This window comes from Vicia villosa, linkage group LG3, assembly GCF_029867415.1.
Source record: "Vicia villosa cultivar HV-30 ecotype Madison, WI linkage group LG3, Vvil1.0, whole genome shotgun sequence".
Taxonomy (NCBI): domain Eukaryota; kingdom Viridiplantae; phylum Streptophyta; class Magnoliopsida; order Fabales; family Fabaceae; genus Vicia; species Vicia villosa.
In genome coordinates this window covers 11,749,637-11,821,725 of record NC_081182.1, presented here as the reverse complement: position 1 = coordinate 11,821,725, position 72,089 = coordinate 11,749,637, and the positions used below count along the sequence as shown (strand labels likewise).

General features: G+C 35.0%; 1 protein-coding gene across 1 annotated transcript; it reads left to right on the top strand.

Annotated features, from left to right (window-relative positions):
- The first annotated feature begins 48,725 nt into the window (after positions 1–48,725).
- On the top strand, positions 48,726–50,846 carry LOC131654914 (high mobility group B protein 9-like). Its single transcript, XM_058924838.1, has 5 exons — positions 48,726–49,029; positions 49,136–49,380; positions 49,485–49,583; positions 50,018–50,403; positions 50,558–50,846. Exons 1-5 carry the CDS (start codon positions 48,902–48,904, stop codon positions 50,666–50,668), a joined length of 969 nt encoding a protein of 322 aa, XP_058780821.1. The 5' UTR covers positions 48,726–48,901; the 3' UTR covers positions 50,669–50,846.
- Positions 50,847–72,089: the final 21,243 nt, after the last annotated feature.

The following is a 72,089-nucleotide window of genomic DNA, read 5'->3' as shown; positions in this document are numbered from 1 at the left end:
CAAGAATGTTTGTTCGTTTTATGATGTAATACGAATAATTTTAGGCGTATAATTAAACTTGGTTGAAGATGGAAAGTAATTTTCTTTGATGTTTTGTTAAGTAGTTGGTATGTAGTTTATTTTGATGTTGTCTGTTTTGGCGTTGGAATGAATCAAATGTCGAGTTTCATAATGTACTTTTGTAGTGCAATGAATTATTGTATTGCTTGTGTATAATATTAAATTAAATCTTAGCATTTTGCATCATTCAGTTAGCAATTTACTCACTACAAATATTTCAGATGAGAAGTTTCTTTTTTCTATAAATGAATAATTTGTTTTCTGATAAATCAGGTCATTAGTAACAAAAGCATAAACAACAACAACAAGAAAACCATAAATTAGATCATTAGTAACAGAAAGGTGAACAACAGCAACCACAAATTAGGTCATTAGTAACAGAAACCTTAATCCGGAAAATACTTTGCATATTGTATCATGACTGTGTGTTGTTGCAAAACAACTATGTTAACATACCAATAATTCATGCTTTTTCATTTTTGCACCCCCTGAATTTTGAGCATTGCATGGGTTTTTGCATGGATCCTTACTCCGTACAAATACTTTTTTATATAAAAAGTATATAAATCATGCAGATAAACAACAGAATGTGCTATGATTAATACAACCACAAAAAGGGCCCAATCTTAATAAACTGGGGTCAACCATAAAATTTCCCAGCAATAACAATCACTTACATTAAAACTTAACAAACACATACAAAATACCCAATATACTTCACTTCACAACTAACATTGTATCTGGAACATTATAAATAAAACTTAATAAACTTCCATCACTGTTTACAATATAAAATTATAATATTACAAATAGAATCTTTCAAAAAAACCATTGCAACTTTGATCATCCTCGGTGCCCCTATAGGGTTGCAGCCCTACGCTCAACATATACCAATATTTCCTCCACCGGTGGGTATCAGATGACAAAATGGAGTTTGTCACCGACCTTCAAATCAGCTTTCCTTACGTAATCAAACCACGCCCCACACAGATATGTCTCCTTCTTCTCTTCCCTCTTCTTTATCTCACAGTAGTATGGTTCACCCTTATCACAGTCAAGTAAAACAATGTTTGAAAATTGGCGGAGAAGGCAGCTATCAATCACATTTGCTGGAAATTGCTGCAAAGGTTTTCACCGAATGTCAGGTTCTTTAAAATTAACAACTGACTTCTGCTGTTATAGGAAATCAAATAAAAACAGAACATACCATCACATTCTTGCGCATCTTCTTTGCATCAAACACTTCTCTAACCCAATACTCTTCATCCTGATTCACAATGATCGGAGTGTACACCCTGTACCAAAGCCAAAACATCATATAAACTTTGTTTAGAAACTTCCAACTCAACATCGAAGCAACTTATTTCAATATAATATACGTTCAAAATATATTTACCTATTGTTGTCGGATGATATACTTGTGAATTCATAGTCGACGCTTTGAGTGTCGGGGGCTTCGGAAGAACCTACAGCCTTACCCTTTAGTTTGCCGTTACCTCCGGCATCAACTTCGCGATGACCTCCTCTCTTGCGTTTGCCTTCCATGCCCTCATCGATCACCACACCTTGGGTCGGACGAATTAACCTATCTTCGCTCTGCCAAAGTTTATTCTTTTCTTTCTCCACGGAGAGCTTGTCGTTGATCGTAGAACTGGTAACCTCTTGCACACAACGTTGTCCGGAAACCCCCTCGCCAGCTACACCCTTTCCCTTCGCTTTTCCCGACACCTTACTATGTTTATTACTCCTACACATGGTCCAATCAAGTAAAGAAACGTTAGTATCATACTTGCTCCCTAATCATACAGGTTTTTATGGTAAAATACATGTTCATATTCATAAAACACACTTCAGAGTTACCTCCTGGATGCAGCATTTTGGAGAGAGGCTCTGTAAACAGATGCATGGTAGCTTTTTCTTGAATCGACACCAGTATTGACTGGAGCACTTTGAATGAGCTCCTTGGCAGGTTCCTTTAGTGGATCAAGTCTGTATTTTGCTCGAAGATTACACACTTCCACCTCCACGGAGAGCCTGTCGTTGATCGTAGAACTGGTAACCTCTTGCACACAGCATTGTCGGGAAACCCCCTCGCCAGCTACACCCTTTCCCTTCGCTATTCCCGACACCTTACTATGTTTATTACTTCTACAAATGGTCCAATGAAGTAAAGAAACGTTATTATCTTACTTGCTCTCTAATCATACAGGTTTTTATGGTAAAATACATGTTCATATTCATAAAACACACTTCAGAGTTACCTCCTGGATGCAGCATTTTGGAGAGAGGCTCTGTAAACAGATGCATGGTAACTTTTTCTTGCATCAACACCAGTATTGACTGGAGCACTTTGAATGAGCTCCTTGGCAGGTTCCTTTGGTGGATCAAGTCCGTATTTTGCTCGAAGATTACACACTTCTACCAACTGTTTACAAAATTCTTCGTAGCTATACATTTTCCTGATGTTTTTTTTCTGGAGCAATCGTTTTTTCAGATACAACTTATGACATAGGTACATCTGTTGAAGTTTCTTTTCGTCAAAATGTTGAAGATTGAGTTTCTCAGCTCTGCAACATTATAACATGCAACAAAATTGTTTATAAAATCCTGAAGATTGTATCAAAAACCCTAAAGTATGTAAAATCTATGATATTTAAATCAACAAATTTGCGCGGTATTCAATGGCATAAACAAACACAAATTACATAAACCGTAAATGTGTACCAAAAACCCTAAAATTTGTAAAATCTATAACATTTAAATCAACAAAATTGCGCTACATTGTATGGCATAAACAAAACACATGTTACATGAATCCTAAAACCCTTTCGATTTGGATATCAGAAAAGCAGAGATGAGTTAAAAACGAAGAGAACAGATACTAACCTATTTGAAGAAGACATGATGTCGTCTGAAATCCAGTGTTGTTGTTGGAGTGGATGTTGCGCAAAGAACAACAGTTAAACGGTGAGAGAGAATGCAAAAGAAAGAAAGTGGAAGAACCGAACAGTTTGCATGCAATGTTACCTTTACCAACTAATGATATACCAAATTTTTGGTCAGATGAAAAGTTGCAATGTTACGATTTACCAAGTAATGATATATCGAATCCTTTGTCATAGGCGTGATATGTTTTTTCAATATATTAAATACTTAAAATTAATCAAGATTATCATTTTCTTATTAAAAACAAACACAGGTATTCATTTTTCATTATCAGTTTTCTTTTCTTAAAAAATAATAAATAAGTTAGAACATTGGTAACTTAAACATAAACCTAGAAATTAAAAACCATAGATTAGGTTATTGTTCCAGAAATTACATTAGATAAATTAATCAGACATTTTAAAATATGCAATGACAATAATAATCCAAGAAAATAAAAACAAAGTCTTAAAAATCTTGGACATTTTCCCTTCATTTTGCAGTTTCATCTCCATCTGCTCTCCTGTCTTGTCTCGAAGTTCTTTAACAATGCAATGCAAATCCTTCAAAAGCTCTGAGCAGCTGCAACATATTGACCCACTGTGTGTTGTTGCGTCGTGCGAATCCAGAATTACATTTCTTGCATCCATGGTTATTTTCCGATTATATGGAGGTCGACCATCAAGTTCATCATCCCAAATGAACAAACTACAACATCGCCATGCCTAAAAAACATCATAATTAACCATATTCACTATTAAATTAACCAAGTCCATTTTATAATACAGATTATAAAAGACGAAATCGTGTAGCATATTTTCCAATCAAACTCACCTCCACATTTGCACATTTCTAATATCTCCTTTTAGGGTTATTTCTTGAGTTGGATATAAACAACTTCATTGGTTTATTGCAACCACATTCAGGGATTTGGGACGCTTCGGAGTTTGCAACAGATGAAGATGACATGGTTTAATGGAAAAGGGATTTGGGATGAGATGGTTTCAAAACGTAACATTCTCGAACTCCATTTAAAGTGGCCAACATTAAAGTGGTATAATAGGGTCCAACGATGGGTGTTGAGGGAGTATATAATCAGCCGTCCGAATTAAATCACCGGTTGATATCTATTAGTGACAAAATGATCACAACCGTGCATGAGATCTATATTTTACCCAAATTGATCACAGCCATCCACTTTATATTGATAGAATTGGACCACATAAATAAATCCAATCTATTGAGAAGTTTTTAAGTACAGTGGATTTGATGCTTTAGTCTGTTTTTAAGTATTATACTTTGTTACAATGCATAACATTACTAAGTATTGTTTTTTAATACTTAGTATATCTTGATAATTTATAGAATTTTTTTAACAAAAAAAATTCACATAAAAAATTAATTACTGAATAACCATAACCATAATAATAATATTTTGACCTATAATAATAATCATAATAATCATAATAATAATAGTAATAATAATAATAATAATAAACTATATTAATATTACTAATAATAATATTAGTAATAATAATAATAATAAACTATGTTAACCATGTCAGGGAATCAACAGATGAACTGGTGATGGTCAACTGGGTGTTAACCATGTTACAGATGAACTGGTGATGGTCAACTGTGTGTTAACCATGTTACAGATGAACGGATGATGGTCAACTGTGTGTTAACCATGTCAGGGATTCAACTGATGATGGTCAACTGCATGGTTAACATGTTACAGATGAACTGGTGATGGTCAACTGTGTGTTAACCATGTTACAGATGAACGGATGATGGTTAATTGTGTGTTAACCATGTTACAGATGAACTGGTGATGGTCAACTGTGTGTTAACCATGTTACAGATGAACTGGTGATGGTCAACTGCATGGTTAACATGTTATAGATGAACTGGTGATGGTCAACTGGGTGTTAACCATGTCAGGGAGTCAACTGATGATGGTCAACTGCATGGTTAACATGTTACAGATGAACTGGTAATGGTCAGCTGTGTGTTAACCATGTTACAGATGAACTGGTGATGGTCAACTGGGTGTTAACCATGTCAGGGATTCAACTGATGATGGTCAACTGCATGGTTAACATGTTACAGATGAACTGGTGATGGTCAACTGTGTGTTAACCATGTTGCAGATGAACAGGTGATGGTCAACTGGGTGTTAACCATGTCAGGGATTCAAATAATGATGGTCAGCTGTGTGTTAACCATGTTACCGATGAACTGGTGATGGTCAACTGGGTGTTAACCATGTCAGGGATTCAACTAATGATGGTTAATTGTGTGTTAACCATGTTACAGATGAACTGGTGATGGTCAACTGGGTGTTAACCATGTCAGGGATTCAACTGATGATGGTCAACTGCATGGTTAACATGTTACACATGAACTGGTGATGGTCAACTGGGTGTTAACCATGTCAGGGATTCAACTGATGATGGTCAACTATGTGTTAACCATGTTACAGATGAACTGGTGATGGTCAATTGGGTGTTAACCATGTCAGGGATTCAACTAATGATGGTCAACTGGGTGTTAACCATGTTAGGGATTCAACTGATGATGGTCAACTGGGTGTTAACCATGTCAGGGATTCAACTGATGATGGTCAACTGGGTGTTAACCATGTCAGGGATTCAACTGATGATGGTCAACTGTGTGTTAACCATGTTACAGATGAACTGGTGATGGTCAATTGGGTGTTAACCATGTCAGGGATTCAACTAATGATGGTCAACTGGGTGTTAACCATGTTAGGGATTCAACTGGTGATGGTCAACTGGGTGTTAACCATGTCAGGGATTCAATTGATGATGGTCAACTGGGTGTTAACCATGTTACATATGAACTAGTAATGGTCAACTGTGTGTTAACCATGTTACAGATGAACTGGTGATGGTCAACTGCATGGTTAACATGTTATAGATGAACTGGTAATGGTCAACTGGGTGTTAACCATGTCAGGGATTCAACTGATGATGGTCAACTGCATGGTTAACATGTCACAGATGAACTGGTAATGGTCAACTGTGTGTTAACCATGTTACAGATGAACTGGTGATGGTCAACTGGGTGTTAACCATGTCAGGGATTCAACGAATGATGGTCAATTGGGTGTTAACCATGTTAGGGATTCAACTGATGATGGTCAACTGGGTGTTAACCATGTTAGGGATTCAACTGATGATGGTTAATTGTGTGTGTTATACCCCAAAATTTGCCCACATCTTTTTTCAAGAAAACTCCAATCTGAAAATTAAGAGTTTCATATAATCATGGATTTTTATTTCAAATATCCTAGCATATGAAGTACTTAAATTTCAGAAACTTTTCTTATACAGTAGCTTGGCTTACAGAGGAATTTATTCTTACGCAAACGCCAAATACTGTTCATTACATCACAAATACTATTTATTTATTTACAGATAAATAGTACTAACACAATCATGCAGAGTTAACTCTTTTTGCAGGCGCAGAAGCAGGAAACTCACACTATACTGGTAACAATTGTTTTTGGTTTCCCACTAACTTTTGTACTATATTCCATTATTTTCAAAATCTTTTCAAATCTCTTTTTCAAAAATCAAATCTTAACTTGTGTGTTTTCTGCCAGTCAAATATTTCTATTTCTGTGCAGTAAACAATTTTCAGGTTATTATCGGTAATTTTGCCCGCATACCGTAAATATCAGTTATTTATTATGTTTCTGTTTCTAACAAGTCATGTAAATAAATTTTCATGCTTCACACAAAACAAAGACAAAAATAACAACAAAAAAGAAAAGAAAATTAACTTTGACAGTTGACTTTTTCACTTTAACTGCTGCTTCAGTACACGAACAGTCAGTTGACAGACAAACTGCAGACAGTACAACTCTCAGTGTTTTGTACAATCAATCAAATCAATCATTCACAATTCAAATTTTCAAAGATTTTTGTGTTAGAAGTCTTCTGAATATCACACGATTAGCAGAAACTCAGCACTGCACAAAAATCAGGTACGCTTAACTGCCTCCTATACAGACAGTCCCTAATCAGGGTTTTTTGTTTTAACAGGAGCAACAAGTTTTGAGAGCTCAAGTGGATTCCATATACATCCATACATCTCAAAGTACCATCATACAAATTTTCAAACTTCAATTCACTCAGACGCACCGTCAGCAGCTCAAACAGTCAACAGACGACCCGTTTGACCAAAAAAGTCAACTGACAGTCAAAAATGAAATTTTTTGTCAAAATCCATATTTTGTCAAAGGATTCAACATTTGATCATTGGATGATCACAATTCATCAAGGAAAGATCAAAAATCAACAAAACCCTAAGATTCAAAATTAGGGTTTTTGCCTGAAAAGTCAACTCAACTTTGACTGATCATAACTCTCTCATCCTTCATCCAAAAAATGCCAACCAAAGCTCATTTTGAAGGAAATTCAATTATCTTTCAAATGCAATTGATCCCATGGTCATTGCATTCACCATTTGAAAAATATGGCCAAAGACATTACAGGTCATTTTCAAAGTCAACAAAAAGACACTTTTTTCAAAAGGACACACAAGGAGAACCAAATATCATTTTGACATGAGACCAAAGACATTGGTTAGAGGACTCTTTGAGGTTTCCAAAAAGTGCAAGATCTCCTTCATATGACAAAAATTGAAGGATTTACACCTTGTTGAAGTTGGCTAAATTTTGGGAAAATGCATGAAATCAACATTGCTCAAAAATGTTTTTTTTCCAAAAGATGCCAAGTTTTTGTGGTCCAAACACCTTTGCCATGTTACTATGGGCCTCCCACGACCAAGACAAAGCCCACATCTATATTATCCATTTTTGACATAATTTTATCTTATTTTAAGATTAAAATTAAAGGAAATTGCATGGATAATTGATGGCTTGATCTCCAAGTATGACACACCTCCAAAGTCTTCATTTTTCTGCAGAAAATTGATGCCCAAGGCAAGAGCATTGAATGGAGTCAAGGATTGGTCAAAAATTCAAGGTTTTTAATATTTTAAAAACCAAACTTTCAACAAAGGCAACAAGGCTTCTTGCTTCACTTCCAAGCAGCCTATGGGCTATAAAAGGAGCAGCATACCTCCACAACAAAGGGAGACACGAAATATAGCAAGAGTATAGCCAAGAAATATCAAAAAATTCTCTCAAATTTCCATAACTTTGTAAAATTTCAAATTCAATTCTCCAATCAATATTAATACATACCAAGCTTTCTAATCATCTTATCAAACATCATAGAGTAAGATTGAACTCTAAATATAGGCCCATGAGAGTCGTATAGTGCATACAAGTGTTCTTCATGTATATATGCATTAACTTTCGTTTTCATATTTGCAATTAATATCCATACAAACTAACCATCCTAACATGTTTATGGGGACATATATGGGTGATCTGGGCCTTGACATAATAGTTCCCACGTGAGAATCACTCAACACCATTAATGGATGTTCATGCATGCTTAAACTTTAATACCTTCGAATCTATAGCTACAAGCATCAAACAAAGAAACTAATACCACCAATGAACTCAGGGCCTCATGTTTAGTGGATCTGGGTTGCTTTCATGTGTTGCTAACGTGTATTTTTTGCAGGTTCAGAAGCTATAAAAAACTGCATGATTTATCGTAAAAATAGAGGGGGTTTAAAACCCCCGCTATCTGTTTGAAAAAATGAATGAGACGGAGGTTGAAGACGACCACGCGTCCAAGCGTGGTTCGTCAGTCAAGGCTGACTTTTCCCTCCGCTCACGTGGCTCTTCATCATTGGAAGGTCAACCAGTCTCCCATCCACGCGTGCACATGTGGGCCCCAGTCAGAAAGTTTGAATTCTCCTTGAATTCAGTACATGTTCCCTACCATCATATCATGCACCTACAAATCTGGACTCTTGATCTCATCAATCTTACCATCCAACGCACCATAACACACAGCCACACCATGGACTCTCACTCAATCACTACACCAGATCAGTATCCCTTTTTATTTTTATTTTATTTTCTATTTTATTTTATTTTCTTTGCAAAATTAATTTAAAATAGCTTAAAAATTCAAAAAATTCCACAAAAAATATTTTAAACTTCTAAAATAACATATTATTTTCTGAAATAAAAATATTTTACTTTTCTTCAAAATTTTAATATTTTACATAATTAATTAGTATGTATTTATATATTTGCTTATTAATTATTTTAATTAGTCAAAAAATCATAAAAAAAATTGTTCTTTATATTAAATATTGTTTATATATCATAAACTAATTTTGTACATATTTAGGATAATTTTCTCTTTAAGTTTTAATTATTTGTGTAATTATTTAAATAATTATGTTTTAATTAACTTAAAAAAATCCAAAAACAATTTCCAAAATCCAAAAAAATTAGTTTTGTTCTAAAATCAATTAATAAACATTTTGTACATATTCTAAACTTATTTTCTAAGTTTAATCATATTTTCATCTTTTCTTTATTTTAAATTAATTAATAATGCATTAATTATATTTTAAAATAAATCATAAAAAACTCCAAAAACATGCCTTTTATTTCTTGCAATTTAAATTCCTAGATAAATGTATAGGATGTCAAATTCATGTAAATAGGCTAGTTTACATTTCCCGCACAATCGATGTAATAGCGTAGATTTACTTTCTGCACTTTACATTTCCGCATTTTAATTTCCAGCACCCATATAAACTGTGTGTATGTCAAAGATAAAACTGAACCGTCAGATCACTAACTTCAAAGATAAATATCTGAATTCAATCACAATCACATTTGCACCTCCTAGGGTAATCCCTTTTCACTCTTTTCAAAATCAAAGTCACATTTCTACTGTTTCGAGTACAAAATCGAACCTTTTGTTCATATCCGACGAATGGATAGATTTTTAAAGGGAACAAGGATAAAGACCTCCTAACTCAGGGTAGACCTCCTAGTTTGCTTGCTCAAAATCAAAACAAACAAAATTCTCATATACTGTTGTTTTTCAAAAATAAACTTTCCAAAAGACAATATTTTGTATACATCCAGACACGGATCATTACAAAATTAACGTTCTTTTCAAAACATCTTTCGAAAGATAAACAAGCATTTGTATATATCCGCACAAGGATCATTACAAATTCTATTTGCAAAGGTATTTCAAAAACACAGGTAAAGCATTCCGAATCAATTGAAAAGTAAAGCAAATGAGCTAAGCAAACTAAAGAGCCCATGGATAACCATGGATACAAAGGGTGCTAACACCTTCCCTTTGTATAACCTACCCCCTTACCCAGAATCTCTCAAAGGTCTTTTTTCTGTTTCTTTTATAAACCTTTCCTTCATTGGATAAAATAAAAGGTCGGTGGCGACTCTGTAAACTTTTTCAAAAGTGACGCGAAAGCGTCCGATCGACAAAAAAGAGTCAGTTCACGTATCCCACCCACGGAGGGGTATGGCCCGAAAGGACGGTCCACAGAACTGGCGACTCTGCTGGGGAATACAAATTCAAAATGTTTTCAAAAGGGGTTACCTTTAGAGTATAGATCATTTCGATGTTTTCAATTGTTTGATCTGATTGCTTTACTTTTCACAGGTTTGCTTGGGTACTTTGCTTGTGTGAAAGATTCTAACCCGAATCTCGAGATACCTTAAGTATATGACAATAGACCAAGGAAACTGTACGGCATGTACCGATACGGTTGATCTGGTAGTCATCGTTAGTGCGATACTTTGGTTTATACTGATGTCCCTTGAAAACGATCAAGGAGTATATTAGGCTTCCGAAGTGTCATTAAACACTAATTTGTCTTAGAACCTTTTTAGTTGAACTTGACTTGTGGCCTATTAAGTGGCTAGCTTTGAAATTGATCGAAGCTAGTTATCCTCGAGGAATATTCTTGATCGGCCGTCCGAGCGCCGTATTGAGATGTTGTCTCCAAGGATCATAGAACCCGAATACTATTCTAGGACAGGTTTTCAACCAACTCAACTTCAGAGGGGAGGGTATCACCTATCAACCTCATGCAAGCCTTTAAACCTAAGGCTATTGTTTGATTTGTTTTTGTGTGCCACATGTTTGCATCATAAACACATCATTTTTCACTACACATTTCAAGGATCAAAGAGTTTACTTTTGTTTTTGCAGGTAATGGCTCCCGCCACCAGAGATTACATCCGAATCAATATCTCAACGGTGCCATCTGAACTCAAAGTCTTGGTAGCAGAATTCCCCAGGAATGCTCAATTCACTGAAAAGCATGGTCACCTACTCCATTTGGTTACCTCAAAGTTTGAAGAAGACATGATACGGGTCCTGTTCCAGTTCTTCGACCCTGAACATCATTGCTTCACATTTCCTGATTACCAGTTGGTACCCACTTTGGAAGAATTCTCTGAATTAATTGGATTACCAATCCGAGATCAATTACCTTTCACTGGTTTAGAAAGAAAACCAAAACCTGAAGTCATTGCTGCTGCTTTACATCTGCAAAAGTCAGAAATCAAATCCAATTGGGAAATAAAGAGTGGAGTTGAGGGTTTGCTTGCCAAATTCTTACTGGAAAAGGCTCGACTACTGCTAGAAAACAAAAGTTATCCAGCTTTTGAAGAAGTTATGGCTCTTTTGATCTATGGGTTGGTTTTGTTCCCTAATTCCGACCAGTTCATAAGTGTACACATCATCAACCTTTTCCTAATTCGCAACCCGGTACCAACATTGCTGGGAGACATCCTACACTCTCTACACACTCGTACCACGAAGAAGCGAGGAACTCTCATGTGCTGTATACCACTGCTGGCTAGGTGGTTTACATGTCATCTTCCCCGATCAGTACTGAGAAATGAACAAAGAGCACAATGGTCTTACAGAATCATGTCTTTATCTCATTTAGATATCCGATGGAACAACTTCTTTCAAAGAGACATTACTATCATTGATCATTGTGGAGAATACCCTAATGTGCCACTCCTTGGCATTAAAGGAGGTATCACTTACAATCCCTCTCTAGCTCTACGCCAATTCGGATATGCAAGAAGCAACGGTCCTCATGACATGATTATCCGTGGCATTGTGTTTGATTACGAGAATGATTCTCACAGACACCGACGAAGATTCATACAGGCTTGGGACAGTGTCTATAGAATAGAAAGCAAAACTCTGGGGCAATGGAATTCTATTCCTATGGAACTTTACCTCAGATGGGTGCGTACTCATGCTCAAAAACTCATGATGCCCTATCCCGCTGTTCTACCTGTGACTATCGAATCAGAAGTCGAAGGTTACGAACCTCAAGTTATTCTACACCCGGATATGCCAACTGACTTGGAAGAGTTGCAAAAATCCTGGGTTCAACTCAAAGAGGAAAGAGACACCTTCAAAGAACACTGTCAGGACTATGAGAGAAGGCTATTCGAGCTCACCAGACAGCTTCAAGAAGAACAAAGAATCAACGCATTCCTGGGGGCAAAGAGAAAGCGTTCACGGGAGACTTGAAGGATCATTCCATTTTATTTCTGTCTTGTAAGCCCAAATGAGGCAAATAAAAAAGAAGCAAAAAAAAAAAAAGAAGCAGAAAAAGAAAAAAGAAATAAATTGATTAACTAACGTTTGTTTCTTCTTTAACAAATCTAAACTCTAAGATCCTTGAAAAATTGCACACACATTTCACTTCATGCATTGCATATACATTTCATACATTGCATTCATATACATTGCATTTGCATTTCATACATTGCATACACATGGCATCCAGTCATACACATTTCATAACAGGTTCACATGACGGATTTCTCATCTTCTCGCTGTTTATTTCAGTCAGAAGAGATGGAATCCGAGGCAAGTATCAAGAATCTCGAAGCACAGAATGCCCAAGTTCAAGTGGCAATTCTGGAACTGGCAAAGGGGCAGCAAGAACTGAAAGCCCTGATAATCAAGAAGAAAAAGAAGCCTAAAGGATCTGTAGGTGTGAGTCACCTGAGAAGAAAGATCAAAATTCCAGTCAAAAAGTTCACAAAGCCACCGATCCCTGAAACAGTCGGTGATGATGAACAAGAAGACAATCAAAGCAACCAGGGTTCTGCTAAACCCTCTCTCTCTTCAAATGAAGGAGATGATCACTCTGGGGACGAACCTGATGATGAAAAATACCAACAGCTGGAAGATCGTATGAAAGCTATGGAGATACAAAAAATACCTGGCTTAGATTTCAATGATCTGGGGCTCATCTCGGATGTTGTTATCCCTCCAAAATTCAAAGTTCCGGTCTTTGCAAAATATGATGGAGTTTCTTGCCCGAAACTACATCTGAGATCCTATGTGAGGAAGATACAACCTCATACAACAGATAACAAATTGTGGATTCACTTCTTCCAAGAAAGTCTGTCGGGTACACAACTCGAATGGTACTACCAGCTAGAAAATACCAAGGTTCATACTTGGGAAGAATTAGCTGCTGCTTTTTACAAACAGTACCAATACAATGCTGATCTTACACCCACTCGTACTCAATTGCGAGGCATGTCTATGGGACCAAAAGAAAGTTTCAAAGAGTATGCACAAAAGTGGAGAGATATGGCTGGAAGGGTTCAACCACCCTTATCTGATCGCGAACTAGTTGACATGTTCATGGGCACTTTAACTGGCCCATTCTATAGCCATTTGCTGGGAAGTTCATCATCAGGTTTCACTGACCTAATACTGACCGGAGAACGTGTCGAAAGTGGCATTCGAAATGGAAAAATTCAAGTAGGATCCTCCTCTGGTACTACAAAAAGGCCCATCAGAAATGAGGTCAATACAGCGCAAATTCAGACAAGTCACAAAAGTGATCAGCATCAATCTGTAGGGGCAGTTATGATCTCCGCATCTGCACCTCAAAAAGATCAACAGCCAAAATATACGCATCGACCAGATGCACCAAGAAGAACTTTCACCAAAATCAACATGCCAATCTCTCAGGCATTGCAGCACTTGCTTAAAGCGGATCTGATCACATTAAGGGGTCCTCCGAAGAATGTCAATACTTCTTCTCTGAATTATCGCCCTGATGCAACATGTGCCTATCATTCAAACTGTCCAGGACATGACGCAGATCACTGCTGGGCCCTGAAAAATAAAATCCAAGACATGATAGATGCTGGAGAAATTGAGTTCGATCCTCCAGAAACTCCAAATGTCATCACAGCACCTATGCCAAAGCATGACAAAACTGTTAATGCTATCATAGACACAGTTTACATTTATGATGTGAACGAAGTATCAATTCCACTCCTCGAAGTCAAAAGAAAGTTCATCCAAGCTGGTTACTTTCCAGGTTGTGATCCCGACTGCTTTTATTGCTCACGCCAACCCAATGGTTGTGAAAATCTAAAGATGGGAATTCAAAAACACATGGATCGCCGTATCATTATGTTTGAGAGGCTCCCTTCTATGGACATGTTGGGCAAAGTCTTTGCCAACGGGATAAGAATGGAAGACGTCTCAGTGATCTCCAGCTTACCATTCAAAATCTCTACCAAGGCTCCATTCAAACTTTCTGCTACACTCAAAGTGGCATCAGTAGTCATTGCTAGACCAACTCCATTTCCATACTCCTCAGACAAAGCTGTCCCATGGGGATATGACACTAATGTTTACATTCATGGAGTTAAGCAGGATCCCTCGACTAAAGAGGACGCAACACTAACTACTTCAGCTGTAAGTAACATTGCAGGCACTAGCAAGATCACGAGAAGTGGAAGAATCTTTTCACCAGAAATTTCTCCAAATATTGCTGCTAGTCCAATCCAGGTTCCAATTCCTATTCCAGATATCAACACTCGAGGCAAAGAGCCACTGATCGAACCAGTTCAAAATCCGGTAGAGATCACTGCTGAGGATCCATCAAAGCAAGAGATGGACGAAATATTGAAAATCATCTGCAAAAGTGATTACAATATTGTCGAACAACTGGGGCATACTGCTTCAAAAATCTCAATGTTATCTCTGCTAAAATATTCAGAAGCTCATGCTAAAGCTCTAATGAAGTTCCTTCAAGCTGCGCATGTGCCTCAAGAAATCCCAATCGACCAATTTGAGAATTGTGTCGCCAGTCTTACAGTGCCCAATGGTCTTGGTTTCTCTGATGTGGATCTAACTCCTGCTGGAAGAAATCACAACAAGGCCCTGCACATCTCTATCGAATGCAACGGCACCACTCTGTCTCATGTGCTAATAGACAATGGTTCCTCTCTAAACGTGTTACCAAAGGTAATACTGGAAAAACTTGACTTCAAAGGAGTTGTGCTACAACCAAGTGATGTGGTTGTAAGAGCCTTCGATGGGTCAACAAGAACGGTGTACGGAGAAGTTAAGCTCCCAATCAGAGTGGGCTCTCAAACTTTCGATGTTATCTTTTCCGTAATAGACGTTCTTCCAACATACTCCTGTTTACTAGGACGCCCTTGGATACATGGGGCAAACGCTGTAACTTCTACCCTGCATCAGAAGTTAAAATACCCAGTAAAAGGAAAGGTTGTCACAGTCTATGGCGAAGAAGAATATATGGTCAGTCACTTGAGCAACGACAAGTATGTTGAGATGGAGGGCGAATCCATCGAAACTCCGTATCAAGCTTTTGAGGTTGTATCTCCAGATATCTCTACCACCAAGCATATTCCTGCTACTCCAGCTACAACTATGGCTTCTCTCAAAGATGCCAAAGCCATGATTGAACAGGGTGATCGCACAGTGTGGGGACAACTCCCTGATATACCCTACAAGTCCGACAAGCTAGGTCTGGGCTATAATGGTGAAAATCAAAAGAATGATCAAAATCCTCGCTCTGAAGGGTTAATATCACACTTCGCCAGCCAAGAAGTAAACGCCATTGATGATGAAGGGACATACTTGAACCACATCATTCAGCCATATCCAGACGAAATTCCACCCATTACCATGGGAATGTGGGATGCTGTGGGAGGACCAAATGACGGTTACAACTACCAGTATATCACACCTCAGAATTCTTACATTGCTCTGGAAGATCTTACTCCAACAGAAGAGGGTAATCAAAATGACGGAAGTATCACAAGTCCCGTCACTCAGCAATATCAAAATCCACCCAAAGAAGTATGGGACACGCTAGGAGAACCCAGCGGCAAATACGACTATATGGTGAAATATTCCGCTCCTCCGAGCTTTTCAACTCCCATCAAAGACATTGTCCCGACTGGATGGGACGAACAGTACGACGACAACTTCGCTCTTGAAGAAGCCAGGAAGATGCCAAACAACGAAGGTTATTTTCTGTCACAGTACACTCCTTATCAGGATGCACAAGTCTCTATTCAAAACATCATTCCTACTGCATGGGACGGCTTTATCGAGCATCTCGCTCAGCCAATAGAGGGACCTCCACCTGGATTCTCATATCCAACAAATCATCCAACTTATCCTGAGGAATTACCTACGCATTTTCCCACTAGCGGAATCAATGCTACGGAAGACGAAAAGAACAACTGCAACTGGAACAGCTGGGTGCTCCCTGATTGAACAACTGGAAAGCAGAGGATGTGATCTCCTTTGATCAGGAGTAAATGCCATTTCCTGTTTTCTTTGTGCAAAGATAAAAGTGGTTCCTGAACAATCGAACCATGAGCTTGAAAGCCGTGTGCCTTAGCACAACGGTCCTTCTATAAAAAGGGTTTGTCATATCATGATTATGTGCATTCAATAAAATCATGGGATGCTTGCATGTTCAAAATTTTGTGATCCTTTTTCTTTCTTTATTCGCTTTCAAATAGCTATGTTTTTCTCTTCATACACACTCACATATCTACCATGCAGATTCACATACACGCTGGATCCAGTCAATAACGACTCTGCTATTGCCCGTCATGACTTTGAAAATCCGATCTACCAAACTGAGGACGAAAGTGAGGAAGATTGTGAAGTGCCAAGAGAAATTGCAAGACTTCTAGAACAAGAAGAAAAAGCCATACAGCCTCATGAGGAGCCGATTGAGGTCATCAACTTGGGCAGTGACGAAGAAAAGAAAGAGGTCAGAATTGGGGCTGACTTAGAAAACAGTGTCAAGCAAAGACTGATTCAATTGTTGCAAGACTACGCCGAGATATTCGCCTGGTCTTATCAAGATATGCCTGGCCTTGACACGGACATTGTAGTTCATCGCCTGCCAATCAAAGAAGGAAGCACTCCGGTCAAACAGAGACTGCGAAGGAGTAAGCCTGATATGTCAAAAAAGATCAAAGACGAGGTTGAAAAACAATTCAATGCCGGATTCCTAAAAGTTGTAAGTTATCCTCCTTGGATAGCTAACATCGTGCCTGTACCCAAAAAAGACGGGAAAGTCAGAATGTGTGTAGACTACAGAGATCTGAACCGGGCAAGCCCTAAAGATGATTTCCCTTTACCGCACATCGATGTACTAGTTGACAATACCGCACAATGCAAGGTATTCTCCTTTATGGACGGATTCTCAGGGTACAATCAAATCAAGATGGCACCCGAAGACATGGAAAAAACAACCTTCACAACTCCCTGGGGAACCTTTTGTTACAAAGTAATGCCCTTTGGTCTAAAAAATGCTGGAGCTACCTACCAACGAGCAATGGTAACACTATTTCATGATATGATTCATCAGGAAATAGAGGTGTATGTCGATGACATGATCGCAAAATCCAACACCGAAGAAGAACATTTGAGTCATTTACACAAGCTGTTTGACAGACTCAAGAAATACAGATTGCGACTGAACCCGAACAAGTGTACCTTTGGAGTAAGATCCGGTAAACTCTTAGGTTTCATCGTCAGCAGTAAAGGTATTGAGGTTGATCCTGCCAAGGTCAAAGCCATTCAAGAAATGCCTATACCCCGTACCGAGAAACAAGTCAGAGGATTCTTGGGACGTCTAAACTACATAGCCAGATTCATTGCCCATATGACTCCTACTTGTGTGCCAATCTTCAAATTACTGAAGAAAGATCAAGTGGAAAGATGGAATGACAAATGCCAGTTAGCCTTTGATAAAATCAAAGAATACCTTCAAAAACCGCCAATCTTGTTACCTCCTATGGAAGGCAGACCTCTGATAATGTACCTAACTGTGTTAGAAGATTCAATGGGGTGTGTACTCGGACAACATGACGATTCCGGTCGAAAGGAGCACGCAATCTACTATCTTAGCAAAAAGTTTACCGATTGTGAAACAAGATACTCACTACTCGAAAAAACTTGCTGTGCCTTAGCATGGGCGGCTCGCCGACTAAGACAGTATATGCTAAATCACACCACTTTCCTGATCTCCAAGATGGATCCAATCAAATACGTGTTCGAAAAACCTGCTCTCTCTGGAAGGATTGCAAGATGGCAAATGATCCTAACAGAATATGACATTCAATACACTTCGCAAAAAGCAATCAAAGGAAGTGTGGTAGCTGATCATTTAGCTCATCAAGCAGTAGATGATTATCAGGCATTGAACTTTGACTTCCCAGACGAAGACATTATGCTAGTCAATGACTACAAACAACCAGGATCCCGATGGACTATGGTTTTTGACGGAGCTTCTAATGCGCTCGGCAATGGCATCGGAGCTGTGATCATTTCCCCCACAGGAGGTCATACACCCTTCACCGCCAGATTGTGTTTCAATTGCACCAACAACATAGCCGAATACGAAGCATGCATTCTGGGTCTCAAAGCTGCAATTGATCTAAAAATCAAATTCCTTGAAGTCTACGGAGACTCGGCCTTGGTAATCTACCAAGTCAAAGGGGAATGGGACACAAAGCACCCAAATCTAATTCCATACAAAGAACATGTGTTGAGTTTGATTCCTTACTTCGAGGAGATCACTTTCGGACACATCCCACGCGAAGAAAATCAACTAGCTGATGCCTTAGCTACCATGTCATCCATGTTCAAAGTCAATTGGGACGACGAAGCTCCTATGATCACCATTTACAGGCAAGACGAACCAGCCTATTGCAATGAGATCGATACCAAACAAATGGAAGACAAATCATGGTTCCATGAAATACAAAGGTATCTCGAAACCCAGGAGTACCCTGAAGGGGCATCTATTAACGACAGAAAGTTTCTAAGGAGATTTGCCTCCAAATTCTTCCTAAGCAATGGAACTTTGTACAAGCGCAACCATGACTCGACTTTACTTCGTTGCGTAAACAAGAAGGAAGCAGAACAAATCATGGAAGACATACACAATGGTACCTTCGGTACTCATTCCAACGGACATACAATGGCTAAAAAGATCTTGAGAGCAGGTTACTACTGGTCTACCATGGAGACAGATTGCCATCATCATTCCAAAACTTGTCACAAATGCCAGATATATGCCGACAAAGTGCATGTACCTCCAGTTCCATTAAACGTTCTGACGGCTCCTTGGCCTTTCGCAATGTGGGGTATTGATATGATTGGAGAAATCAAACCTACTGCTTCCAACGGACATCGCTTTATCCTGGTCGCTATTGACTACTTCACAAAGTGGGTAGAGGCAGCTTCATATGCTTCTGTCACCAAGAATGTGGTAGCCAGGTTTATCAAGCACAATCTCATTTGTCGGTACGGCATCCCCGAAAGGATCATCACTGACAATGGCACGAATCTAAACAACAAAATGATTACTGAACTCTGCACGCAGTTCCAGATCAAACATCATAATTCTTCTCCATATCGACCAAAGATGAACGGCGCTGTCGAAGCCGCCAACAAAAACATCAAGAAAATCATACAAAAGATGACAGTAACCTACAAAGACTGGCATGAGATGTTACCTTTTGCTCTTCATGGTTATCGCACATCTGCGCGTACTTCAACAGGGGCAACTCCATTCTCGTTAGTCTACGGTATGGAAGCAGTTCTCCCAATCGAAATCCAGATTCCTTCCTTAAGGATCATGAAAGAAGCCGATCTAGACGAAGACGATTGGATTCAAACTCGATTCGACCAAATACACTTGATCGATGAGAAAAGACTTGCAGCTATCTGTCATGGCCAGCTATACCAAAAGCGCATGATCAAAGCATTCAACAAGAAAGTCAAAAGTCAAGCATACCAAACTGGTGGCTTGGTTATCAAACGCATCATCTTACCACAAGGTGATCCCAGAGGCAAATGGACCCCCACCTACGAGGGACCATTCATAATCAAGAAAATATTCTCCGGCGGTGCCATGTTGCTTACCACCATGGATGGCGAGGATTTCCCACACCCTGTGAATGCGGACATAGTCAAAAAGTACTTTGCTTAAAAAAAAAATACAGCTCGCTAAGTTGAAAACCTGAAAGGGCAACTTAGGCAAAAATGAGCGTCTCGGTGGATTGAAAACCCGAAAGGGCGATCCAGGCAAAAATTAGAGACAAAACAAATACAATCCCGGTAGGCTGAAAACCTGAAAGGGCAGCCTAGGCAAAAATTAGGGAATAAAGCATACAACTATGTCCCGCTCAGCTGCCTACTCACCGACAAGGTTCAACACCTCAAAGACACCGATCAGTCCAATCACTTTCTTCCAACAAGTGAGGGATGAGATGCTCGAAGACAGATTGGCAATAGCAGAATTGAAACTTGACTGGATCGTTCTCACATAGCTATTTCTTTTCATAAATACTTTTCAAAACTTTCTGACAATTTCCTACTTCTAGGATTGTTGTCTCCCTATACTAATCCGCCTATCACGGCACCTTTTCAAAAATCAATGCAGCTTATAACTAACATTTTCATTTTTTCTGTTTTGAATACGCGAGCATCCCAATGATATTTTGAATGAACATATGCATTTGAATATGATTGATGTTTACCAGGAAAAACAGGAATAGCATTCCGGACATGTCCCAATTATTTGGACATTATCCTAAACCAGCATCAGAAGGAAGTTTCCCCAATGGAGACACATTCCTCAACAAATCCCTCAAAAAGATTTTTCTTTCGAAAGAAGTCTTATTCCCCAGCAGGGTTGTTCCAGATTACTGTCTTCAGAAGGTGTGATCTCCGCACCCAAACTTGGTCAGATAGTGCATCGGAGGATTATGCATCTTCCTCATTCCCACTCCAAAGGGCGTCACAGTCCGAACTCTCAAAACTACTGTTCATCCCCGAGCAGTAATCAAAGATCCTTCAATAAGAACATCCTGGTTCTCAAAGAATTTCCCCAACCCAGGGTACTCAAGCGAGACAGAAGATCATCAACAACCACGATGCCTTCACTTCCAAATGGCTAGCAGGGATTTATTTTCCCAATCACAATGCCTTCATTTCTTGACGACTAAGCTGGGATTTATTTTCCCAATCAGGAGCTTGACACGCTCTAAGCTGCATAAACCATGCATCACATTCACACTCATATTCACATTCACAATCATGCATCATACGCATATTCATACACAACATAACTTGCATATTTCTCCTCTAGCTCGAGGATCTCATATCATACATGCATCATAGACATCGCATATTATTAACTTGATTTTTCAGGTAGACAGATGTCTTCAACAAAGATGTTCTCAATCACATGTAGTCCTTTCAGATACAATCAAACCAAAGATTCACTCTGAAGAACTCTCATTCTCAACTCATTTATCAACAAGCATTACAGATCTAAGGCGATACCTCAAACGGTTCCAGAACGATCTAACATTACAGATCTAAGGCGATACCTCAAACGGTTCCAGAACGATCTAACATTGCAGATCTAAGGCTATACCTCAGACGGTTCCAGAACGATCTAACATTACAGATCAAAGTCGATACCTCAGACGGTTCCAAAACGATCTAGCATCACAGATCAAAGTCGATACCTCAGACGGTTCCAGAACGATCTAGCATCACAGATCTAAAGCGATACCTCAGACGGTTCCAGAACGATCTAACATTGCAGATCTAAGGCGATACCTCCGACGGTTCCAGAACGATCTAACATTGCAGATCTAAGGCGATACCTCTGACGGTTCCAGAACGATCTAATCTTGCAGATCTAAAGTGATACCTCAGACGGTTCCACAATGATCAACTTTCAAGTCCTTCATCAAGATATAATCAATGGATTCATTCTGATGAACAAACCCTCAACACATTTTCCAGATGGCATCTGAAAAGCCCATCTCAGGTAATGTTTCAATCTGCCAACAACATTTCGCAGACAACATTCAAATGCAGCTTCCAACATCTCTTCTGATCAAGGTAAGTGCAAATTTTCAGGGCATCTAATTATTCAATCATCTTCTACCTTCAGATTTCAGACAATCTCTTCAGGTTTAAGAAGATTGAATAGGGGCAACTGTTATACCCCAAAATTTGCCCACATCTTTTTTCAAGAAAACTCCAATCTGAAAATTAAGAGTTTCATATAATCATGGATTTTTATTTCAAATATCCTAGCATATGAAGTACTTAAATTTCAGAAACTTTTCTTATACAGTAGCTTGGCTTACAGAGGAATTTATTCTTACGCAAACGCCAAATACTGTTCATTACATCACAAATACTATTTATTTATTTACAGATAAATAGTACTAACACAATCATGCAGAGTTAACTCTTTTTGCAGGCGCAGAAGCAGGAAACTCACACTATACTGGTAACAATTGTTTTTGGTTTCCCACTAACTTTTGTACTATATTCCATTATTTTCAAAATCTTTTCAAATCTCTTTTTCAAAAATCAAATCTTAACTTGTGTGTTTTCTGCCAGTCAAATATTTCTATTTCTGTGCAGTAAACAATTTTCAGGTTATTATCGGTAATTTTGCCCGCATACCGTAAATATCAGTTATTTATTATGTTTCTGTTTCTAACAAGTCATGTAAATAAATTTTCATGCTTCACACAAAACAAAGACAAAAATAACAACAAAAAAGAAAAGAAAATTAACTTTGACAGTTGACTTTTTCACTTTAACTGCTGCTTCAGTACACGAACAGTCAGTTGACAGACAAACTGCAGACAGTACAACTCTCAGTGTTTTGTACAATCAATCAAATCAATCATTCACAATTCAAATTTTCAAAGATTTTTGTGTTAGAAGTCTTCTGAATATCACACGATTAGCAGAAACTCAGCACTGCACAAAAATCAGGTACGCTTAACTGCCTCCTATACAGACAGTCCCTAATCAGGGTTTTTTGTTTTAACAGGAGCAACAAGTTTTGAGAGCTCAAGTGGATTCCATATACATCCATACATCTCAAAGTACCATCATACAAATTTTCAAACTTCAATTCACTCAGACGCACCGTCAGCAGCTCAAACAGTCAACAGACGACCCGTTTGACCAAAAAAGTCAACTGACAGTCAAAAATGAAATTTTTTGTCAAAATCCATATTTTGTCAAAGGATTCAACATTTGATCATTGGATGATCACAATTCATCAAGGAAAGATCAAAAATCAACAAAACCCTAAGATTCAAAATTAGGGTTTTTGCCTGAAAAGTCAACTCAACTTTGACTGATCATAACTCTCTCATCCTTCATCCAAAAAATGCCAACCAAAGCTCATTTTGAAGGAAATTCAATTATCTTTCAAATGCAATTGATCCCATGGTCATTGCATTCACCATTTGAAAAATATGGCCAAAGACATTACAGGTCATTTTCAAAGTCAACAAAAAGACACTTTTTTCAAAAGGACACACAAGGAGAACCAAATATCATTTTGACATGAGACCAAAGACATTGGTTAGAGGACTCTTTGAGGTTTCCAAAAAGTGCAAGATCTCCTTCATATGACAAAAATTGAAGGATTTACACCTTGTTGAAGTTGGCTAAATTTTGGGAAAATGCATGAAATCAACATTGCTCAAAAATGTTTTTTTTCCAAAAGATGCCAAGTTTTTGTGGTCCAAACACCTTTGCCATGTTACTATGGGCCTCCCACGACCAAGACAAAGCCCACATCTATATTATCCATTTTTGACATAATTTTATCTTATTTTAAGATTAAAATTAAAGGAAATTGCATGGATAATTGATGGCTTGATCTCCAAGTATGACACACCTCCAAAGTCTTCATTTTTCTGCAGAAAATTGATGCCCAAGGCAAGAGCATTGAATGGAGTCAAGGATTGGTCAAAAATTCAAGGTTTTTAATATTTTAAAAACCAAACTTTCAACAAAGGCAACAAGGCTTCTTGCTTCACTTCCAAGCAGCCTATGGGCTATAAAAGGAGCAGCATACCTCCACAACAAAGGGAGACACGAAATATAGCAAGAGTATAGCCAAGAAATATCAAAAAATTCTCTCAAATTTCCATAACTTTGTAAAATTTCAAATTCAATTCTCCAATCAATATTAATACATACCAAGCTTTCTAATCATCTTATCAAACATCATAGAGTAAGATTGAACTCTAAATATAGGCCCATGAGAGTCGTATAGTGCATACAAGTGTTCTTCATGTATATATGCATTAACTTTCGTTTTCATATTTGCAATTAATATCCATACAAACTAACCATCCTAACATGTTTATGGGGACATATATGGGTGATCTGGGCCTTGACATAATAGTTCCCACGTGAGAATCACTCAACACCATTAATGGATGTTCATGCATGCTTAAACTTTAATACCTTCGAATCTATAGCTACAAGCATCAAACAAAGAAACTAATACCACCAATGAACTCAGGGCCTCATGTTTAGTGGATCTGGGTTGCTTTCATGTGTTGCTAACGTGTATTTTTTGCAGGTTCAGAAGCTATAAAAAACTGCATGATTTATCGTAAAAATAGAGGGGGTTTAAAACCAGGGGTGTGCATGGTTACCATATTTCAAGAACCAATCCATTTTAGCAGTTCTGGTTTTAAACCAAACCATTTTTTATAAAAAACCATTAGAAACTGCAAAATGGTTTTAATTTGGTTTCAAAACCGGTTCAAATTGGTTTTTAATCAAAACTAATTTGTTACAAAATTGTAGCTTATTTTTTATTAGAATTTTTTTGATATGTGTAACTTAATCGTATACGTCGCAAGATCCCAAATTTTTTAATAGACTCGATCATTAATTTACCTGACATTTGAATTGTTCATTATTTTATGCCTTTTATTTAAATAAAATTAAAAAAAACTGAGATGAATAATAATATTCAGATAATTTAAATTAATGGATTTGTTTCATCCTTGTAATAACATTTAAACAATTGACGTGAGGTGTTTTGTAAACATTCTACCTTGGCCACCTAAAAAAACTATTTTATTCTTTTTACACATGATGTTTTATTTTATTTTATACTTTAATTTATAAGTTTATGACAGTTTAAATAATTAAATTTTTTTTATCAAAACAACGTAGCATTTTATAAAAAAAAAAACACACAAACATTTAATCTGTTGAGATTTCAAAATTACCTTTTCATCATTTTGTATTAGTTTTGGTTGGTTCTGAGTGTTTTTTACTGGTTCTAAAATTTATCCAGTCCAACAATTAGATCAGATCAATGAAACGTTTGGCTCCAATTCGACCAATTAATTTGGTCTAATTTTTAAAACACTAAATTTAAGAGAATAAAATAAACTTATAAATAACTTAAAGGACAAAATACAATTTAATAAGAATTAACAAAATTTAACAGTGATGTAGAGATAAAAACAATACTTAAGTCCAAATATTATATATAAATCAAAAATAAATTAAATTAAAATATTATATAATAAGAATATAATGTATTTTATAAAATGAAGACAAATATTCGTTAACTACAGGAGTTTTTGAATAAGATAATATACATATAAAAAAAAGGAGAAAAGAAGATTAAAAAAATGAATTCCGTAAAGAAAAATAAAAGGAATTTGAATGGATGAACAATGAATGTAACAATTGTACACGGTAAGAATTTCCTATTCTTTGATGTCATATTCATTTGGTTATATGGATAACCATTGGTTATTAAATTGGAAACCAGTTTTTTGTTTTAGTTACAAAATGGATTTGGAGCGGTTTTCATCCAACACAAATTGGATATTTAAAATTGGTGCACTGAATTTTTAAAATTGGTTCTTCTAAACCGGTTTTTTTGCACACCCCTATTTAAAACCCCCGCTATCTGTTTGAAAAAATGAATGAGACAGAGGTTGAAGACGACCACGCGTCCAAGCGTGGTTCGTCAGTCAAGGCTGACTTTTCCCTCCGCTCACGTGGCTCTTCATCATTGGAAGGTCAACCAGTCTCCCATCCACGCGTGCACATGTGGGCCCCAGTCAGAAAGTTTGAATTCTCCTTGAATTCAGTACATGTTCCCTACCATCATATCATGCACCTACAAATCTGGACTCTTGATCTCATCAATCTTACCATCCAACGCACCATAACACACAGCCACACCATGGACTCTCACTCAATCACTACACCAGATCAGTATCCCTTTTTATTTTTATTTTATTTTCTATTTTATTTTATTTTCTTTGCAAAATTAATTTAAAATAGCTTAAAAATTCAAAAAATTCCACAAAAAATATTTTAAACTTCTAAAATAACATATTATTTTCTGAAATAAAAATATTTTACTTTTCTTCAAAATTTTAATATTTTACATAATTAATTAGTATGTATTTATATATTTGCTTATTAATTATTTTAATTAGTCAAAAAATCATAAAAAAAATTGTTCTTTATATTAAATATTGTTTATATATCATAAACTAATTTTGTACATATTTAGGATAATTTTCTCTTTAAGTTTTAATTATTTGTGTAATTATTTAAATAATTATGTTTTAATTAACTTAAAAAAATCCAAAAACAATTTCCAAAATCCAAAAAAATTAGTTTTGTTCTAAAATCAATTAATAAACATTTTGTACATATTCTAAACTTATTTTCTAAGTTTAATCATATTTTCATCTTTTCTTTATTTTAAATTAATTAATAATGCATTAATTATATTTTAAAATAAATCATAAAAAACTCCAAAAACATGCCTTTTATTTCTTGCAATTTAAATTCCTAGATAAATGTATAGGATGTCAAATTCATGTAAATAGGCTAGTTTACATTTCCCGCACAATCGATGTAATAGCGTAGATTTACTTTCTGCACTTTACATTTCCGCATTTTAATTTCCAGCACCCATATAAACTGTGTGTATGTCAAAGATAAAACTGAACCGTCAGATCACTAACTTCAAAGATAAATATCTGAATTCAATCACAATCACATTTGCACCTCCTAGGGTAATCCCTTTTCACTCTTTTCAAAATCAAAGTCACATTTCTACTGTTTCGAGTACAAAATCGAACCTTTTGTTCATATCCGACGAATGGATAGATTTTTAAAGGGAACAAGGATAAAGACCTCCTAACTCAGGGTAGACCTCCTAGTTTGCTTGCTCAAAATCAAAACAAACAAAATTCTCATATACTGTTGTTTTTCAAAAATAAACTTTCCAAAAGACAATATTTTGTATACATCCAGACACGGATCATTACAAAATTAACGTTCTTTTCAAAACATCTTTCGAAAGATAAACAAGCATTTGTATATATCCGCACAAGGATCATTACAAATTCTATTTGCAAAGGTATTTCAAAAACACAGGTAAAGCATTCCGAATCAATTGAAAAGTAAAGCAAATGAGCTAAGCAAACTAAAGAGCCCATGGATAACCATGGATACAAAGGGTGCTAACACCTTCCCTTTGTATAACCTACCCCCTTACCCAGAATCTCTCAAAGGTCTTTTTTCTGTTTCTTTTATAAACCTTTCCTTCATTGGATAAAATAAAAGGTCGGTGGCGACTCTGTAAACTTTTTCAAAAGTGACGCGAAAGCGTCCGATCGACAAAAAAGAGTCAGTTCACGTATCCCACCCACGGAGGGGTATGGCCCGAAAGGACGGTCCACAGTGTGTTAACCATGTTACAGATGAACTGGTGATGTTCAACTGGGTGTTAACCATGTCAGGGATTCAACTGATGATGGTCAACTGCATTGTTAACATGTTACAGATGAACTGGTGATGGTCAACTGGGTGTTAACCATGTCAGGGATTCAACTGATGATGGTCAACTATGTGTTAACCATGTTACAGATGAACTGGTGATGGTCAATTGGGTGTTAACCATGTCAGGGATTCAACTAATGATGGTCAACTGGGTGTTAACCATGTTAGGGATTCAACTGATGATGGTCAACTGGGTGTTAACCATGTTAGGGATTCAACTGATAATGGTCAACTGGGTGTTAACCATGTTACAGATGAACAGATGATGGTCAACTGTGTGTTAACCATGTCAGGGATTCAACTGATGATGGTCAACTGCATGGTTAACATGTCACAGATGAACTGGTGATGGTCAACTGTGTGTTAACCATGTTACAGATGAACTGGTAATGGTCAACTGTGTGTTAACCACGTTACAGATGAACTGGTGATGGTCAACTGCATGGTTAACATGTTATAGATGAACTGGTGATGGTCAACTGGGTGTTAACCATGTCAGGGATTCAACTGATGATGGTCAACTGCATGGTTAACATGTTACATATGAACTGGTAATGGTCAACTGTGTGTTAACCATGTTACAGATGAACTAGTGATGGTCAACTGCATTGTTAACTTGTTATAGATGAACTGGTAATGGTCAACTGGGTGTTAACCATGATAGGGATTCAACGAATGATGGTCAACTGGGTGTTAACCATGTTAGGGATTCAACTGATGATGGTCAACTGGGTGTTAACCATGTTACAAATGAACTGGTGATGGTAAACTGGGTGTTAACCATGTCAGGGATTCAACGAATGATGGTCAACTGGGTGTTAACCATGTTAGGGATTCAACTGATGATGGTCAACTGCATGGTTAACATGTTACAGATGAACTGGTAAAGGTCAACTGGGTGTTAACCATGTTACAGATGAACGGATGATGGTCAACTGGGTGTTAACCATGTCAGGGATTCAACTGATGATGGTCAGCTGTGTGTTAACCATGTTACAGATGAACTGGTGATCGTCAACTGGGTGTTAACCATGTCAGGGATTCAACTGATGATGGTCAACTGCATGGTTAACATGTTACAGATGAACTGGTGATAGTCAACTGTGTGTTAACCATGTTGCAGATGAACAGTTGATGGTCAACTGGGTGTTAACCATGTTAGGGATTCAACTAATGATGGTCAGCTGTGTGTTAACCATGTTACCGATGAACTGGTGATGGTCAACTGGGTGTTAACCATGTCAGGGATTCAACTAATGATGGTTAATTGTGTGTTAACCATGTTACAGATGAACTGGTGATGGTCAACTGTGTGTTAACCATGTCAGGGATTCAACTGATGATGGTCAGCTGTGTGTTAACAATGTTACAGATGAACTGGTGATGGTCAACTGGGTGTTAACCATGTCAGGGATTCAACTAATGATGGTCAACTGGGTGTTAACCATGTTAGGGATTCAACTGATGATGGTCAACTGGGTGTTAACCATGTTAGGGATTCAACTGATGATGGTCAACTATGTGTTATCCATGTTACAGATGAACTGGTGGTGGTCAACTGGGTGTTAACCATGTCAGGGAATCAACTGATGATGGTCAACTGCATGGTTAACATGTTACATATGAACTGGTAATGGTCAACTGTGTGTTAACCATGTTACAGATGAACTGGTAATGGTCAACTGTGTGTTAACCATGTTACAGATGAACGGATGATGGTCAACTGGGTGTTAACCATGTTAGGGATTCAACTGATGATGGTCAGCTGTGTGTTAACCTTGTTACAGATGAACTGGTGATGGTCAACTGGGTGTTAACCATGTTACAGATGAACTGGTGATGGTCAACTGCATGGTTAACATGTTATAGATGAACTGGTGATGGTCAACTGTGTGTTAACCATGTTACAGATGAACTGGTGATGGTCAACTGGGTGTTAACCATGTTACAGATGAACGGATGGTGGTCAACTGTGTGTTAACCATGTTACAGATGAACTGGTGATGGTCAACTGGGTGTTAACCATGTCAGGGATTCAACTGATGATGGTCAACTGCATGGTTAACATGTTACAGATGAACTGGTGATGGTAAAAAATTAATAATTAATAATTTAGAAAATAAATCCACTTTACCATTAATGAAAAACTATTTTTCCCTGTTTGTGTGTTTTGGAACATCAAAACCATGAAAATTAAAAAAACAAAAATAGAGGTTAATATGTTTGCATAAAAAGTAAGGGTGAAATTAGGTTTATTTCCATCTTCAATCGATACTGCTACTGCCGACGGCATTGTGCGAGATTCACGGATAGGGGTGGCAAAACGGACCGGGGCCCGTCGGGCCGCCCGCGCACCCGCCAAAAAATGGAGGGTTGGGTTGGGATTTTAGGCTCGCCGCTCGCTAAAGCCCGCCCCGCCAAAACCCGCCGCCCGCCATACCCGCCCCGCCAAAGCCCGCCGCTCGCCAAAACCCGCTCCTCCTCCAAAACTCACTCTTTTTTTAGTTAATTCTAGTAATTGCAATTCTTGATGGTTTATTTTATATATTTATTTATAAATATATCTAATATTTTTTAGAGTAAATTTGTTAAAAAATTACTTTTATAAAAATTGTTTTAAAAAATAAGTGAAAAGTTTAATTAAAAGATAAAAAAAAGCATATTAATCTATTAAAAAAATATAAATAAAAATAGGCGGGTAAGCCCGCCGCCCACCAACCCTCCATCTTGGCGGGGCGGGCATGATTTTGATGCCCATTTTACTGGGCGGGCATGCCCGCCCCGCTCGTTTTTTGGCGGGCATAAGGCGAGCGGCGGGCGGGGCGGGCGGCCCGTTTTGCCACCCCTATTCACGGACACACACGACCATGGCTGAATGGGGAAGGTTTGTTCCCAAAATTTGTTTACTTCCTTGATCTTAAACTGTTCTTCTTCTTCTCCAATATCGGGTTTTCATGTAATGTGTTTGTATTGAAGTGGTTGTTTGTTAAAATGCAGGCTGAAAGAAGGAAGCTGCGATGATGATGATTCCCAGGAAAGGAAAATACCTGGGAAACGCACAAGGAGCTTTATTTTGAAGCAAATGTTGGAGGAGATCGCCAGGAACAAGAAAGAAAGCAAAGTTAAAGGTAAATACGGTCAAGGAGAGATGCCATCATCTGCATCCCAAAGGTACTTAACTTGTGATTTTTAATAATATGAAAACCAATTTCTCCTTGCCATTTCTTGTTGAGTAGGATGCAGGTATGTTATGACCATTAAGTGTTTTATTGGACCCTGATATGATGAACTCACTACCAGGAAACATAGTCTGCATGAGGATACTTCCAACATTAGGAAGGAAAAAGGCACCATGGAGAAAGGAAAAAGGAAATGTGAGGTAAGTGGTGAGGTAGAGAAAGGGAATCTTAAAAGAGAAGGATGTGCTGAAGGTGGTGTTGGTTGCAGCCACACACATAAGGGTAAGAACATGGAGTCTTCGGACCTCCACGACATTCAAAGAGACGAGCATGAATACACAACTATATCATCGGATAGCGAGAGGTAAATCATATGTGTACTGGAATTGTGTTGAAGTAACTGCATAAGCAATCGTTTGACCTTTTTATACATTGTGTTCGTATGAAGCGCTGACACGCCATTCAGAAGGCGTGTCGCCGCGTCGGACATGGATACTCGCACGACACGCGTACGACACGTACATTGCATTGTTATGTTAATATATAAAATATGTTCTTGTCGTGTCCTATGTTTTCTGTATTAGCGGAGTCCTCGTGTCCGATGATATGTCCCGTGTCGGAGTCCGGGATTCATGTTAATTGTGATTTTGTTTCAGTGTCAGGGTGTATAGCCCTATAATTGTGGATCAGGACGAAGAGATGTGGACTCGAGAAGTAGTTGATGTGAAGAGGACGCGGAGTAATGTTATGGTAGGAAATGAAAAAATTTGATCTGTTGTATTATTGCAATTGTGTTTGAATTGTATTGAAGCTGATAATGATTTCTACTTAATTTGCAGCAACTTCCAGCCAACGTTATCGACAGCTGCCAGATGCGAAACTTATCAAATATTGAGCTCTATGACTGTGACAATCATGAACCCTATGACTGTGAGATTAAGAAGAATTCGACGAAGAAGGAGTGTTATTTGTGTGGGGCTTGGTTTGCCTATATAAGGCATGCTGAAGTGCAGGTTGGTGACAAACTTCGCTTTGCCATCCGTTACCCACCTGTTGACCAAATTATGGTTTATGTTGAGCGTAGGGGTGATACCGCAGGAGGACATTGAAAGGATCCGTCGTGAATGAATTGTTGCAGAATACTCTGTTTTTTTTTGTAAACTGTATGTTATGATGGGTGCAGATGAATTGCTGCAGAATACTCTGTTTTTTTTTGCAAACTGTATGTTATGATGGGTGCTGAAATACTTGTAAAACATAAGCACTCATATTGAATATTTCAGGTTTTAAAAGAAAAATGATAATGTAGTTTATTTGTCTGTTTTATCTATTAATATATCTAAAATTTGTTTTATGTGTATAGTTAATTTTAATTTTTCATATTTCAAAAAATTAAAAAAATAAATAAAAAATAAATATATCTATTAATTTGAAGATATATGTACATTTTTTATTTTAATACAAGTTTTAATCTAAAAATATCATCTACTTGCTTACAATTTGTATTTTTTAAAAATACAAATAAAAAACTTGAAGGCTGAACTTTAGACAAACATCTACTTGTTTTCTACTATCTACTATCTATTCAATCTACTATCTATCTACTATCTACTATCTATTCAATAATAATAGATTGACCAAATTGCCTAAATTACCCTTTCACCAAAATTTATTTGCACTAATAAAAGGTCATTTTTGTAACTAACAAATTAAGTATTCACTCTTTCAACTTTATTGAATGGATGCCCCAAGTGTTAGCTTTTCATTGGTCCGAATTAAATAACATTTTCTCTACAACTTTATTGCATGAATGATGACATCACATGTAAGCCATGGATGATGGAAGTCATATTTAAATTTCTTTTACATTTCATTTTCCCACGTTATCTTACTTTCATTTTAATTTTTCTTAATTTATTTATTATCACAAAAAATATTAATAATCTATTTTTAAATTTTAATCTTACTAAAAATTTCAAATTTCTTTCGCATTTCATTTTTCTATACTTTCATTTTAATTTTTCAACATTTATCTATTATCGCAAAAAATATTAATAATCGATCATTTAATTATTATTCCCAAAAATATTTAATTATTTCACGGGCCACTATCAACTCAATATTTAATTTTTTTTTAATCGAACATTACATATTTTCTCTATCTTAATTAAAATTTCAAATTTCTCTCACTTTTTTTACACTTTCTTACTTTCATTTTAATTTTTTTCTCTATTTATTTATTTATTTATTATCTCACGGGTCACTATCAACATAATGTCTATTTTATTTTAATCAATCATTGTCTTTATTTGAGAGATAATATCTTTATTTTTATTTTTTTCTCCATCTCACGATTTTTTATCATTATTTAATACAATTAAATTTCCATGATTATTGTTTATTTTACATTTGTTTTTAAATATATTTTATATTGCATAAAATTATTTTTTTATTTCACGGGTCATTATCAACATAGTAGCTATTTTATTTTAATCAACAATTACTATTAATTGAGAGATAATTTTTATTTTTAAATGTTAATATTTCATTTTTATTATCTCCATCTTATAGTATTTTTTATATGATTATTTAATATAATTGAATTTATATGATCATTTTTCATTTATAATTAAACCATAGTGATCTATATCATTTTCTTTTAATTGTTGTTGGACCGTCAATTATTAAATTACCTGACCCAATTTTGCTATTGTGTTCTTAACCTATCTTAAACATTTTTTTGTGGATCATTGTTTTCTATATAATTATTGTTAAATTTACAATTAAGTAAATTATTTCATATTTTTCATTTATATTTAAAATTTTACATTTGCATTTGTTAAAATTTTATTTTTTTCTCCAACTCACATGTCTTTTTTTATATGGTTCTTTATTACACACAAAATTAGCACATGAATAAGATAATAATGTTTAATCTTAAGGGCCACTTTCAATACAATGCCTATTTTATTTTAAACAATAATGACTTTTATTTGAAAACTAAAGTATTTATTTTCAAATTTCAAAATGATTTCTATGGATATTAGGTTTTCAAAGAACTGGGAGTATAACAGAGCAATCAATAAAACTCTAATTCTATTCAAGTAAAACAATTCCTTTTAATTATGCATATTGCTTATAATTCCTTTTATTTATATTATTCATATCATTACAAAAATACTACACCAGAAAAAAAATCACCCGTGCGGAAGCACGGGTCTCTGACTAGTTTATATATTATAAGTGGAAGGCGTGAAAACAAATGAATACATCGTTTGCCCTAGTGGCTCAACTCTTGCACTTAGTCTCTCCACTTCTCCAAGGTCTGGGGTTCGATCCCCTCCCAATGCTTGTATTTTGGTCAATATTATGAAGCTTTTTATTTTCAACTTTTTCTTTTAACAATTTATTTACTTATACACAATTTTTATAAATAATTTAAATTTTAAAAATGCTAATTTTACATTGATAATTAATAAAAGTTTACTTTAATTATTGTTATAGAATTTAAGTTTAATTAAATTTATTAGTTATTTTATTTTATATTAATATTGATTTATATAATTTAAATTAATATTTTGATTTAGAATAAATTATTAATATATGAAATAAAATTGTGGGACCCAAAATGGATTCTTTAAAGTTGCACTATTGGAGTAAAAATTGAATAAATTGCTTGAAGATGATGGAAAACAGTAACAGTTGCAAAACAACCAATATTAGCACATGCTTCCTTGATGAAACGTTTCCCATAACACATTTACTTCTCCAACGTGATTATGTTATGCCAATAGCTGCTAAGGATGTTTCAGCTTCCAAGAGAACGTGTGTCATTAAAGTGGTTTCAACTTTCCAAATTGTCATTCATTCCAATGTACAATCATTAACTGTAAGAACTATTATAAATAATTTTTCACCATCTTATATTTTTCACAATCGTCACACAAAGTTGGAGCAGAAGAAGAAGAAGCAGCAGCAAGTTGCGTACATTTGAAAGTAGCGGAAAAAGAAGCAATATGGACCAAACCCAACAAGCTGGAGAAAAACAGACCGATGAAGTTGTTCAAACTGAAGTTGTGAATCAGTTACATGCAGTCGAGGTGTCTGCTCAAAGAAGAAGAAACAAGAGGAAGAGAAGGAGAAGAAGGAGACCAACAAGGAGAGTAATCAAGATGGAAATCTTCGGTTCTTCGGATGAAGACGAAGCACCATACGATTGGAGCAATTTCCTTTCAGCCAGGCGGCTTCGTTTTGGTGATTAGGGTTTAGGGCATTAGGAAAATATTGTTTTCATAGTTTGTAATTTGTTTTGTTTTTTTTTTTTGATAATCAATGAATATCACAGAACATGCTCTTAAACATTTGAGTTACAGATTTCAGCCACCATATCCTCTGGCCTTCACCCCCCGTATTACATATATTACATATATTCTATAGGTCTATGGAATCATAAAGTTCTGGAAATCAATTTATCAGAATACTTTATAAATCATTTCAATTAAAAATATGTTGTTAAATACAACAATGCTAAATGATACGAAAATTTATTTAAAGAATTGCAGAAATAGTCACTGAAAGCGTTTTTAAAACAAAAGACTAATTTAAACTTTTTTCAACTTTTATTGTGCACCGAAACGTTGTTTTTTCAAGTGCATGCAAAAACAGAAAAGGTGAAATAAATGCTATTGGTTAGGCATGGTTTTTTAGGCACAATCATGATTACCTGCTTATCCCTATAAGTTAAGCATGCACTCTATTAAAAACTTACAACTTCACAACTACTGTGTGACTCTTGTTGTTCTTACAACTTCCCTATCAATGATATTTATGTTTGTTTTGTCTTACGTTTTCTTTTGTTGTTCTTCAGATATTTTTACTTAATCATTAAAAATCAATTAATGATCTTAACTTTTTTATAATGACAAAAATAGGGAGAAAAATAATGATGATTTTGATTCATATCTAACTCTCTAAAAATATCACTGCTTACATTTTATAACATTATATGTTCAAAGAGATTTAAATTGAGTTTCAGGAACACACTGACTCTACTGAATGAATTAAATCCTAAAAAAATCAGATAAAGAAATTTGTTCTTCACTCTATTAAAAACGAAGCCTTGTTTATATATTATAAGTGGAAGGCGTGTAAATAAATGAATACATCGTTTGCCCCAGTGGCTCAGCTCTTGCACTTAGTCTCCTCTCTTCTCCTCCAGGTATGGGGTTCGATCCCCTCCCAGGCCTTTTGTTCATTTTATTTTTCAAATACATACACATACATACACTGGAAAATTGTTAGTTATTCTTGGCTGCATATAAAAAACGAAGCCTTGTTTATATATTATAAGTGGAAGGCGTGTAAATAAATGAATACATCGTTTGCCCCAGTGGCTCAGCTCTTGTACTTAGTATCCTCTCTTCTCCTCCAAGGTCTGGGGTTCGATCCCCTCCCAGGCCTTTTGTTCATTTTATTTTTCAACTGCGTTTTTAAAAGAAAAGACTAATTTAAACTTTTTTACAACTTTGGATGTGAAACGTTTTTTTTTCAAGTGCATCTCCAAAACAGAAAAGGTTAAATAAAAGCTATTGGTTGGGAAATATTCGTATTGATGCTATTGGTTGGGCATGGTTTTTTAGGCACAATCATGATTAACAACATGTACAGGCTGCTTAGTAGTATCCCTATAAGTTAAGCATGCACTCCATTAAAAACTTAAAACTTCCCAACTACTGTGTGTCTCTTGAACTATTATTCAAAACAATCAAACGCAATCTGACAAGATGACTCAAAGTTCTCCATTAACAATGGGCACCCCACGTAGAAGGAGTAGAAGGAATACAACAACAACTTCTACTCATTCCATTAAAATGACAGAGGAGTTCTCTGTGACCAATAGGAAAAATTACAAAGCTGAGATTATCCTGATATCATCAAGGTAAATAACTCTTGTTTTGTTTTTAATTTTCTATTAAGTCCATCATTTTCCTGTAAACTTGCTTTAAAGAACCTGTTAACAAGTAGATAAACCTGAATCAGTTACTGTTACATAAGGAAGCAGTTAATTTTTTAAAACTATTTTGAAATCTTTCTTCAAAGATCACAAACTGGTTATAAAACCTTCCCATTAGTTTATTAATCCTTTTCTTACCATTAATAATCTGGTTTCTTAAACGATTTTGTAGTCACCAAACTACTGAATCTGAGTTTCATGAAGACCCCAACACAACAGATTACGATTCCACAGCTTCAACACCCAAGGTGGATCGTAATAAGCTGCTTAAAAAAAAAATCAGCCACCGAGAGGAAATGTTGCCAGTCGAAACGTTCAATGTGTTTGGGCACAACGTCAGCCCCTCCGAAGTTCAAGAGTAAAAAAGAGGTGACTGGTATGCTGCAGGAAGAGCAGTATTCAAGGATTAAGCGGAATCTGTTCATTACGCCTGAGGATATGGATGATCTTGATTACTATCTTAACAATCAACCCGGATGTTTGCTTGGTTATGATGGAACCCATAGTCCTTCCGATATTCCTTCGGTAAGTATTGACTAATTTTTTTAAATCAAACCTAATATAACATTATATCCATTCAATAGTTACAACAGTGTCATATTTATTTGATGACAGTGGATGCCGATGAGTTTCAGACCCAGATCAGAAATGATGTTGGATTCCAGGTGTGCGTATCTAACCGTGTACACATTTACACCTGATGATGGGAACACAGCTGAGTATGTCTTTATAATTCCCATGCTAAAACCTAATTGTAAATTTTTTTGATCACATTTATTTTGATAGCAGCTGAGTAATGACACTGCATAAATTTATTCTTTGTAGTCACGAGGTTCTGGTTAAAACAAAATCAGATGTATATGCGGATAGGAAGACACTGAAGTCTCTGATTCCTATGTCTCCTGTTGACCAAGAGGTTATATTTACATGATTTGAAATAAAAAAAAATTGCTGTTGATGTAAAATGTCGACCTAATACCATTTTCATTCAACTTTACAGATTATTAATGCGGTTGTTGACACCCAGAACTTTTTGATAAGGACGTTGGGAAAAACTCAATCGGTTTGGTATTTGCCTACAGACTTTGCGGTGATTACCTTTACCACTACTCATCGAACTATTACATTTACATTCATTCAGAATTAATTATTGACGTAAACTACATTTTCTTTTAGGAATACGCTTTGGACAACACTCATTCGGCTGAGTATGTGTGTAGTATTTATAAAGACAAATACATGACTACAACTGCTCGACATATGTCAAAGGTCATTTCCTGCTACTTTACAAAAATAGTTGTTACATTCGAATTTGTTACCTACCACTTAATTTAGTTTTATTTTTTATAGATTTTTATTCCTATTAATGACGAAGGGATGCACTGGTACCTACTGGTAGTTGATTTTATAGAAAGGAAACTGGTTTGGTTGGACTCTTCGCCTTCGGAGGATAGGTATCATTGGAGACGCCAAGCAATTCTTAAATTGGTATGCATGTTATATAATTTTATTTACTTTTCCGAACTATTGTTTGTTTTTGATCGATTCAAATATAGTATTTACTATTGTGGTAGGCACTATTTCTTGAAGAAATGTTTCTTCATGGTTCTCTTGGTCGACTCTTTCCATTTTCGGATGAAGATATAGTCACAGCCTTCAACATTGTTCAAGTGATGCGCCTCCCAAGGCAGCGTCCGTATTCGTAAGCATTCTCAACCCTTACCATGTTTGCCTATTTAATCAAAACTTCCTGATAATGTGAGACTAATGCATTTAAATGAATGACCATAGGAATGACTCTAGAGTGTGGGTATGTAAGTGGATGATTGAATGTACCTTCAGCTGTTCTTATGATACCGTATCTGTAAGTTGCCTTAGTGTGAATATTATTTCTCAAACCTTGTCACTCTAATTAGCTTTCGTATTCACCTAAATGTTTATAATTATGTGCAGGTTATCAGTGCAACCAGGATGAAACTTGCACTCTACCTACTTCAATCATCAAATAATGTTTTGTTGAACGAAGTCCTGGGAAAAGCTTCAGCTTATTGGGATGATCAGGTGAAGAAACACAATTTGTTGATGAAGGGATTGCTTAGCCATTATTGAAGTATTTGGGCAGAGATATGGTGGTTTTGACTTTTGATGTAATAGTTAGGATATTTTCAATGTTTTTTGGATATTATGGCATTAATTTGCTTGCTTTGGATATTATGGCAGTAATCTGCTGGCTTTGGATATTATGGCATTAATTTGCTTTTTCTGGATATTATGGCAGTAATCTGCTTGGTTCTGGATATTATGGCAGTAATCTGCTTGGTTCATCATATCATGGCATTAATCTGTTTGGTTGGAATATTATGGCATTAATCTGTTTGGTTTTGAATGTGTTTTGTTATGCTATGTCGACATGGATCGAATCTGCAACCTTCTGTACGCAAAGTTTCTTTAACCAAAGTTTCTTATTTTACAGTAGGCTGTAATGGAAGACCATGTGGATTGCATGGGATTGGGTTGCCTGAAAGCTTTGGACAGTAATGAGGGAGGGATTGGATCCTCTCCTATTATTTTTCTCAATATTTTCTCCTTCATAAATTTGTCTCTATCTCTCTAATATTTTCTCTCACTTATTTTTTTATATATAATAGTTTTATTAATGTTTATTATTATTATTATTATTATTTTTACACTTATTTTGTGAAGGAGAGAGATCTATGAAAGAAGATGATCCAAATTTCAAAGCCAGTAATGAGTGTGATTTTTTTTGTATAAAATTATTATAAATTGTAATAGGGCTATTTTTTAAATATTTAATGATGAATACTTGTTATTGTAATTGTGTGTATTTATGGTTGATATATAGTTATTACTATTATTATTAGAGTTAAAAGGTAGTGCACTGACAGTGTAAAACTATTTTACACTGTCATCCAATAGGAAGTCATGAATGTGCCATGTCATTAAAGTTTTTTTTAAATAAAATAATGTTTTAATTGGATGCATGGTGGTGATTGGTTGACAGTGTAAAAATATTTTACACTGTCAGTGCATAACCCCTTTTCTCTTATTATTATTATTAGTATTATTAGTATTATTATTACTATTATTATTAGGGTTTAATGGTGATGCACTAACAGTGTAAAAAAGTTTTACACTGCCATCCAATGAGAATATATCATTCTGCCATGTCATCTCATTAATTTAAAAATAACAGTATGACTTGGTATGATACATGGTCGTGATTGGTTGACAGTGTAAACCTTTTTTACACTGACAGTGCATCACCCTTTTTCTCTTATTATTATTAGTATTATTATTATTATTATTATTATTATTATTAGAGTTAAAAGGTAGTGCACTGACAGTGTAAAATAGTTTTACACTGTCATCCAATAGAGAGTCATCAATCTGCCATGTCATTAAAAGTTTTTTTAAATAAAAGAATGTTTTAATTGGATGCATGGTGGTGATTGGTTGACAGTGTAAAAATATTTTACACTGTCAGTGGATGATCCCTTTTCTCATATTATTATTAGTATTATTAGTATTATTATTATTATTATTATTATTATTATTATTATTATTATTATTATTATTAGTATTATTAGTATTATTATTATTATTATTATTATTATTATTATTATTATTATTATTATTGTAGGAACCCAACAATTAGGTTTGGCCCAAGTGGTAATTAACAGGTGTAACCTCCAATCAGTACGGGGAAGTAAAACGACTACACTTTGAGTTATGCTTTCTTGAAACGAAAAGCACATTTGTCAAACAAAACGCACGAGTGGGTTGAACAGCACAATCACTTGAGTTTTGCTGCATGCCAAAGAAGATGACCGGAGGTAGAAAACCCTGCAATGGATGGATATCCGACGACGACATGGAAATCAGGTACTTTCTTTCCCCGTTTGCCTATGATTACATATCGGTTTGTTAAACTTTCAAAATTCTTAGTCGAAGTGTTGTTTTTAGAAGGGTAGAGATGCATGTATTCGATAAAGGCGAGTATTTTTCTTGAAGTAAATATTTTTCTATATCAGCTTTCTAAACTTTAACTTTGATTGGCGCTCTTATGGCTATTAGGTATTTATGGGTAATGAAAATATTGACAATGTGTTGTGTTTTTCCTTTGAAAGAATATGCAGAGAATATGAATATATGTATATAGGTTTAATAAAAACGAACTGAGAGCGATTAGGGTTTAGGTTGATGAATTTCAGGATTCACACAAACAGAGTACGACAATTGGGATTATCGATTCTTCCATTTTTAAATTGTTAGGGTATCTGTCGCTGTGGCTAATGAATTTTTTTTATCTATAACACAAATATTTAATATGTGTTCTGATTTTTTGGTTGTTAGCGACGACGGAGCAATGAGGGTGATAGATGGATTGGTTGCTGAAACAGGGTACAATGCAGATGAGGCAAAGAAAGCTGTGAAGAAAGTACGTTTCGATGAGAGGACTGCTACAGCAAACAGAAGAGGAAAAGAACATGGGAAGAAAGATCGGGCTGGTCAAATTGCTACGACATCCGGCACGCCAGTTCCTCGACCGTCAAACAATGTCAATGTTGTGATTCATGATGTAAAGGAGGAACCAATTGAAGCGATGGCTGAGGACCAATCTATTGAGAGTGTCGATGTGGAGCCAAGGCGGGTTTCAAAGAAAAAGAGTGTTAAGGAAACAGGTGTAGGAGTTAAAGAAAAGCGAAAAGAGTTTGGAGGAGCAGGTTCTTCACGTGGACCAGTTAAGAATCCTGTCTTGAGAAAAGGAAAGCAGCCAAAGAAAGGGAAAGGAAAGCAGTCGGCTGAAATTACATGGGAGATGTCGAATGGGGCAAAGAAATTCACCTGGAAGAATCGCATTACAAACGGAAAAGAGTTCAAAAAATGTTATGGTAAGATCATAATTTTGTATGTGATTCGTATTCTTTTCATAGAAAAACCTTATGAAATGGTATACTGAAATACTTGTGTATTTATGCAGCATTTTCCAAGGGAAATAGCTAAGAAATGTCTTCGGGTATATCAGGATGAAATTAAAGTTGTAGACGTGGAGACTCGAGAGGTATTCAATTGTAGCCTTCATAAGGCGTCAAGGAAGGGAGTCCCAAACACGTATGAAAGGTACATGGCTCAGGGCTGGTACGAATTAGCCAAGAGTATCAAACTTTGTAATGGCGATACTTTAATTTGGAGCATGCTGCGCTTTTCGCCTTATGTGTATTTGACCGTGGAAAAGCGTAGAAGAAACTAAATTGGCTGTTTTTTCCTTTTTTGTTTGCGGTGATGCTTTAAATTATGGGTTGAAAACAATGATACTTTGGAAACATTGCCGGTTAATATTATAATATATGTTTGCAAACACATTTTGAAACAATTTTGTTTCCTTTAAATTATTCTCTGGATATACATGTTGGTCTGAATTATGATATTACATGAACTTGATTTGAATCAAGTACAGTTTTAGGGATGTACGTGGGGACAACAATGAAATTGAAAATGCAAATGACAGCTCCTTTGAAGAATTTACTCAGAGAATTTAGTTGGCGTTGAAGAAAGAATGATGACACCAACCAAGAAAGACCATAACTAAGAATCAAGGAAGCATATCATTTATTCTCTTAATTATAGATTGTAATCTCTTAATTATAACTTTGCACGAAGTTTGACGAATATCGATATTTTAGTGTCTATGAAATATATTATGAATTATTATTATTTTGCTTTCAAAATAAAAATCCAAATAGTTGATTAATTAAATAATTTGATATTATAATCAATTTTTTATAATAAACATTAATATTTATGAATAAAAAAAATTATTATAAAATTGTAATAGGGCTATTTTTTAAATATTTAATAATGAATACTGGTTATTATAATTTTGTGTATTGTGTGTATTTATGGTTGAACTATTATTATTATTATTATTATTATTATTATTATTATTATTATTATTATTATTATTGTTATTATTATTATTATTATTATTATTATTATTATTATATTATTATATTATTATTTAACAGATACATAAAAAAAATCAATAGATTAATTCACGTGTGTATTAGTTATTGTTGGAATAATAAATTTAAGAAATCCTAACAGTTTGGAAAGAGTTTTTACAAAGAGGTAGTACCATTCGGATCCCTTGGGAAAAGCAAGGTTTCTATTTTTTCCTTTTTTCTTTAGTACGAAACGAACCTTTCGCCATCTTAGTCGAAAATGTCAAGCCTCAACCGGAAAGTTGAAGATGACAGGTAAACACCGACATTTTTGTTCATGTTCAGTTTTGTAGGTTCCTATTTTGTGTATGGGCATTATATTTCGTCTTGCATGTTATTATGTGGGTACCGATTTCTGGGTTTTATTGTCTGGGTTAGATGCATGCTTGTTTTTGTTGTTTGTAGGATAATGTTATTAATCGACAGTCATCTAAGTGTTCTGAATACGTGTAGGTGCCGATCGAAGAATCCTGTCTTCCCGTTTGATGCAAAGATCAAAGAACTTTACTTTGAGTATCTTGAAGCTGCGGAGGAATATGAGGAAAGTACCGACAAGAAGCTTAAATTGACATCATTTGAAGATTTTTGTCATGATGTTGATCCTTTGTGTTTGGAGAGTTTGAAGGATGGTGGGGATGATGAAGTGATTGTGAAGCAAGAAGTATCTGTTACTGTCCCTGAAATAGTTAGGGTTGATACATCTGTCATTCCTGATCAGTGTGAAGACTTGGTATCAGAATGTGTAAAAGGGTAAACATTTAATTTATTGTGTTTGAGTATAAAAGACATTGTTGTGTGACAGATGTTTTACAGAAATGGTATTTTAATATTGTTAGTTTTGTATTTTGGGATGTTTTTCTGATATATATATATTGTTCTTGTGTTTGCAGTTGTTCAAAGTCTTTAGTTGGGGAGTCAAGTATTGCTGGTGTCGGGGTAGATGGTATTGATGGAACTGCAAACAAATTGGAAAATGCGTAAGTATGATTTTTAAGTTCATGTAGTAATATGTTTTCTAAACACAGTATGTAATGTTGAATAGTACTTTGCAGTGATTATAGCTCAGATGAGTCTTATGATGGGCTGTTTGAAAGGCTGACTCGGGTTCAGATGAGTCTTTAGTTTACTGAATTAGTTTTAGAGTCGATTGTGTGTGTTATAGTTTTTGCATGTTATTTTTTATAGTTTGTAATATTTTGATCAAATCATGTATTGGTGATTAAAATTGGTTTATGTTATCATCAACTTATCGAAGATGGAGGTTGCACCAACATGTTATATGTTTGTGATTTGTTTTTTTTTAAAGTTTTTGTTTTATGTTCATTGAATCATTATTTGAGGCGAATGTGTGTGTAGTTTGTTTTTGTATGTTGCTTTTATAGTTTGTAGAATTTTGATAAAATGTGGTATTTTCCAGTAAAAGGGTTTTCTTTTGGCAGGAACACTTCTAAGATGGAGGTTGAATCAACATGGGATAGGTTGAATAGGGAGATGTTGGTCAACAGCTTGTCAGACAACCGGGAGGTTAAGGATCTATGGCAGAAAAGTCGTGCAGGGAAGAATGCTGTGCGGGAGGTCGTTGTCACTGGGGAAAGTAGTGGATGTCGGTCTGAAATGATGATCGGTGATGAAACTAAGAGTGATCGGAAAGGTAAAGCAGTGTTGAAGGAAGGTTATGTGAAGGGTGTGGTTCAAGTAGGGCGTAGAAGAAGTGATCGAATATATAGTAAAACGAAGGGCAAAGGTGCAGCGGGAGAAACAACGATTGATGGGGGAGTTGGTGTCAGTCTGGGTGCAAGAGCTGGGTTTGAAATGAGGTCGTCAGAACGTGTGAATAAAAAGAGAAAGAGTTGCAGGATTGTAGAACCCGTTCAAACGAAGGATGTTGATGGACACAGGTACTTTTCGTGGTGTAAGGTTATAGAATGTGCTAAGGTAGCTGGGAGAAATGTTCTTGTAAGTATATTAAGTTATTTAGCTTAATTATAAAAATATACGCATTGAATGTTGGATATTTTTGTTGTTTTTATTTTGACAGTTGTAATTATAGTTTGTGGCGTTTTATGTTTATGTGCAGCAATTCCCGCAAAAAGTTATCCGCGGTTGCTTGGACAAGCATTATACGCGTGTTTTGTTCAGGGATTCAGATTTGAAAAAGGTCTTCAAATGTGAACTCCATTATGCTAAGAGGAAGTATTTTGTTGAGAGGTTCATTTACGATGGGTGGTCTGATTTTGTGAAGGAATGCCGCATTCAGGATGGTGATCGTCTTAGATTTGTAGTGTGTGACAAACCAAGCCCGGCTATTACATCTGGAACACAATTGGTTGTTGTGTCAGTCGTCAACAGATCAAGAGCTTGATGATTGTGTTTTTATTTAAGTCAAAGACATGAATGTATATCAAAATATCAGTTGTATTTGTGTGTGTGAACATGTTGAAAACAGTTTCTCTTGACAATGGGTGTTTTTGTTTTTATGTTATTTTGTGTAATATAAATGTTTTTATGTTATATGATGCTTTTGTTTTAAATTATGGTATTAAGTATGTCAGTGTTGTTATTTTGAGGTGTGATTCACAATAGTCATTGTAGTTGGGTGTTATGTTTTGAATGGTCAGTTATAAGTAAACATTTAAGGATTGGTTTAAAAATATAAAAGAAATCAACATAATATTTTTCAAATAAAGTGTTTGTGGCTGAAATTATTTTCATTAATATCAGGCTACATTTATATTGGTGAAGATTTCCTTGTCAACTACATTTGTAGTTATTGATTTGAACTTTGCATGTTCATCATGAACTTTTTTTTATTGTAAAGGCTAAAGAAATATATTAATAATAACACAGCATAAGACATGCCATGATCCTGTTACAAGTTTACATACTGGTACATATAAAAGGCAACAAAGGCTCAAGACTCAACTTCTATCTCCACCCAACCAAGAGTAATTTTACCACCAGAATAAAAATCACATAGTTTAAATCACACCACCCAACTTTGTTATTATCAACCTTGTTCCATTACATAAGCCTTCATACTGGTTGATGTTTCTCATGACCATAATTGGTGTCCCAACCTTTAGTTTTATATGATGGTTAGGTAATCCTGATGTTTGCAGTGAACTGAGAAATTCTGGGGTGAGGATGTCAACCAGTGTTACATCGTGGAATGCCGACTTATCAACAGAATTTGCGCTGAAATAATCACGCACGTCTCCTGTATTGGGAATTTAAATAGTTAGTTCAAATGAATATAAAAATTGAATCATGTATACCTGCCATTAAATCAAGAATATGATTTAGATATTTTGTCAACAACCTCCAATGTAGAAGCAAGAATTGCTCGTAAATTCCGGATATGTAGAATTAACTATTGCTACGATTGGGTCCTCAAATTCTGTAATCAACAGGTCTGGTGGAATATCAATAACTGTAACACCATTGTTTGATTCGGATACTTTGCCTTCTCCAATGTTTTTTATCATTTTCTGTTTTATCATTTTCTAATGTCATGGCATACAGAGGATTTCAATTAGATGATTAGGATTATGAAAATAAATGTATTACTGAAACTTTAATTAAATGAGCTTCCCACAGAAGGTTTCCTATTTAAGAGTCTTAGCATTGTAGGAGCAGGAGTACTTTTAGGGTCAGCCACTGTTATATCATAAATGGCAGGAACGAATGAGCGCATATGTCTTACAGTCGAAACAAACCCCTGAAAGCAAGAAAAGAGTTAATATTTCAGAGCAAGTTTTAGGCAATTATATTTTTGGTTTTCGATATATGTTTTGAATGGTTAACTCATGCTGTAATAATGTTTATATTATGGATAATTTATTCTTCTTTACATTCAGATTGACAAATATGTCTTGTACGATTCCATTACAGGAAGTTGAAAATTACTTTGCCGCCTAATTAAAGCCATAAGGCAATAATTCGAGGCTTAACTATTTAACAGAAGCAAAGATCAATAAAGCCAACAAAGGGCATAATGCTTAACCACCATAGGTCAGAATCCACGTAATTCTTAACCATCTATGACAGAAGCAGCATGCTTAACCATCATAGACAGAAGCAGCATGCTTAACCATCATAGACAGAAGCTCACCACAAAACCAATAAGGCTAATAAAACCTGCATCAAACAGGGTAACAAATAACAAAAAAATCAACAGCCCAATGGAGGAGCATATCCATTTAAATGTGTCCTCAAACCATAAGATAAACATATGTATCAGATATGTGAAATCTTATTTAACTATCTCAAAATTCAATTCAAATTCAAATTCAAATGCAAATTCAGAATTTATGCATATGATAAAATACAATCCCTAATCTACAACTACACAATTTCCGGATAATTCAATTCCATTTCAGAATTCATTAATTACATAAATACAAATCTAATCCACAATCACATAGAATTGGAAAATATACATATTGGATCGATATGAACCTGTCAAAGGAGGCTACAACATGGAATCATTAGACGATCTGCTGAAAAAATAACCAGATCCGAATTACACGCAAATTTACTCTGAAAGCTCAACATCAAACATGAACACGGTTAAAAAATGGGTGGGAGTGTCCCATCATTCACCTTGAGCAGCCTCATCTTTCGTCCATATTTATCGATCTCATTGTCTTCACCAACCTTGAGAATATGATTTCGTTGGCGCCGAAGAGGTCGAAGTCATGTTCATCTGTTCGCAGTGTTTACCTGCTCGCAGGTTCGCAGAGAGAGTAAACAAAAATCGAAAGTGGAAGAAGATAGAAGAACATATGAACAATTTGAAGAATTACGGAGTATGTCCAATTTGGGAGAAGGTTGCAGAAGAAGAACATATGGGTGGAATTTAGGGATTTAGGGTTTTGAAGGGAAGTTGGGAGAATGGTGAAGGATGAAGAAGAACGATAATATGAGTAAAAAAAACTGTAATCTAATAAAAGTTAATTTTAATTTGTAAGATATTATTAAATGAATGGGGACTTATATGCAATAATCAAAAGTTTTTTTTAAAATGGGTCCCACAGTAAAGTTATTTTACCATAGAGCTGATGTGGCTTAGTTTAACTTAGAATTAATTAGGGTTGTTAGGGCTTTAATTCTATTGGTCAATTGCAGTGACTTTACCACTGAAGTCAATTTGATGACTGCACCGTAGAAGCTCCCTTGTACATAACCTAGTAGTACTGATGATATGATGGGTTTGATTCTTTGAAGTACCAAGGAAGATACGTTTTCGGCATTGAAGAGCATAGCAGACTGAACCATAAGTCAGAATCAGAAATCAGAAAAAAAGTTCATGTCAACGCTTCCTTGCTTGCTACCAACCAGTATTTTTTTACTGTCACTCTGCGCCTAATAAAAGCGTCTAGTGTAATGAAATTAATTAAAAATTAAATAAAAAAGCGCTTAAATTTTTTTACCTTACTTAACCAAACCCATCCACAAAATTTAAAAAAAAAAAAAAAGCAACTCCACTCTGCTGCATAACCGTCCCCCCACGCACGCGGCAAACCATCTTCTTTAATTCTCTCAGCTTTTACTTAACTGCTCATTACTTACTTATAGCTTATTTCATTTTCACTTTTTTTTTGTTACTTTTTACTACTGTTCTATTTACTCTCCTCTCATCTATTTTCCATTTTTATTCTATTCTGCTTCATTTTTCCATTTCAAAAACACTAGTTAGTTCAAGTTCCGGCGACGTAACTGTCATCGGAGATGATAACAGAAAACTCCGGCAAACACTATCCTCCCCCACTCGCCTCTCACAACGACGTCGTTAACGATGCTACTCTCTTCTGGGACACTCTTCGTCGCTTTCACTTTCTCATGGCTACAAAATTCATGTATAACTTTCTATTTCTCCATTTCTTCTTTCATTTCTCTACACATAATCAAAATCAAAGTTTTGTATATGTGATTTCATTTTCAAATTTTGAATCATTTGCTTAGGATTCCTGTGATTGGAGGTAAGGAACTGGATTTGCACGTTCTCTACGTGGAGGTTACAGCCAGAAGCGGTTATGAGAAAGTTGTTGCTGAGAAAAAATGGAGAGAAGTAGGTACTGTGTTTAGATTCTCGTCTACCACTACGAGTGCTTCTTTTGTGCTTAGAAAACACTATTTGAATCTTCTTTACCATTACGAACAAGTTCATTTCTTCAAACTTCAAGGTCCTGTTTGCACTCCATCACCTGGTACTACTACTACTACTACTACTACTACTATTTTCACCGTTAATTTTGAAATTGATTTATTCATGTTTAGAATCTCAACACTGAACTGTGTTTATATATTGTAGATGTATTTTCTGGAAACAGTCCTTCTTGGAAACCTGAATTAGCTATTGTTCAGTATTCACCTAAGATGGTAAACAATGGTTCTGAATCTCATGAAGAAGGTAATTCAATGCTTAATTAGGAATATTCCATGAATCAGGAATGTGTTTGATGTAATGCTTCTGAGAGTTAAAAGTTGGATTAGTGATAAAAGTTGTTCACGATGTTAAATTGTTAAGTAATTGTGATTTGAAATTGATAATAGGTTTTAGAAAACCGTGGCGTAAAAGTTTTCGTGATTTCGGTCTATACAGATGTTGCCACATTGAATGCTGTCGTCGCGGTATTGTGAACTTGTCGGTAGTGTTTTGTCGCAGTCGTTTTCGCAATAGTACATCGTTTTTAAAACCTAATGTGACCTGAAATTTGTTTAAACATGCCCTTGGATCCAAATAGATTATTTAGGAATTGTAACTTTATTTAACTTGTTTACATAATTACTAGGGAACTTTTCAATGGTGAAAATCTCATTGTTTGTTATGTGTTATGTGTGCAGTGGATGAAGATAGTTCCTGTGTTTTGGGAAAAGGAACAATAGAAGGGAAATTTGATTGTGGTTATATAGTATCAGTGAAATTGGGTTCGGAGGTTCTGAGAGGTGTGCTTTATCACCCAGAACAAGTGGTTTCTCCTACTCCTTCACAACATGGCAGTGCCACTGCCATTGTACCATTCAATCACAAACCCTATGGCTCTGGTAGGAGGAAGAGAAGAAGGAAAAGAAAGTGGGACCCTAACTATCCAAAGCCAAACAGAAGTGGCTATAACTTCTTCTTTGCTGAAGAGCATTACAAACTCAAACAACTCTACCCAAAGAGAGAAAGGGAGTTTACTAAAATGATTGGTCAGTCATGGAATTGTCTCAGTCCTGAAGAAAGAATGGTAATTAAAAGGGTCATTTCATTTGAATGTTGTTATTTTTTGTGTGTTAATAATTGGTTTCTACATGGAAATTGGTTATTAAAGTTGAGTTAATAATTTTGATTTTGATAGTATATGGTAAAATGTGATTATGTGATTGTGTAATGATATGCAGATTTACCAAAACATTGGCTTAAGAGATAAAGAAAGGTACAAAAGAGAGTTGACAGAGTACAAAGAGAAAATGAAGGATAGACAGACAGAAGAATTTGGAAATTCAAAATAATCGGTTGACTTTTTAAAGTGCATATTGTTGTTTGTGGATAATGAAAAGAAATAGTTCCATGTGTCAGATCCTTTTGTTTTGTTTAACCTATCTATCTAGTATGTTTCTACTTGGTCCACACAATGTCTCAAATTTTATTTCAACAGGTTTAAGAACTGGTATTTTATGCGTAGACATGTTTTGGACTTACTAGTATATGTGTAGAAACTGTCAAAAAAGAAGAAAAAAAGAGAGTAATTGTGAAAATAAATTAACATGTGCTTTAATGACACAAGTTAGCATATTAAATATAGAAAAATTGTGTTTAAAATTGCACTTTCAACTTTTTTTTCTTAATTTAAAATATGTACATTCTATTTTTAACTATTGTTTTTAAAACACTATTTAGTATCACCTTTAAAAAAAAAACATGGGTTTAAAAAAACACAAGGAAACAAGAATTTTTAGATTAGGGTTGGTTCAACAATGAAGCAATGCGAACCAGAGTTTAAGATATTAACTTTTGGGGTTAAAAAACATTTAAAAGAATTTATATTAATTATAAATATACAATATAACCAAAAAAAATTTACTTTAAAAATTGTACATTCAATTTTTTTAATTTAGGTTTATTTTTGTAAGCAGAATTACTATTTTAAAATTATTTAACACGTGTTTGTTAAACACAAGGAAAGAAGATTTTTTTGTTTAGACAGAGAATATATATTGTGATGGAAAAGGTTATATATAAAGTTTAAAAAAAAATTAATACACTCGAATTTTTGGAAAAATAAATAGTACCAATTGGGAATATCGCAAAACAAAAGTATTATGTCCTCAAATTTGAAAGATAATGTAGGTATAATGTCCACAAATTTGAAAGTGATAATAAATGAAAGGTAACAATTAACTTGAGAAATAATATGGTCATCTTAAATGTCTTCAAAGATTATTAGGTCAAATTATGCATATCACATACAATGCAATAGTGGTTTGCAATTATTAAAGGTTAATTGAAAATTCGTTAATAATTTTTAAAAGCATAATTATTAATGGGTCACCATAATTTTTAAATTCATTAATAATTGTCAAATGGTTTTAACACCCGTTTTGGAAGACAAAGTGGTTGAATAATTTGTGTTTAAAGGATGAGTTCCCGGATTTATATTCAGTGTCTTTTTTGAAAAATGTGGTCGTGGCATGTATGGGAGGGTGGGTGAATGGTGAGTGGAAGTGGGGGAATTGCGGTATCGGGTTATCGGAGGAGGCCGGTTCAGTTTTGACGGAGGATCTCAATTCCTTCCGTAGTTTGTTGGTTGGCCGTGAGGCCAAAGAAGGGGGGATTTGGTGAAGTGGAATATTACGTCGGACGGGGTTTTCTCTATTGCTTCGTGTTATGATCATTTTGCCGGTTCGCATATTCCTTTTGGTCAGTTTAATAGATGTGATATTGCTTTGGAGTTGATTTGGAAAGTTCAAGTGCCTTTCAAGATTAAGGCGTTTGGTTGGAGGCTTTTTGTAAATAGGCTACCAACAAAGCATTTACTTGTGGTGAGGAGTGTCTCTTTGTCTATAGAGAACTTGAAGTGTGTTTTTTGTGGTATTGTTCCTGAAAGTCGGGACCACTCTTTCTTCATGTGTCCGATGGTGAAGGTTATTTGGAGGGAGATAGTGATTTGGATTGGGAAACCGTTAGGAGGTTTGGAGGAAGATTATTTACCTCCTTTCATGGAGTGGTACTCCTTTTGTAAAAAAAAGAAGGTTAAAGAGGGAAAATATGGATTGTATGGTTAGCAATTTTGTGGATATTTTGGTTATCTAGGAATGGGATATGTTTCTGGAATAAAGTTTGGAATGTGGATAATATGGTTTGGAATATCAAGTCTTTGATATGGAAATAGTCGTTCATATGTGAAATTACTCATCTCATTTGTAACTTTCACGAGTTTAACAAAGTTCCTTTGTTTTACCTTTCGTAGCTCTAATTGGTTTGTAATTTCGGTTTTTTCTTTTGTAGACGGATTTTTAATACCGTCTTTCTTGTGTATTCAGGTTTTGAGAACCCTTAGTTCTCTTATTAATTTCATCTTGCTTACACACACAAAAATTATGTTGAAGAAGAAATTTTGTCCCTCACCTATCAGCCCCATTTTACTACTCTAACATTAAGGGTCTGTTTAGCAAATAGGTTGAAGAAGGCAATTTTTGTGTTTATAGTTTATAGCTTATAATTTTATATGACAATAAAAGATTTGTTTGATAATTTATCATGAATTTATAGCTTATTTTTCAAGTTTATAGTTTATTTTTTACACATTATTTTAAATAGCGTTTTACTTTATAACTTATAGTTTATTATTTTTTCTTTCACTTTTGTCTTTCTTATTTTAACTAAAATTCTCTACTACCCATTATAACTTATTATAATTTTAAAAAAACGGTTATATATTAAATGTCTTTTTATTTAATTAGTCTATTATAAATAATCAGTCATTAACTCTAAACTATAAACTATCAATCATAGATTATAAGCTATAAGTTATCAATTAACTTATCAGTCAACCATTATTTTTAGGTTTAAATAAGTTTTTGGTCCCTATAAATATTACCGTTTTCATTTTTAGTCCCTCCCTGTCTTTAGACAACCGTTTTTACAAAAAAACCGTTGACAAAACCAGCTAAAACCGTTGCCAAAACTCAGGAGGGACTAAAAATGAAACTACAATATTTATAAGGACCAAAAACTTATTTAACCCTTATTTTTACTACATAAAACCTAAACATTCATATAAATAATTGAACTATTAATTTAAAAATGTAAAAGAAAAATTAAAGAAAATGTAAAATAATTTATTTGATTGATCATAAGTATTAAAATAATTTATAAAGTGTAAAATATGTAGAGAAAACTATTCTATATCATGATCTAATGAAGACTTTGGATTTCTATGATAATTAGGCTTTGATAGACTTTGGAGGAGCAAACGAAATTTCAACTTGGGTGGTATCAATGAAAATTGAATTTTGAATGATGCTAGTGAAAAAAAGGGAATTTCTTATTTCAACCTAAGTTGTTCTAGTGCATTACGCGAAATTTCAAATTTTTTTCTGCAAATCGGAAATATATTTCCGGTTTGCACCATAATTGACATGAACCTTGGAATAGCTGGGAACTAACCGGAAATATAATTACGGTATGGAACTGTAAGTATAGTCTTAGTTTGTGGAACAACTAAAAGGCGTGCTGCCTCTTCCCCTCCCATTACAATTTCAAACTCTAACAACATGAAAACACTTTCTAAACTCCCTCAATCTCATTTTCACCAAATCAATCACATTTGCAACCGAAGTTGTTCGGAAGCATCAAGCAACCAGTATCTCAAGCATCCAACCACAATCAATAAAAAACAACCACAATCAATCAAGAAATTTGTTTTTTTTTAACTTTTTAGAGTTCATGTAAAATCCACTCAAATGTGTGTTTTAGGTTACAAATTGGGAATTTGTGGTTTGTTTTCAACATTATGAATCATTAGTAAGGTGTTGGAAATGTCTTTTTCAAGATCAATGTCAATTTTTTGGGCTCATTTGTGGGGTTGGGAATCCATGAACGTAGTTATGAAATCGCAGGAGAAACCAAAAATGCATTTCTGATTTTTATCAAGAACAAAATCGCAAGTGCATTTCTGGTTTTTGTCTGTATCTGTTTTTAACTTTGTTTTCAACATTGGTCCTTAAGTTAACATTTTTTATGTGCTTGAATATGAGCAATGGTTGACAGAGCATCTCGATTGAGACATGGCAGGGTTGCATAACATGCTTCTGTGCAAAGAGAAAGGAGTCAGGCAACCTAGCCTCCTTCTGCCTTTGGAAAGGCTACACTAGATGCACCGCCTACAGCTTCATCGTTCGGTGTTCATGCTACTACTCCTACTACTTCGTCCTCTCGTAGCACGTAGGATTCTCCAGTTCATCTTTCTCTGCCCCCGTACTCCCGCATACACACCTCTACACTGACAACATTTGAGGCGGGAGAGGCGTCTGCTTCTTATAAGACACCAGAGGCCCAATCACAACCTCAGTCACAACTTCAGTCACAGCCCAAGACATTTTGGCTATGAGAGCGTACATTTTGTATCTTGTTGGCACACAAATTTTTTATGGACACTAGTGCCACTTACACCGATATCATGTACCTTCGTTATTTTAATGATTTTGGGACAATCCACCAGTGGAACTGGGGGGCTGCTTGCCTGGTTTACTTGTATACTAAATTGGATGAAGGGATTAAGTGGAATACAAAGTTGATAACCGGAAGCATGTCACTTATAACGATATAACTTCTTTATCTTTGTGACCATTATTAATTATTTTTATTTGGAAAACTAATTATTTAATTCTTTATTTCAGGGATGGATCCTATAACACTTCCCCCGCATATCGGGTTGTATTGAAGATAAGTCGTGTGCCTACGCATACGACCCGCTCCGAGGGAACCAGGCGATATACACTTTTCTTTATACATCGACCAGCGTGTGACGATACCATTTGACGAGGTTGCCACGTTTACGGGTTGATTGACCTGCGAGATTCGCAAGACGGCTTCTTATATGCCTGAGTGGTGATGCGTCAGCTCGGACTTACCCAGACTATTCCCCGGGATCCTTTTGTATCTGCCCCTCCGATGATGAAACAGAGGGATATGAATGCTTTGTTTGATGATTTTGAGAATCACCTTGTTGTTGAATGCAGTATAGGGCAAGCAACAAAGGATTTGGAAATATTGATCCGGGATTTATCGTCCTCAGAGATGGAGAGATGCCATTCAACAGTTTCTACGGTTTCGAGCTTGGGTTTGAATGAGCAAAAAGTAAACAAAGATATAGACAGGAAAAGAATAAACAAACACATTCTTAGAAGATAAATAACTTATCAGGAATGTAAATATATTCACTCTTCACAAACATACATTTACCAACCCATTATATTCAACCTACGATACTCGTCTATGTCATCACGTATCTCTCACATAAGCGTCCATCTCTGGAGCACAAACGAGATCATCTCATAACTAAGGTTATCTCTAACGCGAAGTCACGAGAACATCCGTATTCTCGCGTCGGCGATCTCTCGCGCGCCGCTCAAACACGAAAGCATTAAGAACAGATACAAACAGTGAATGCTAGCTCTAAATCTATCTCTAGAGTTCAGAACCAACAAAATATCATCCTAGATAAAGATTCAAGAAGTTTATCTCTAAAGCAACTCAAATCTCCAGCACAGAGCAAAAATCCAGAACAATATCAACACAGATTCATAAAGCAAGTTAAACATAACATTATAATCGGTAAATATACATAAGATTCGAGTAACTATACAAACAAACCCAACACAAAAGAAATACACAGAGAATAGAGAAGATAAACCAAACATCTCGCGGGTTGTCAGCTCCGGTTGATGAGAAATCCACCTCCGATCTTCCAAGTGCATGACCCGGTGTTGTTTTCTAAGCTAATCCTACTCTAAGAATGAAAATGATGGAGTTGGAACCAAAAACTCTCCAAAACCATAACCTAGAAATGTTACAAATGAAGAAATATAAAGAAAATTTCTGCTACGGCCGCTTAGCGGCCAAATCTCGCTTAGCGGACTACACGTATTCACAAAATATCAAGAACAGTAAACAGGCCTCCGCTTAGCGGCCAGAACCGCCGCTTAGCGGCCAGGGAAAATTGGTTCGCCCCTGGAAAGCGCGCTTACACGCCGCTCAGCGGCGCTCTCTGCACAAAACTTGCTTATTTGATCCAAAATCGCGCAATCGGAGCCGTGCCTTCGACACTTTATTCCTCGAGGCTCCAATAAGCATGAATACCTATAAAAACAAAGGAAAAACTATTAAACGGTATATAAAACATATGAGAACTAAATAATGTGAATATATACACAAAAGTGGGGATTTTATTACAAAAACGGAATGAATAGAATCGATAAGTGCCACAATTATATACTCAAAATAACAACATTTTGGCACTTATCAAACTCTCCCCAACTTAAAACTTTGTTTGTCCTCAAACAATGTCAAATAAATCAAAGAATCAAAAGCAATAAACCAAAGAATCGTGAATCAACAAGTTTTGAAAACCAAAAACAAATGTATGGCTCAATATAAAAATGTATAAACAAAGTAAATACTTACCACTATCCTACAACGACAACATGTAAATGAAACTAATCTTAAGTACAAAAAGCATACAAAACATTCTAACACAACACATGCTCACATCATGAATCACACCTAGCAAAAATTCATCAATGGATGAAGAACACACAAAGGTGAAGGACTTTTAACACTCATCCAACAATCTTGCAAACAAAAGATTAAATTATGCAGTCATCTAAAAATCACATTGAAGATATAAAAGCAAGAATCACAAGGACTTTTCAAGGTTGTAATGTGGCTTGGTTAACAAACAAGGGATATGTCCTAAGGCTAATCGAAACAAAAACTTGCCTAAACCTAAGGGAGTGATCAATCCACAAAAGTTCTAAGCAACAAAATCTCGATTAAACTTCTTCCATAATCACAAGTTTCTCAAACCAATCACAATACTTATTAGCACAATTATTAGCTTCTCTTTTCTTTTTCTTTTTTTTCAAAACTTTTTTGCTTTTTTTCTTTCTTTTTTTTCTTTTCACTTTTTTTTCTTTTTCACTTTTTTTTCTTTTCAACCTCATAGCAACAACCAAATAAGTAGCAACCATTTATCTCCCCAACTTGAATTCAACCACACCATCATATGAATACTCCCTACTTTCTAAGGCAAGGTAAAAATTCATACAACAACATAAAGTTGAGGGTTCAAGAAAACAAAGAATCAATCATCCATGCAAAAATGAGAACTAAACACTCAAAGATAAGCATTTAGCAAAAACAACATGGACATTGACAAAAAGCTCAAAAGGGTTAACAAATGATCACACACTCACAAGGTGAATTGATTATTTGGTTATGGTGGTTGTACTCAAAATGAAACAAAATGCCTTGATCCTTTTCATGCTTTCATAAAATCAACATAAACAAAAGATTAAGCATAATAAAATCCAGTTAAAACAAAGATTGTGGCCTCCAGCATATATGAACAATGGAAAGCTTCCTCACATTTATGGTTTGGGAACTAAAGTGATTCAATCAACAAGCAAGTAATGCAAAAGAATGAATGGTATGGTAATTGTACAAATGAAAAGTTTCCTAAACATGCTATGCTATAGAAAGCGATAAATGAGTACCTTGAATGATACGACTTCAAAAACACTATCCTACCATACATCCGCAAGTTGAAACACTCAAGCTTTGGAAAATCACCTCAAAAATCTTCGAATTACCGACAAAATTCGAGTACAAACAAACAATAAAAGAATTAGAAAAATAAAACTAGTATCTACTACTAATTAGCCTTGGTGAAAGTGGGAAAAATGAGTGAACCAAGTGGAATGGGAACCCCACTGGTACAAAGCAAGAAAAACAAAATTTTACTGTCATCGCTTAGCGGAGCTAGGCTCGCTTAGCGATGACAGAAAAAACCAGAAAAATCAGAACAGAAATAGCTGTTCCAATTTTCCTCCACTTCACCTAAATTCCTCTTAAATATAAATATAAACAATATTTACAACCGTTGGGGTGCCTCCCAACAAGCGCTTGTTTTACGTCGTTAGCTCGACGCCTTTATTGTTTCGGTGTTTGGAAAGTAGCTTCCTCCAATCATGCCATGGTGACGTCTCACCGCGCAAACCTAAAGAAAGTGTCCTAACCAACCACTCAACAAACATTACGGGTACAATATATACAACAATTTCACAAACATAAAGAAAACACAAGTATAAAAATATGTACACAAACAAACACATATATACAAGTATGAACATATACATGTATTATTATACAAAAAGAGAAAAGTTGGTGAATATAAACAAGTAAACATATACAAGTAAATATATATACAAGTGAAACTATACAAGTAAGCATATACAATATATACGATATATACAAAGCTCAAAACCACGAAAACTATTGCGATGCAATCACAACCATCCCTGGCAACGGCGCCATTTTGTTGAATGCAGTATAGGGCAAGCAACAAAGGATTTGGAAATATTGATCCGGGATTTATCGTCCTCAGAGATGGAGAGATGCCATTCAACAGTTTCTACGGTTTCGAGCTTGGGTTTGAATGAGCAAAAAGTAAACAAAGATATAGACAGGAAAAGAATAAACAAACACATTCTTAGAAGATAAATAACTTATCAGGAATGTAAATATATTCACTCTTCACAAACATACATTTACCAACCCATTATATTCAACCTACGATACTCGTCTATGTCATCACGTATCTCTCACATAAGCGTCCATCTCTGGAGCACAAACGAGATCATCTCATAACTAAGTTTATCTCTAACGCGAAGTCACGAGAACATCCGTATTCTCGCGTCGGCGATCTCTCGCGCGCCGCTCAAACACGAAAGCATTAAGAACAGATACAAACAGTGAATGCTAGCTCTAAATCTATCTCTAGAGTTCAGAACCAACATAATATCATCCTAGATAAAGATTCAAGAAGTTTATCTCTAAAGCAACTCAAATCTCCAGCACAGAGCAAAAATCCAGAACAATATCAACACAGATTCATAAAGCAAGTTAAACATAACATTATAATCGGTAAATATACATAAGATTCGAGTAACTATACAAACAAACCCAACACAAAAGAAATACACAGAGAATAGAGAAGATAAACCAAACTTCTCGCGGGTTGTCAGCTCCGGTTGATGAGAAATCCACCTCCGATCTTCCAAGTGCATGACCCGGTGTTGTTTTCTAAGCTAATCCTACTCTAAGAATGAAAATGATGGAGTTGGAACCAAAAACTCTCCAAAACCATAACCTAGAAATGTTACAAATGAAGAAATATAAAGAAAATTTCTGCTACGGCCGCTTAGCGGCCAAATCTCGCTTAGCGGACTACACGTATTCACAAAATATCAAGAACAGTAAACAGGCCTCCGCTTAGCGGCCAGAACCGCCGCTTAGCGGCCAGGGAAAATTGGTTCGCCCCTGGAAAGCGCGCTTACACGCCGCTCAGCGGCGCTCTCTGCACAAAACTTGCTTATTTGATCCAAAATCGCGCAATCGGAGCCGTGCCTTCGACACTTTATTCCTCGAGGCTCCAATAAGCATGAATACCTATAAAAACAAAGGAAAAACTATTAAACGGTATATAAAACATATGAAAACTAAATAATGTGAATATATACACAAAAGTGGGGATTTTATTACAAAAACGGAATGAATAGAATCGATAAGTGCCACAATTATATACTCAAAATAACAACATTTTGGCACTTATCACTTGTTCCTGAAGAGGTTAGGAGTACCATAGACCAGACGACTGGAGCTACGAGTACAGTTACATGATATGGTTTTTTCGGGTGTCTCATCCATACATGATGCTCCAGGGAACCCACCGAGGTCAATTCATTAAAAGATCCTAGAGAAGGAGCAGGCTAGGACCGATCATGCGACTGATGTGTTGCCTAGGTGTCGTCGTATCATAAAGCTTACGCGGGATGGTATTGATAGAGGTTTGTTTCTTGATGGATCCAGTGTTAAATGTGTTCTGGATGCCATCATGGCGAAGGCTCAGGGGACTCTGTTTTACAGGAGGCAGTGGAGGAACACCTCAAGGGTGACAGGCGGACTCATCATCCACCATACTCAGTAGTATTTATTGATGTTTTTGTATTTTGATTATTGTATTTGAATTATATTTTCTGTATCTGGTACTAATATATATATATATATATATATATATATATATATATATATATATATATATATAAGATAAAAATTGTCTTGGTTATATGAATTGTACATGTATTTGTAATTAGTGTGAAACAACCGCTAATATATTAAAGATAAAAATTTGCCTAAAATGTTTCTTCTATTGGTAACATTAAAAACGGAAATATATTACTGGTTTCCTACCGCAAATATAATTATGGTTTTCAATCAATTTTAACAAAAAAGGTGCGCACCAGAATATATTTCTGATTTTAGAAGGGCATTTTAGAAATTGCAAAGGGTCGTTCTTTTAGGCATGAGGTGGAATGAGAAAATCCCCCCAAAAAACATTAGGATGCAAATAAAAATCGAGTTTTAGTGTCAATGATAATTGGACCTAAGGTGTCAATATAACTAGGCCTATGTCCACAAATTTGAAAAGTGACTATAACTAAAAGGGAAAATTTTATCCATACCCGTTACTTGTTCCTTTATACATGCATTTAATATTATCCAACCGGAGAATTTTAAAAAGTGTTTCGATATGACAATTTCTTAATCGGAAAATTTTCAAAAAATATTATGGTATTACAATTTCTACCTTCTGAAAATGTTTCGATATGACTTATTTTTTTTTAAAAAAATTGAAACATTGAATGTTATCAACCAGAACTGTTTCATAACAAAGATGATAGAAAAATAATAAAATGAGACACATATATACATTATTTATATGAGAGTATTTTTGGTCAAATTATTTTTAATATAGAGTAGAGGAATAAATATGGGGTAATGAGATAAAATATCTAATAACAATATATGAAAGTAATATACTACCAATATTACTTAATTATTCAAATAACCCCATTTAATTTGCAATAATTTTTGCCCATAATCGTCATTTTCAATCACTAATCATTACACACCATATTTAAATTAAAAAACAACAAATAATATTGCAAATTAATCTGCATTAATTATTCACATAATTACTGCATTAATTACCCCATTTTGAATCTTGACTGCATCAAATTAATCATTACACTAAAATTACACAATATTTAAATAAATAATCCTTCTAAATAATTAGATTCAAATTTTATTTAATTATTTTAAAAAATTATTTAATTTTCATTGGCCCATTGATTTTCCCCCTACACTCTTTCACGTTTTTTTTACCTTGAACCAACTCTTCCATTACTCTACCTTTTATTTCATATTCTTTGGAAATCTGAACGATACATTTCAAAAAAACAAAGAATATTACAATTTTTACCTTGGAAGAATCATATTGTTTAGGATTCCGATACCCTCATTCAAACGTGTATAAAACATGAAACCATTCCAAGTCTTCAACACTACTTCTCTCAATATTTCTTTTCCTTCCCAACAATATTTGATTCTTTCGATCTGCAATGTAATCTCTTCTCTTTCATGTCATACCAAAATCCTATATTATACCATTTCAGATCCAAAAGCTGAAGCAATCGCCTTTTCTCTCAATACTTTATTAGCTATGAGTCGTTTCGTTTGCGAGATCTGCAACAAAGGCTTCCAACGCGAACAAAATCTTCAACTTCACCATCAAGGCCATAACATGCTATGGAAGTTCCGCCGCTGAAAATTATCTGTTACTCCATCTTTGAATTCACATTTTTCAATTGTTTCGTTACTATAACTTTATCTATGAATTTGTGTTGTTTTAGATTTTCAGGTACCTTTGTCATTAACTATCAATTGATCTCTCAACGATTTCCAAACATAAATTCATTGATTTTTGTCAACGGTAAGAGCTACAACGTATCTCATTAACACCGTGTTAGATGTTGATTTTTTGTTGCTTTAATTTTTGTTAAAGCATAGAATTTTTAAGTTGTGCTTTATTCGTTGTTGATGCAGGAATATCAGGGTTTTTGTTTTTAGGTTTTTGAATATTGCATTTTTCTAAATTGATTTGTTTGAAGTTTCTGAAAATATCGTATGGTTTAGACATTAAAAAAATTATTTATTTAATTTTACTATTTATTTTCAATTTAATAAAATATATAAGTAAGTTATCTTTATTTAAGAAAGTAATTTCGATATAGTATTGAATCTTATATTTTTGTTTTTTAATTTATAGAAATGTATTAATTAATTATGTATAAATTATTGAATATCTTTACTTTTAAATAATTACTTAATGTCAATAAAATTGGAATTAAACCTACCATCTCTCCGTATTCTACGAAAATAATTATTGCTATTATTTGATATTATTGGCTGATTATTTGCTGACTGTATGCATTCCAATACATTCAATATAAATAGTAGGTTCTATATCAATTCTTCAAAATAGAATACGAAAAGTAATAACCAATTATATCAATTATAAGATACCAATTGTATCAATTTTAAGATATCAAGTATATTAATTTATTCATTGTAAGTGTATTACTTTATTCACTCTAAGTCTTTATATCACTTCTCATTGGCTATTCTTTTATCCACTTTTTGTCCAATGATATCAAGTAATAACCAAAATTGACCTAAACCTTTCTAACTAAGATAATTCATTTTTATTTTAAATATAATAATTAAATAAAAATATTGATTTAATTTTTAAATCAAATTATTTTAAATAATTGAGATAATGTTTATTTAAAAAACATTAAATTTTATATATTATTTTGCAATAATTAATGTAATATAAATTCCAATAACATATTATTTTATAATCTCTCCTTCAATAATTAATTTATCTTTCAATATATATTTTGTTTACTTCAAAAAGTAATTTATTGATATTTATAAAAACAAAATGATATTTATAAGAAAGGGACGGAATAAAAAAACTTATCATTCCATTTTTACAACTGTTAGATATGGTTTAGAAAATGAAATAGAATAATATTTATACTAAAAATTGATATAATATTTGTTTCAACAAAAAACATGAGACAATTATGATATATAGAAAACACAATTTTCTTATAAAATACTCAAATTTATCATTATTTTATTATGTAATAAATATTTATAAGAATGATGGATAAATTCATATTATATTTTTGCATATGTAATTTTATATTTATATGAATTTTATATTCAACAATTTTTATTTGTCCAAGATTTTTCAGAGATTTATTATAAAATTAACTGTGTTTAAACTTATTTTCTATTAGATGATAAAATCATATAATAATAATAGAATTCATAAATTTACAATACAGAAGAATTTTAAAATTATAGGCATGCGCGACGGGCCGAACCTATTTTTCCTGATGGACCGACAAAATATTTACTTAAATTGAACAGATATTATATATCATATGTTTAATAACTTCTGAATTACTATAGCATATAACTTCTAAATTACTACACAAATTTAACTAACATAATATTATCTGGTTCATTAAATCTAATCAAGTTATTAAACCAATATATTTTTTGGTGTATATGTTTTATTTAATATTTTTTAATAGAAATTATAAAATTAAAATTATAAACAATTATAAATATTATAGCCATGTCTGACGGGCCAAAACCTATTTTTGTTAATTCGTATAAATTAATATATATTTTTTAACCATAATTATATAATATTTATTTAATACTTATATCGATTTTACGTGACCCGTGCGAAATCCTTTACTAGATCTTTAAGAAAAGTAACAATTAATTTCACAAGTAATATAGGACTTTGAAAATTCGGATATATTTTGGGTCTAATTTGGTCATCGTAAATGTCTTCATAGATTATTTTTGTCAAAGTACGCATATCATACAATAGTGTTGTTTAATTGATAATACGTTTAATGATTTTTAAAAGTAGTTCTCTTCTTCTTCAAGCAATTAGGCGGACGAACAAATTTTGTCACTCAGCTGCGTGATATGTGAGAAGTTAAATTAATTAGATTAGAAAATGCATAAAAATAAAAGAATGTAAAAAAATATTTGCTTAAAATAATTTGTTTGGTTGATCACATGGGTTTAAACATTTTTATAAAATATAATACTTAACATTATATCTATATATCTTGCGACCTATCAAAAGTCTGTTTCGCTATATATCTTGTTAATGCATGATTGTTCTCTCTTATTAATTAGAATATGTGATTTAGGCTTAACTTAACATCATAAAATTGACTTGTAAGGTGAGAGTCTCACTTTATTGTTGAATTAGATCAAAGTCTCTCTAATAACATAATATAATCATGTATAGGAGTGTAAATAATACTAGTTGAGTGTATATAGTAGGATCACATATTTACTATATATAGTTACCAATACTGTAACTGTAAATTCACTCTTTTACCATAATGAGAACAAGTTTACTTTACTCTTTATCTTCTTCTTGTGATACCAACATGGTATCAGAGCCGTAAAAAGCTCTGGTGACCTTCGATCCGTTTCATCTTCCTCTATCTTGTTCAAGATTTGCAGTTTTTTTCTTTCTTCGTTCTTTCTCGAAGTTCTTTGTTCAAGATAGTCCATTGCTCAATCTCTGCAAATCTTCTCCTTCTCCATGGATCACCAGAGCTACGCTGATTTTGCCACGAACTCTGCGAATCCTTTCTATCTCCATCCTAACGAAAGCCCTGCCTTGATCCTCGTTGCTCCACCGTTGGACAACAAGAACTACCATACATGGTCGCGTTCGATGCACATCGCCTTGATTTCGAAAAACAAAGAGAAGTTCATTGATGGATCGTTTCCAAAACCATTCGTCACCGATCCTCTGTATGCTCAATGGATCCGATGCAACACTATGGTGCTCTCTTGGATTCAACGATCAATTTCTGATTCTATTGCGAAGTCTGTGTTGTGGATTGATTCGGCTTCGCATTTCCGATATCCAAGAAGAACTTTATCGCTTCCGCCAAGGTACACTCGACGTTTCCGAATACTTTACTCAATTAAATATGCTTTGGGATGAACTTGAAAACTATCGTCCTCTTCCGTTTTGTACTTGCTCTTTTGCCTGTTCTTGTGGTGCTGTGGATTCTGCTAAGGTGTATCGCGAGCAAGACTACGTTATCAGGTTCTTGAAAGGATTGAATGAAAAGTTCGCTCAATCAAAATCTCAAATCATGATGATGACACCACTGCCCTCGATTGACAAAGCTTTCTCCCTTGTCATTCAACAAGAGCGAGAATTGAATTATGCTTCCCCAGCCGAGTCTGTTAATCCTGAGGTCACCGCCCTCCATGTTAAAGCTCAGCAATGGAAACAATCACAGCCTCCAAAGGGAAGAGGAACATTTCCACCAAAGGGCACTAATCGAGTCTGCACGCACTGTGGGAGAACTAACCATACTATAGAGACTTGTTTCCAAAAGCATGGCTATCCACCTGGATATTGGCAGAAGAATAAAGGTCAGAATGCTCAAAATCCTACACATGGTTCTCCACAATCACAGGCCAACAATGCCTCCAATGGTTCAATGTCTACAGAATCTTCTCCAACTTCTGCGTTTGGTTTCACTCAAGAGGAATTTCAGAGCCTTCGAGCCTTACTTCAACAATCCAAACCCACACCTGCTGCAAATTCAATCACTACTTCACCTCTGGCTCTAAACTCTCAAACTCCTATGAATATTGGTAAGCATTCTAACATTTGGATCTTGGACACAGGTGCCACAGATCACATTACTTTTGACCTTGCCAATTTCTCTTCTTATCATACTATTTTGCCTGTTTCTGTATCTTTACCAAATGGATCCCACATTGAAGCCTCTATTTCTGGAAATATTTCTGTCAATCCTAATCTTACTCTATCTAATGTCCTTTTCATTCCTTCATTCCATGTTAATTTGATCTCTGTTGCAAAACTCACTTCTAATCTAGCTTGTCATCTAAATTTCTCTTCCAATGCTTGTCACATTTTGCAGAACCTTTCGAAGCAAACGATTGGTACAGCTAAGCTGCACAGAGGGCTTTACATCATAGATACTAATACTCAGTCATTTTGTTGTAATGCTCTTATTTCAAATTCTTTTGAGACTTGGCATCTTAGGCTAGGCCATGCTTCAGACTCTTGTATAGATACACTAGCTAAAAGTTTTCCTCTCATTCCATGTAATAAAAATACTATGGCTCCTTGTGATTCATGTCACTTAGCAAAACAGAAAAAGTTGCCTTTTCCTAATAGTACTACCTTTACTTCTGCTCCTTTTGAAATTCTCCATGCTGATTTATGGGGACCCTTTGCTACTGCATCCATTCATGGCCATAAATACTTTCTCACACTTGTAGATGATTTCTCTAGGTTCACATGGATAATCTTTCTCAAAACTAAATCTGAAGTAACCCAAAGCATTATTCATTTCATTGCATCTGTAGAAAATCAGTTCAATACATCCTTAAAGTGCTTCAGATCAGACAATGGTTCTGAATTTCTTCCCTTATTAAATTTTTTTCTGTCCAAGGGAATTTCTCATCAAAAATCTTATGTAGAGACCCCTCAGCAAAATGGGGTGGTTGAACGCAAGCACCAACACATTCTTAATGTAGCTAGGGCACTTACCTTTCACGCTAATGTTCCTGACACCCTTTGGAACTATAGCATTAAGCATGCTGTTCATCTAATAAACCGGATTCCTTCTCCTCTGCTTAAGAACAAATGCCCTTATGAGCTTCTTTTCAATACTTTCCCTGTGCTAATCCACTTGAAAATTTTTGGTTGTCTTTGTTATTGTCATACCCCAATTTTTGACCTAAGATACCACCTCATATCATCTGCATATGCATCATTTGCATCTCTAACAAACTGCATAGCTTGTGTTTGTTACTTGTGACTCAGCAGGATTTAATCAGGAAATCACTCATCAGTACAAGTAACAATCAATTAGGGTTTTGTTCTCCCTTCATCTCAAAAGAACTATCTTCATCAACAATCAACATTTGGTCCTCAGAGATTCATTTCAACAAACTCAAGAGCTTTGAATCGACTGAATTAGGGTTTTGCCTGAAGATAGCATACCCCTGACTTTTGCTCAGAATTTGACCTAATGGCTTGGGACATGACCTCAAGGCCCCAAGTACATCACTTTGACCTAATCCATTGGCTCAGAACATCTCCTACACAAAGATTGATCAGACAAATCCTCAGATCAGGGTTTTGAACTATCAGGGACTGAAATCAGGGATCACATTTGGGAAACCATAAAAACCCCCAGGAAGTCAATCAAAGGTTTCAATCATCCTCAAATAATCCCTATGACAATATCCCATGGAAATTGCATCTCAATTCAAGACCTACAGTCATTAATTTCATCAGGTCGACAATTAGGGTTTTTTGACCTAATTCACTGAACAACTGACTTTTTAATCAGGACATGGTGTCACAACTCAAACCATGGCTCAATATCCTCTAATGCTTCAATGTGATCCATTCATACTATTCATTTGATGAGGATAGCCTGTTTCATTTGAAATCTCCAGAAACGCGATTCGTCTGAAAAAGTCAACTGTACAAGATCACCATTGACTTTTGGGGAATTTTGGTCAACCATGACTTTTGAAGTTTTAAATCATCAATATATGATATGAGAAGTCATTTGATCAAGAAAAATCAAGAAAATCAATCAAGAATCAAAAAGTCAAAAGTTTGACTTTCCATACTTAGAAAAATTTCTAAGTGTTTTTTCATGGTTTTTTCCAAACTTTGGAGGGGAATAACTCAAAATTTCACCTACAAACTGAAAAAAACTTCCAACATAAAAGTTGTAGATTTTGATCCAATGAACAACTTTGTCACATATAATTTTTTTCCATAAGATCAACCATTTAAGAGATATGGAGCTTCAAAGTTGGTATCTTTTGAAAACTTCACTTAAAACCTCATTTTTCTCAAAGTTCATGGATCTTTTTCACCCATTTCCTTAAAGAGTTTGAAGAAACTTTCAACTAGGGTTTTGAAGTGTGTAATATGAGCTTTCCAAAATGTCAAAGATCAAGAAAAAATATGGAGTGTAGCCATGGTTTTGAATTTTGCAATTAGAGGTCATTATGCTTAAAGTTACACACCATTTTCACCAAGTTTCAACACTATATAGTCTATAATCCATACAATGACCTCTTGCAACTCCAAAGGGCAAGATTCTTATCATAAAAGATTGGATAGAAGAGAATATATTGTCACTTGAGATTTCTAACCATGGTTAACATTTTTAACCTAATGCATTTAATGAAAAATATTCTCTTTATCTCTTAAGCCAAAAACCATCATTACAATCTCAACTTGCCAAGGCTTATGATCCAATTTCGTGGCCTATAAATAAGAGATGGAAATCACATCCAAGAGCACACCAAAGCATTGAAAAGCTTGCTTTCTCACTTCTTACCTATTTGCAAGTTCTTTCCATTTTTCAAAGAAGTTAGAACTTCAACTTTCAAATCTTGAGAGTTCTAACTATTGGTGTCATCCAAACATATTCTAAACACTATTTTGAAGTTGTTTGAACCATTAAACCATCACAAAACTATCCAAAAGTCAGTTTCATCACAAAAACTCCATGAGTGCACAAATTGAGCCTTAAACCTCCAATTCTCGATTTACTCGTGTATTTACCAAACTATCACTTCAAACATCTTCCATACATCAATTAGAAGTGATCCAAACATCTGGAACGTTTCTGGATGTAGAGAAACACCATGGCCGTTTTCAATTTGGAGCCAAAACAGGTGGAGGTCTGTAGAATGATTCAAGAGGTTTCGAGCAGGTTTAAAAGCATCAACATGATCCTTGAACGTTCCTGAAGCTATTCCAATCAATCCCAAACCTTGAAGGGCCCAGAATCGAGCCCCATAGCACACGGTTTGTCAAGAACAAAACCAAGTTCTAATTCATACTTGCACGCACTTTAAACTTAATTTGATTACATATTATTGATTGTCTATATGCTCTGATCATTTCTGGAGTTTTAATTGGATTTTAATGGTTGTTTGCAAGATATGCCATTTTAGGGTTCTTGAAGCTCAAAAGAGGGGTCTTCGTTTTAGGCGAAATTTCAAGAAATTAATGGTTCCATTGGGTTCGTGAGATCCATACGAGCTCAACCATGTCTTCATAATCAATTTCCATTGCTTGTGTCACGTTTTGCTATGTGCAGGGGCTATGGCTACGGATAAAATCCGTAGCTAAATGTTTTAGCTACACTTGCAGGGTTCTAGCTACGGAGAGAGGAAGAAGATGAAGAGGTGGCAGCTCCTCATTGGAGGCCTTGCGCGCGTTTGGATTTGAAATTCTGACCATTCTGGTGTTTCTCAGTCCACGCGCCTATGATGCTCTCTCACGCTTGCAGCCATCAGATCTCATTTCAACTTTCATCCAACGCTCTTGAAAGCGCGAGTCCACCATGGACCATCAGCTTTGCCACACAGGATCATATATTAATATTTTCTTAATTAATTTGTTTTTCCTTTGCATAATTAATTAAAAATACTTTCAAAAATCCAAAAATCATTTTAATTTCACTTTTAGGTTGATAAAATATTTAATTAATTTTTGACATGAAAATATTTTATTTTTCTTCATAATTAATTTATTTTGTTAATTAATTAGTAATTGTGTGAATATTTGCTATTAATTAATATCAACCAATCAAAAACTCCAAAAAAATATTTTCTTTTTATATTTAGGTTTATACTTGTATAATCTAATTTGTGACATAAAAAGAATTATTTTTCTTGTTAAGTTTAATTATTTTTATAATTATTTGTTTAATTGTCTTATTAATTAACTTAATTCCATTCAAAAAAACACAAAAAAATATCTTCTCTTAGATTATTTTCTTTTGAATTTAATATCATCATATAACCTTCGTGTAATTAATCATTTGAATTTTCATGTTCTGATTTTTGATTACTGTTGCAGATCACTTGAATAATTACAATTCATTTAAAGGTTTCGAGATATGTTTCTTTGTCGTCTTCTGGCTTTGTCTATTTTTCTGTCTTCCATTTGCTACAGAGGATGATCATGAAATAATTTATTTCAAGCATATCACTTGAAGATCAAGGTAACACCTCAAACTCAGAAATCCGATTTCTCATTCTTCGAGGTAAGCCTAAAACTCAATCAACTGTTTTTACAACAGTAATCAATTCACTTTCAAATCATCCATTGTTTTTCAAAATGAAGTGGGGCCTCTCGAATATTAGAGAGTATAAGACCCACTCTTTTTTTTTCCTTCCTTTTACAGTTTTTCTTTGTACAGAAAACTTTTTCAAAACAATACTTTTCAAACTGTTTTTTCAAAACAATAAATCTCACATCTTTTTTTTTAAACCATCCACCATGTTTTATGAAAATAAAACATGGGCCTCTCGAATATTAGAGAGTATAAGTCCCTTTCCTTTTCTTTATACAGTTTTTCTTTGTACAGAAAACTCTTTCAAGACAAATCTTCAAACCGTTTTTCAAACAACGCGTCTGTAAATAAACAGTCAACCATGTTTTGTAAATAAAACATGGGCCTCCATGTAGGTATAAGTCCCAAGCCCTTTTGTACATACCCACTCAAGTACATGAAATTAGGTATTTCATTGTACACTTTTTTTGTACATATCTCGATCAGTTTGATTTTTAACTTTGAATAACAAACCAAAAACGAAGGTTTCTTTAAATCTTCCCAAAAATATACCATGGGCCTCCATGTAGGTATAAGTCCCAAGCCCTTGTAAAAACCTGTTTACATAGCTTTGAATAAACTCAAGTGGACCTCTCCCCGAGTGTGAGTCCCGAGCCCCCGTGTATACAAATGGATCATGCTTACAGGTATATTTCCTTCATAAACTCCATTATATACACACACTTTGTCATATATATGTATAACTATTCATAATTGTTCATGTTTGTTAATGTTTGTTCATACTTGTTCATACTTGTGATTGTGTTATATGCTTATTCAACTTAGTACAACACTAGGTTCCCCATAGCCTCCTATTGGGCTTCGTGCAAAGAATCTCCACTAGTTTAGGTTAGGACATAGAGTATGGTTTCCCGGTGAAATCGCTCTAAGAGCTCAAACCAACTATACCATGCCTCCCCTTGGGCTTTGTACAAACGAGTGACCCTCCCATAGCCTCCTCTTGGGCTTACAATGCAAGGACCCCGGATTGTCCCTCCCATAGCCTCCTCTTGGGCTTACAATGCAAGGACCCTCGGATAGCCTCCTCTTGGGCTTCGTACAAGGACCCACGGGCTTCTTATAAGCATCCCCAATATCCAAAACAAAATACCCTAGGAGATTAGACATTTTTCATCTCTATGCTAGGAGTATCTCTTTTATATCATCACAAACAATCAATCAATCAATCAATCAAACTTTTTTGCCACAAGGCTGGCTAATCAATCAAACTGTTTTACCACCGTACTGGATGATTAATCAAAGTTTTTGTCACAAGGCTGACTTCATTGAAACTTTTGCCACAAGGCTGGCTGATTAATTAAAGTTTTTGTCACAAGGCTGACTTCATTAAAACTTTTGCCACAAGGCTGGTTAAACAAACAAAAACATCTTTATCATTCTAAGCACCCTAAGTGGCATGGCCCCGGGCTTATAATGAAAAGATTTTTAAACAAAATCAAACAGATGTATGTGATGATATAGATTAGAT

Excerpts from the sequence above, each read along its gene's own strand:
- LOC131654914 (XM_058924838.1), top strand. The coding sequence starts at position 48,902 with ATGATAACAGAAAACTCCGGCAAACACTATCCTCCCCCACTCGCCTCT. Across the intron at positions 49,381-49,484 it reads TGTTTGCACTCCATCACCTG|ATGTATTTTCTGGAAACAGT; the intron begins GTACTACTACTA and ends TATATATTGTAG. Across the intron at positions 49,584-50,017 it reads TTCTGAATCTCATGAAGAAG|TGGATGAAGATAGTTCCTGT; the intron begins GTAATTCAATGC and ends TTATGTGTGCAG.